At 47.9% G+C, this 72,089-nt stretch overlaps 1 protein-coding gene across 1 annotated transcript; it reads right to left on the minus strand.

Moving 5' to 3' along the window:
• Window positions 1-24: 24 nt before the first annotated feature.
• LOC102428259 (echinoderm microtubule-associated protein-like 1) lies at window positions 25-54,971 on the minus strand (the record flags this gene model as incomplete). Its single annotated transcript, XM_006107298.1, has 20 exons — window positions 54,791-54,971; window positions 45,769-45,904; window positions 35,571-35,705; window positions 27,922-27,950; window positions 24,409-24,538; window positions 21,331-21,480; window positions 20,029-20,098; window positions 17,949-18,059; window positions 17,069-17,164; window positions 15,239-15,373; window positions 14,401-14,500; window positions 13,240-13,394; window positions 11,841-11,966; window positions 11,207-11,338; window positions 8,566-8,633; window positions 7,286-7,374; window positions 3,098-3,195; window positions 2,912-2,999; window positions 1,372-1,467; window positions 25-155 (listed from the first exon to the last, which is right to left on the minus strand). Coding segments are annotated over exons 1-20 (2,232 nt in total), but the record flags the coding sequence as incomplete, so codon positions are not given.
• Between the last annotated feature and the right edge of the window lie 17,118 nt (window positions 54,972-72,089).

Below are 72,089 nucleotides of genomic sequence, written 5' to 3' on the forward strand. Positions count from 1 at the left end.
AGGTTTGTGAAGACCGGTCCTTACCCTGAACTGCGAACAAGGGTAAGAGAAGAGGTGCACTTTGCCGAAGTCATCGCCCGTCGACAGGACTTTCTTCTCGTGGGCCCGACAGACGGCATTGATGTCGGTCCCGTCCGAGCCTTCAGGCCACACTCCTAAAACGAAGACCACAGACAGCATGGGAAATACCAGAAACACTGCCACTGCGTGGGGACTGCTTTAAACTCTCACCAGAGTAAAATCGCCCACGTCCCAGGCTTAGACCAGGGCCAAGAGAGCGCTCTGTCTGGTTCTGGGTCTCTCCCTGTTCCTGTGAGCGGCTCACTCCAGGCCTCCCAAGAACCCCTTCAAGGCTCAGCCCTGCTCTGTGGCAGGACAGGAGCAACAACAGGCTCGCTGGGCTCCTACCTTTTGGGGGCCCCTTCTTTTTTGTCCTTTTTTGGGGGGGGGCTTCCTGACAATACAGCACAAAGTGCGCCAGAAACCCTGCTTCTGGACACAATGCCTTTCTTTTGTCCCCAAGTGTCTGATGGGAAGCTGACTAGTTCTCAAGGATGCAGTGTCCTGTTCTTTTTTCCAGGCAACTCTTTATATATGAAAGTCTCTCCCAAGAACTTTTTAACTCTGAGTCTGAGTGTGCCTTTCAGACATTTCCTGGGGTCAGCTCTTTGTGGCTGCTGCTTGCTGACACCAGGCAGGTGTCGTGTCTGCCTGCCGTGGGCCGGGGGAGGCAGCAGCTCTGGCTCTGGTGGGCTGGAAGACTTGCTCTGGGTGGTAACTCGAGGCCCTTGCTAAAGGAACCGTCTTAGGTCCCGGTCGGTTTGAGCGGTAGTGAGCTGTGTGTGAATCTATATCTCCAGCCTACAATTCCACAGTAAACCTAGGGGGTCCTCGCTCTTAAGGCCAGAAACTGGTAAAATGCCAGCTCTAAACAGAGTTATGAAATTCTGACCAAATGACTGACCTATAGTCTTGCAGAAAGAGGTTATAAATACTGTATTGTGGCAATTTAATTTAGATCATTTAGGAATATATTCCTAATCTGAACTTAGAAGTGAAAATTCGAGTTTAAGGACCAAGAAGATGGAGTAATAACTAACAAAGGATGAGTGAATTGACTGAGTGCCGTCTGCTCATCTGCCCAGGAACTCGGGCACAACCATCACACACAGGGAAAGGGTGGACACCGTGTCCTGACTCCTCTCGCCCGGCCCTCCCGGAGCTGCAGGGACTGGGTCCTGCGGGCCTCACACACACAGCGGCTCAGCACGCTGACGAAACTGGCGACTCCGAGGCTCCCTGACCGTTAGGGGAGTATTCTGAAAGTGGACACACTTACATCTGAACCGCGTGAAAGCTGCGGAAACTTACCAAAGACGTGGAATCCCAAAGTGCAGGTGTATGTAGCCCACTCGATGTCTCTTGTAGTTTCCACACTGACGACTTGCTTGCATGCGGAGGGAACCCCTGGAAAAAGCAAACGCAGGTGTGGTGACATCTGAGCAAAAGACCCCTCTCTTTCTGGGGTGTGGCAGGGCCCTCAGGAAAGGGACCGGATCCACCTCCCAGCCCAGGGGAATCGCACTCCTGGCCGGCACTGAGCCCAGCCCGGGGCCTGCGAGGGGCCCACCACTTCCTCGCTGGCTTCCCACCTCCCTCCCTGGGTCTGTTTCCCCCAGTCTGGCTTCTCTTCTCTTTGACCATCCTCTGGCTCCTAGGCCTCCACCTGCTCCTGTGCCCCCTGGAGCCCTGAACACAACTTGAGCTCCCTATCTCTCTCCCTCCCCCACATAGAAGCGCGCGCGCGCGCGCGCGCACACACACACACACACACACACACACACACACACACACACCAATCCCTTTAACCCCAAGCTTATGAAAACCAGTCAACCAAGTACCTATGGCCTCCCAGGTGACTGGTTTGTTCCCCAAATGAGCTCTTACTAGTGAAGTGTGAGACTGTGTCTGAGAAGAGTCTAGAGACCCAGGGCCTGTCCCTGAAAACCTTCCCCCGTTTCTGCCCCGCACAAGGCAGGACCTTGGAGAGGGCGGGAGGGCTGCCCCTGGCTGCCAGCCCTGCTGGAGGGGGCACGGTCCTGGCCCAGGTATCTTCTCCTTCCCTCCACCTCCAGCTGCCTTGCCTGTCCGAGCTCTTCAACAACTGGGTGATCACCCACCTTCCCGTCCCCCCGCTGGCCTTGATGCCTATGGCCTCCTGTCTGGGCCCGATTTCCTTGTTTACAAAAGGGGATGAGCCTGCAAGTGCTGTGGCTCCTGAAGGAGATGGAGGTCAGAGCAGCACTTTTCAGTACCTTCCAGCAGGTGGAGCCCAGGCCCTCATGCTCTGTGCCCTGCCCCCCCCCGCCCTCCCTTACCCCCGGCCATGTTTAGCCAGAGCTGGGCATGCGGCAGGTGCTTGGCAAGTGTTTGCCGAAGCAGAGCACGGCATGCACCATGTGCTCAGTAAGTGCCAGCCATTATGACCCTCACCACTCCCAGGTCCTGCCTGGGCACAGACACCAGCCAGAGGGGTTGGGAGAGGAGGAGGGATCCCAGGGGGCTGCTGTCACCCAGGCGGGAGAGCCTTCATGGTCTGCCTCAGGGGGATGATGTCCCCACGGGGTCCCTCTCACTGTGACGGCTCTGACCCCACTCTCTTCTGCCACAGCTGCCCCCTCCGGCTTCTCTCTGCAGAGCCTGGCCTTCTCCTTCCCGGGGCCCTTATCTCCTCGACAGGACCATGGTCGGCCCGGTCTCAGGCGTCTCAGCGTTGGGAAGGACTTGCAAGGGGCCCGGCCCACCATCTGTTTCACAGAGGACACAGCCGAGGCCCGAGGTGTACGGGAAGCGGGTTTGGCAGGAGGCCAGCTTTGGTCTCAGAGGAAACGTAACCCTGGGTGCTACTCACAGTAAAGGATTTCGTAGTCTCCAGAATTTGACACGAGGAACTGTGAGTTTACAGACCAGTCCAGGTGAGTAATGAAGCTGGAATGACCCTGGGAGAGGAACACAGCCTATGAGGTTCCCGTGTCTGATGAGCTCCTGACCAACAGTAATGACCCCCGACACGGGCATGAGAAATCAGGAGGCTTACCGAGCATTTGCCGACTCGTGTGTACTTCCGCCCATTGTCACTGACTCCGTAGATATAGATACAGTTGTCATGGGAGCCTATTGCTAAGAAATTCCCGTCTACAAAGATATGGCAGATTATAATTCAATTATTAAAAATAAACACTTGATCAATTATAAGGGGTAATGCTAGGTGCCATCACAGATTTAGAAAACAAGTCAGATTAATGAGTTATTTCAAAAAGAAAATGTGTGCTTGAATGACTCCTCTCCCACTTCTAGGACTACCTTTTGGAAATCGCACCTGGCCAGTTCCTCTCCTTATAACACCCTTTCCCGCTCAGAAGTGGAGGGACCGAGGCTCAGTTTGTAAGTGGGGCCACAAGGCCCTCCAGGATGTAGCCACTCACTGCTCACGGAGCTGCAGGTTCTCAGGCCTCTGAACACGGCCTCCTCCCCGGCCTGGGAGGCCCTTCCCGCCTCATCTCTGTGCACACTGCCCCCCTCTGCCTGATTATTGAAAAGATCAACAAAGTTGACAAATCTGTAACTAGATTGACCAAGAAAAAAGGAGAGAAAATACAAGTTACCAGATTCAAGAATGAAAGAAGACTTCACTACCAACCTCAGAAAGATGAAAAGGATTAAAAACAAATGTTATGAACAACTTTATGCCAATAAATTAGACAACTCAGATGTAAAAATCACCAAAACCGACTTAAGAAAAAACAAAACATTTGAATAGATCTATAAGAAGCTGAGAAATTAAATTAGAAATTAAAAACCTTCCTACAAAGAAAAGCCCTGATGGCTCACTGAATTCACATGAATTCTATCAAATATTTAATAAAGAAATAACACCAATCCTTGATAAACTCTTTCAGAAAATGAACAAAGAAGAAACATTTTCCAAGTTTCCCTGTAGGCCAATAGCAGTCTCATAACTAAGCCAGACAAAACCATCACAAGAAAACTTCAGACCAATATCCTTCATAAACATGGATGCAAAAATCCGTAACAGAATATTAAACAGAATCCAGCAAAATATAAAAAGGATTAGATACCATGACCACGTGAGATTTATCCCAGGAATGCAAAGATGGCTTAACATCTGAAATTAATGTAATGCACCATATTGATAAAATGACAAAAACTACATGATCATCTTGATAGATACAGAAAAAGCATTTGGCAAATTCTAACACCCATTCATAATAAAAACCAACCAGATTAGGAATGGAAGGGAACTTCCTCATGATATTTAACAATAAATGACTGTTTCACCCTAAGACTGGGAGCAAGGCTAGGACCCATTTTGCCATTTCTGTTCATCATCACATTGGAGGTTCTAGCAAATGCAATAAGGAAAAAAATAAAGGCACCCAGATTTAAAAAGATGAGTAAAACTGTCATTGTTTGCAGATGACATGCTCCTGTATGAAGAAAATCCCAAGAATTTTACACACAAAGAAACCTACTAAAACTAATAAAAGAGTTTAGAAAAGTCACAGATATAAGATCCATGTGCAAAAAAAATTTATTTCTCTATACTAGCAAACTACATTCTGAAAACAAAAGAAAAAACAACTTCATTCACAATGGCATAAAAAGCAACTTGGGAACAAATTTAACAACGGAAGTATAAGACTTGTGCACTGAGAACTGTAAAACATTGCTGATAAAAATTGAAGATCTAAATAAATGGAGAGACATTCTAAGTTCAAGGATTATAAGACTCAATCTTGTAAAGATAGCAATTCTCCCCATATTGATCTATAACAGCGGTTCTCAACCTGTGGGTCGTGACCCCTTTGGCGGTCGAACGACCCTTTCACAGGGGTCGCCTAAGACCATCCTGCATAGCAGATATTTACATTATGATTCATAACAGTAGCAACATTACAGTTATGAAGTAGCAATGAAAATAATTTTATGGTTGGGTCACAACATGAGGAACTGCATTTAAAGGGCCAGAAGGTTGAGAATCCTGGTAGATTTTAAAATTAGAACTTGACAAGTTGATTCTAAAATTTACATAGACATGATAAGGACCTAAAATAAGTCAAACAATTTTGAAAAAGAACAGAATTGGAGTAATTACACTATTCAATTTTAAAAATTACTGCAAAAGTACAATAATCAAAATTGTGTGATACTGGTATATGGTTAGATATATAAATGAAGGAATAGAACTGAGAATCTTGACATTAACCTTTATATTTATTGCTAATGGATTTTCTGTTGTTGTTAATCCTCACCTGAGGATATTTTCCATTGTTTTTTAGAGAGAGTGGAAGGGAGGAGAGAGACACAGAGAGAGAAACATCGATGTGAGAGAGACACATCAATTAGGTGCCTCCCACATGGGATCGAGCCAGCAACCCGAATATGTGCCCTTGACCAGAATTGAACCCAGGACTCTTCAGTCTTCGGGCTGACACTCTATCCACTGAGCCAAATCGGCTAGGGCATGTTAATGGACTTTTGACAAAAGTGTCAAGATAATCCAATAGGGATAGAATTGTATTTTCAACAAATGGTGATGGGACAACTGGATATCTTCATGCAGAATAAATAAACTTAGACTGACCTCTCACCATACACAAGCATTAACTCAAAAATGGATCATAGACCTACATATAATGGCTAAAACAATAACCTTTCTAAAAGTAAGCATAGGAGAAAATCTTTGTGACTTTTGACTATGACACCATAACAAGATCCATAAAAGAATAAAATGGATAAACTGGACTTCATCAAAATTAAAACATCTGCTTTTTTAGACCCCATTAAGAAAATGAAAAGACAAGCCATACACTGAGAGAAAACATTTGCAAATCATATAGCTGATAAAGACCTCATAGAATATAGAAAGAGTTCTTACAACTCAGTAGTAAGATAAGCAACCCAATTAAAAATGGGCAAAATATTTGGGTAGAGAGTTCATCAAAGAAGATACAGAAATGACTGGTAGATACATGAAGAGATGCTTAACCTCTCTGACAGTCTTTATGGAAATGTATCTTAAAACCACCTGAGAAACCACTACACCTCTATTAGGAGGGCTCTACTGAAAAAGACAGACTATGGCAGGTGTTGGTGAGGATGTGGAGAAACTAGACCCCTGACACAGTGTTGGTGGGACTGTAAAGTGGGGCAGCCACTTTGGAAAGCATTTTCATCAGATGTTAAACATAAATTCACCCTATGATCCACCAATTCCACTCCTAGGAATTCACCCGAGCAAAATGAAAACAAATGTCTACAAAAAGTACATATCATAACTGTTCATAGCAGCGTTACTCCTAATAACCAAAACACAGAAACAATCCTAGTGTCTGTTAACTGATAAATGAATAAAGAAAATGTGGTATATCCACAAAATGGAATACCATCCAGTAATTAAAAAGGGATATATAGGGGGGATAAATGGTGATGGAAGTAGACCTGACTTGGAGTGGTGAACACACACTACAATATATAGTTAATGTATTATAGGAATAATTTTATTAACCAATGCCACCCCCAAAATTCAATTAAAAAAGGAATAAAGTACTGATACATGCACAATAACATAAATTAATCTCAAAAACATTATTCTAAAAAGAAGAAGCCTATGTAACAGGCTACATGTTGTCTTATTCCACTGATATGAAATGTCCAGAACAGGCCATTCGAAGATCAGCACAGCACATTAGAGGGTGCCAGAACTGGGGGTGGAGGCGGAGATTAATTGCTAACGGACTGTGGTGATGTTGCACAACTCTACTAATTCACTAAGAATCAATGAGTTATACGTTTATAATGGGTAAACTGTCATATGTAGATTATATTTCAATAAAGCTGCTAAAAAAGAGTCCTCACTTTTCTGAGACACAGCAAAGCTGCTAAAAAAGAGTCCTCACTTTTCTGAGACACAGCGATACTAACGGAAGAAAGGCTAAGATGTCTGTGAACTGCTTCAAAATGACATGGGGGCAGCGGGGCTCTAATAAAAGACATGAACGAGACTGGCTGAGAGTCCGTAGTGCTGCAGCAGGTGACGGATACACGGGGGCTCATTATGCTCTTCTGTCCAGTTTTGTTTGTTTAAAAATTTCCATAATAAAGAGTTAGACAACAACACAAGCATAGTGACCATTCTGGGGAGGCGTGTGAAACTTCCTGTAAAGACATCTGCACAGAACCTCCCGGGGCGGTGCGCGCTCACCTGGCGAGTACCGCATGACGGACAGCTGCTCGTTCCCATCCGTGTGCACGGTGACCAAGTCTTTTGTTTCTGTGTCAAACACAAACCACCTGTTGCCAACAGGAGAAAAGTACAATACGTGGTTTAGTGGAGGGTGAAGCAAGACTATTACAATAACAGTCAGACTATTAGAAACTTTAACCTAAGGGCTTAATAAGTCCTCTGTATTACTTAGCAAGAACACCATTCCCAGCTTCCATGTACAGAATAGGTCCTACTTGCGAGCATACCCTACCATGGAGCACACCCTGACACCAGGAATGATTGGTTACCGAGGCTATGACGGCTTCCTTAGGTCTGAGTTTTGTCACTTCCATGTAAAAGGAGGGACAGCTCTGGGCAGAGAAGCGGGGCCAACACCTAACTCGGGGTTGTGGCCACAGGAAGTGGCAAAGGGACCCCCTGCATGGCCCCACCGCAGGGTGAAGCAGAACAGGTGCCGGGGTGGGGCTGGGACACCCTCAGGGGTGGTGATGTGCCCAACTGCATGGAGTGTCTGACCTCCGGGAATGCTGGCGTGCAACCAGCCGGGTGAAAGAAACGATGGAGGGAACGGAAGAGTGAGCAGAGGGCTGGTGTCTGAGGTTAACCCCTCTGGGCTGTTTCCTCAGCTGTCAGGTGGGGGTTGGGGCCCAGAACCACTGTGCAGACCCAGGGCTAAGTCAGTGCAGGCTGTAACAGATGCAGAAATGGTCCGAATCCCTAATAAGGACACAGCACTCGGCAAATGTCCAACAGCGGATGACCCACTCTCCAAGCGGAGAGGCGGGAGCTCCAGCACCGATCTGCTGCCTGGCCTTCGGAGGCACAGTAAGTGTGAGCTGAGTCTGAATCTGAGGCTCGGGATCGGGGCGGTTTCTAAAATTCTGAAAGGGCAGCATTTAAAGCATTTTAAATTCTCAGTGCTGTGAAATGCTTCCTTGCTCGATTCCGAATTGAGGTTCCTCCCACCACGGGCAGCAGAGGGCTCGAGGAGCAACTCATCCTGTGAAACTGGATACAAGGGTGTGTGTGTGCGTGCGTGCGTGTGTACATGTGCACGTGTGTGCATGTGCCTAGTGTGTGCCTGTGCATGCACGTGTGTGCTCCTCCAGGAGGGGGCCACAGCTTCCCCCAGGGCCAAAACGTGAAGGACCCTGTCTTCATTTCCCTTTGGGGTTCTGGCCTCACTTGGTAAGTCACCAGAGGCTGGGGAAACACACTCCCTGAACCGTGAGCACAGCGCACTGCTGTGGACTTACCTCCCGGTCAGTGTTCCAACTGCAACCACAGACCCTGAAGGATGAAAACCAGAAGACTGAGCTGGATCCTAAAATATTTTAAAGGAAGTGTAAATTGATGGCCAGACAGCACGGTAGCATAAAAACACAGCACAGCCCTAGTCCCTCAGGGCCGTGTGGCCCCATTTTAAATCTCTTTCCTCTCCAGGGAGGAAACTGGGACTTTCCCTTTCTGTCTCACACCCTTTCACAGCTACAGTAGTCAGGTGGCAGGCAGGAAGTGTGCGCCCGTCCTCTAAGTCCTGGGAGCCGGCGCAGGTGACCCCAGGCCGCGGGGTGAGCGCCATCGGTTGGGACGCATGCCCACTGCACCTGTGCCGTTAGTTAGGTGGACTCTGGTTGAGTGTGGGGCAGCCTGGAGCCCTGGAAGGATCAGAGATGAGCAAGGCCCGCTCCCACTTGGGTCTGGGGGTACACACACGTGTTCAATGCTAACTGATACAAGATGGAACGTGGTGGGTGACAAGCTGTGGGGTCCCAGGAGCCGGGAGTCAGAGGAGGCAGACAGGGAGGCTGGGCGGAGGCTGGGTGGAGGCAGACGGCCTGACTCCGCCTTCTGCCACAGGAGGACCCCTCGGTGGTGAATGTGGAAGTAGACACACCGGTATTTTGGGGGATCAAGGGTTAAGGGGACAGTAACGTGATAAAAAAGGTGGAAGCAATGTAGTTTGGGGCCCAGCTGAGAAACGGCAGTGGGTTTACGATGCCGAGTTCACGGGGTGGGGGACGGGGAAGCGTGCGGTGACACTGGGAATGGGGCTGCGTTGCTATGCTAAGGACTGTGGTCACTAGGAAATAGCACAGTGAGTGGTCTTTTTCTTCCAGGAGAAAGAGTGCAGGATCGAATCTGTGACAGACAGAGGGTCACCTGGCAGGGTGTTTAGGACACACTGAAGTGAGAAGAGGTTAATCCCGGGAAGACAAGGAAAGAGCAGCAAGGGAAACAGAATTGGGAGAAGGAGAAACTTCTGGATAAACTAAGAAGATGCGACCAGAAGCTCTTCCGGTATTGATTCTGTTATTGCGACGCTTTTTCCAAAGTGGGAGCTGTAGTGAAGCTCAGGCCGCCACGGTCACACAGACAGAGGTCACGGCCCCTCGAGGCTCCAGCAAATCATTCGTGAGATGAAGGCACTGAGGTTCAGGGAGGTCTTGTCCAGGCCACATGGCCAGAGGAGAAAGGCGGCAGGACTTAACTCTGGATGTTTCTGGCGTCCGGGTCAGTCCCCACCCTTATGCAGGTGGAGGGAGCTCACAGCCTGGTGCAGGAGCCGGCGTGTGCCCGGGTTGCTTTCAGCAGGGCTCTGTGCTGGCCGAGGCCTCAGGGCCGGCCACCCTCCCGGACCGCCACTGTCCCTGCTGTGCCGGTGGCTGCTGTCAGATCTGCACAAACCCCTCATGTATTTTTCATACATGAAGCCCCTGCGTGGGGACAGGTACAAGGCAGGACCTCCTGTAGCCATGCCCTGCCACCCCGGGCCACCCCTCAGGCTCTGGCATCCCATGATCTGCTCTCCCAGCGACCTGACCTTCCCTGAAAGCAAAAAGCAGGCGGCGGAGACTCAGATCGGCGCGCTGGGGCATGCTGGCAACTGTGCGGGCTGCAGGGCGTGTGGGTCACAGAGGAGCCCCCTAACACGGGGCCCTGCAGGATGTGCTCCTGGCCAACAGCAGTGGGAGCAATGGAAGACCCTGGGTCTGGGATCAGGCTGAGCTGGGTGAACACTGGCTCTGTCACCAACTCAGTGACCTTGGCAAGCGATGTGACGCCTCTAAGCCTCAGTGTCCGAATCAATAAGAGCAGGGTACAAAGACTTCAACTGGCAGGACTGCACCAGGGTCGTTAATGCACCCACGGTGCTCGGTATGCAAACGGCGCTCAATACGTGCAGTCACGGTTGCCTTACGCGTAGGAGGACGGTTCAGCGCTGTGCTATGTGAACTGAGGCCTTTCATAAAAATCACAGAGATGCGGACTTTAAAACGAAAGCTTTGCCGTTATCATCGCGTTGTGGAGAGAAACTGTACGCTTTTAGAACAGTTTATAATTCTCATTCCAAAGGTACATTGTGAACAGAATGCAGGCTCAAACAAGGGCTTCTCAGCTCTAAGCCAGTGGACGGGCGCAGTCAGGAAACCCAACCACCGACTCAGAGGGACTGACTTGCTGTCAAAAAGTTCAACAGTGCCCGGCTGGTGCGGCTCAGTGGTTGAACGTCAACCTATGAACCAGGAGGTCACGGTTAGATTCCTGGTCAGGGCACATGCCTGGGTTGCAGGCTCCATCCCCAGTGTGGGGCGTGCAGGAGGCAGCTGATCAATGATTCTCTCTCATCACTGATGTTTCTCTCTTTCTCTCCCTCTCCCTTCCTCCCTGAGATCAATAAAAATATATTAAAAAAAGAAAAATGTTTGACAGCAACCTTCACAATTACACAGGTGAGACCACTCAGGAACGCTTAAAGCAACACAATTCGAATCGATAAATTAAGTGACATTTGCATCGGGACAATTTAACATCTATCAATTTCATGCAAATAAATAAATGAACATGTTCCAGATGAATTTCTACAAGGAAAATGGATGTAACGTGCACACCTACCTCTATTATCTTGTCCCAGACGGGCCGGTGACCGACGGCGTCCCAGAGAGTGGCATGTCTGTCGTGCCCACAGGTCAGGAACTGGGGCTTGGAGGCGTGGATGGCCAGTCCCCAGAGCTCGTCAGTGTGACCCTAAAGAGCCAAGACATATGCACGCACTCTGAAACACTACAACCAGCATTCGGGAGCTTTCCTTTTCATTCTTTTTTACAATATATTTTTATTGATTTCAGAGAGGAAGGAAGAGGGAGAGATAGAAACATCAGTTGATGAAAGAGAATTATCGATTCTCTTGCACTCCCCACACCTGTGATCGAACCCACAACCCGGGCATGTCCCCTGACTGGGAATTGAACCGTGACCTTCTGGTTCATAGGCTGACTCTCAACCACTGAGCCACGCCGCTGGGCCCGGGAGCTTTCAAGGATTACAAACTAGGCTTGCTGCATGGTTTACAGTTAATCTCATCAGAGTGTCTTCCTCCCCCACCTCAGTCAGGACAGCCAGCGGGAACTCCCGCAGCGCAGACAGGCTGTGCTCATATAAAACACAGCAGTAGCCCCCTCTGTATGGTGCTTTATCAGCTTCTCACATTCTGTAACAGGGATGGAGGGGGTGGGCCTACGGGACGCACCTGAGTGATGGCCGAGAAGTCCCCTGACAGCGTGCCCTGCAGGACAAAGTTCCTGGTGGTGCCTATCAAGATCACGTCGCCTTTCCCCTCGGCCACCGTCCGTATCGGACCAAACTGTTCTGGAATCTGCATTGAAAAGAGAAGATGGAAGGCGTCATTAAAAATACTTGCTTATATACCATGACGACAGCTCCTGTCACACACACATACATACACACACAGCTATACACGGAGAGACAGGGAAAGGTCCACAATCAAATGGCTGAGTGAATGATCAAAACCCCAAATCTTACTTTTAAACTCTGAACATTTTATATTCCTTAAAAAACCCAGAAAACCCAGCAAGAGTAAGGCTGTTAAAAAAATAATAAAGAGTAAAGCATTTTTTGCCTGGCTGATGTGGCTCAGTGGTTGAGTGTCAACCTATGAACCCAGGAGGTCACAGTTTGATTCTTGGTCAGGGCACATGCTGGGTTCTGGGCTCCATCCCCAGTAGAAGGCGTACAGGGATGTGTGTCTCTCTCACATTGATGTTTCTTTCTATCTCTCTCCTCTCTCTCTCTCTCCCCTTCTATCCCCTTCCATTCTCTCTAGAAAAACAACAACACACAACTCCGTGAAAGGGAAAGTGATTTCCAAGTTCAGATGAAAGCCTTCCTTTATTAAGAGCAATAATCAGAAAGCCAAGTTCTTCTACAACCAAAGCACGGTGCGGCACTCTCTGATGGAACGCGGGCTACAAGGTGTAACGAGTGTGAGAACCTGCCTTCCAGGTAGGAAATGCGCTCAGCGTGCCCACTCTCCGGTGGGGAGAAAGACCATCGACTGTCAGACTGATGCGCTATCCGTCTGCTCATAATTTCCTGGGGTCTGGGGGCGAGTGTGGAGGGAATATTGGATTTCTCGCCTCTGGCTCCTGCCGTCTGCAGGCTGCTAACCAGGTAAAAGGGGGTGAAAGAGATGGCCAAGGTCTCAGAGCTCACGAGAGAACATGCTGGCACTCAGTCAGGTGCAAAGTAGATACTCAATAAACATGAGCTCAAAGCAATAATGTCTCCAAAGCAACACCCTGGAGATTACAGTGAACAAAAGGAGAAAGATTTTAATGGTAAGTAAGAACGTAGACAATATTCCCTTGGAAAAGTGAGATTGGTTCTATTATAAAAATATTCTAAATGTGAAATATGTTACCACCTCAGATTTTATACATCGAATCCCATGTTAATAGTTGTACTTAAACTGCCTCCAGGATTTTAATAAAATACTACACTACTTAATAAAATTTTATCTAAACAACTTTCAAAACTGTAGGCTAAAGATTTCAAACCAACAAGGAAACTGGTTAGGACAACAGTTGAAGGTTCAAAACGGATGTCAATAGTACTGCTTGCTGTCTTACCTCAGTTTTATGAAGTTTCTGATAGTTTCCATTCCAAGAAATGAGCTTCCGGTCCTTCCCGCCTCCCGACACCAGGGTGCCGTCCCTTAACATACAAAGTGCAAAAATACCACCCTCGTGGGCCCCTTGAATGGCATAGCTTATTCGATTCGTACCTAGACACACCAAGAAAACCATCCTTAGTCCCTTGCGAAGAGGCTCACCTCTGCCCGTCGCTTCCACTCTTATTTTAAAGTTGACATTGTCGGTTAGAACATCACGGACGTGTAAATCTAGCTATAAAGGGTCTGATCTGCAGACGTTCACAGAGCACCAGGCAGGCACGGGCAGGATTACTGTACAGTTAAGGAAACTTGCTGATGGGAAGGTAGTGTGAAGAGAACCCAGGGACCCGAGCTCAGAACGGGGACTCGAGTCTGGGGACCTGTGTCTCTGGCCAAGCGACTTACCTGTCCTACCTCAGTTTCCCCTCTGCTTTTCCCACTGGCCTGTTCTAAGGGGGAAGAAAACACTGTAGCAAGCACCCGGCACCCAGAGGAGCGGGGACTCCACAGAAGTCACCCCATTGGCTGGAAATAACACCGAGGGTCTCTCCCACCTTCACCACAGCCCGAACTCTAAGGTCCTGAGCCAGGGATGGTGTACTTTTCCTTTTCCTGGCACACGGTGAGCGTGCACAACTGCTCACTGAATGTTACTGAATGGACGTTCTCTGAGTGACGGCTCCTCCGTACCACGCTGTTTGCTCACTGGCACGGGGGACTCGGGTGTGACTCATCTGTATGCCCCGGCGTCTAGCACGCTGCCTCTCACATACTGGTGATCGATAACATCTGCCAAATGCTACGTGAACCAGATACTTATTAAATATTCCATGGCTAAGCAAACAGTCATGGATGCCTTCATGCTTACGATGTTACTAGATCTCCTAATAAAGCTATTATTCCGTCATAACATCTGGGCTTAACCAGTCTTTTAGGATGACGGAGGGTCACGGACCCTTCCCTCCCTTTTCCTCTGCTCCTGTGCATGTATGTACCTGCATACCGTGGGGTTTCACAGCCAGCCTGTGGACTCACTGAGAGACAATTCTTACAGAAGTCGCCTTTGACTTTTCAGAACACCGCCAAAGCGTCAGCTCTGGGAGCAACCAGGCGTTACCTTTTCCCCAGACCAGGATGTTGCCACTCGAGTCTCCGGTAATGGTGTCGCCGTTTTCAGAAAAAGTCACACAGAGAACAAACTTTGGCTTCTCTTGCTTCTGCAAATGTTGTAAATGCATAAATACAGTCAGTCAAGGCAGCCTTTCGTCTGTGTTAACACTCTCTAGACTCACGATAATCCCAGCTGGATGGAGCCCCCACACTGATGCTTTTCATGTTCATCTACCGTTACGTCACTTACGCTGTGAGATGACCTGCTCTAAAGAAATTCCTGGGATGTATAACGTTGCAGGCAGTTCGAGCGGAGGAAGGTGTTGGAGGGGGCTTAGGGGTGGGTGTTGTTGTTATGACTACAGTCCGTGGAGCGGGGTCCTGGCCCCAGAATAAAGATACTCTAACTCCATCTCCGGGTGTAGCAGCATTGTCCCCACAGAGAAGATGTGCTGTTCCCCGGGCTCTCACAAGGCCCCACGTGGCCTGACTAAAAGGCAGAGTGTCACCACCCTTGGCAGAGGTGGGCTCCCCAGATGACCCCTAAGTGCCTTCTCGGCTGCTCTTGGCCATCATGGCCGCTCCGGGCATCCTTTCCCTGTGCGCCCGTGTCGGCCCACCTTCCCCCTCGGCCTCACCACTGTCATCCCCATGACACAGGGGCTCCCCAATCCTGTTAGGGATCTGGATCTGGGAATAGTCTTTGTCACGACACCCCCACTTGCACCCCCGCACTGGCCACTGAAAAAATTCTGAGACCGGATGCCTGACAGCTCCCTGGTCATAAGCAAAGCTGGTCACCAGACACTCAGTGAAAACAAACTACCAATGTAATTGAACTTCACCTCGAACAATCCTTGCTTCTTAATGAGGCAGTTTCCTTCTAGCGTCCAAAAGTAGAGGTGTGATTTTCCGCAGGTGACGATGATGTTGGTGTCGGTGGGGTGGAAGTCCACGGCAAACACAGCTTCATTGGAGCACTGAGCGAAACAGGACACTCACATGTCTCAGATCTCGCAAGACCCCACAAATAAACCACGCCCTCAAGCTAAGCCCCAGCCTCTCCGTTTTCCCCATTGAATTTATCGTCTATAAACACCAAGCCTGTGGCCTTGACCTCTCCTGTCTCTCTCCTCCACTGGCCCGTGGCCTGAGGGCAGGGCAGGGGCCCTCTCTCTGTGAGGACCCATCACAGGAGTGGGCGCAGAGCAGGCCCAGCAGCGGGCATTTGCTGAAGGAGGGGCAGGGGCAGGAGGGGACTTAACAGCAAGCATTTGCCCTCCTCATCCAGGCATGGATCCCAGTCCCGGCCCAACAGCAGAATCAGCTGGGGTGCGTCTCGTGCAGGTGCCAGGCCTTGTCCCCATCTAGTGACGGGACCTCGAGGAGGGCCTAGGAGTCTGCGTGTTACACAGCTCCACTGCTCCTGGACATTCGGCACCACTCGCCCTGGGAGTCCCTCCTGGGACTGGGCCGGTGGGATGCAGGAATGCAGCTCTTTGGGTTACCCTTCACCCCGTTATCTCGTTCCTATGCACCCTGGCCAGAGGAACGAGACCCTGCCTGCTCCTTCCGCTTGATAATCAGTTACACCTTCTCACACCTGGATAACAACTTGCCTCTGGTTACTGCCCACCTAGCAACGTAGCAGGAATGTCAGCACTTGACCAGATACTAGAGGCATGAACACAGGTGCCAGGAGATTAGTCTACAGCAGGGGTGGGCAAACTTTTTGACTCGAGGGCCACCATGGGTTCTTAAACTGGACCAGAGGGCCGGAACAAAAGCATGGATGGAGTGTTTGTGTGAACTAATATAAATTCAAAGTAAACATCATTACATAAAAGGGTACGGTCTTTTTTTTTTTTAGTTTTATTCATTTCAAACGGGCCGGATCCGGCCCGCGGGCCGTAGTTTGCCCACGGCTGGTCTACAGGGTCTGCACCCAGACTTGCAAGTGAGAAGGTGCCCAGTGCTACCCCTCATGTCGAGTAAGATGACTCAATGCTAATCTTAATGTGAGGGAAGCAAGGTTATCTAAGGTTCATGGATGCTGGGATGAGAAATAAGTTGATTCTATAAAGTAGACTGAACCATGACTTAACAGGGGGAAACATAAGAAAGGGTTTGGGAAGTTCACTGCTATTTTGTGCAGAACGGATCAAAGGTGGGAGAGAGAAACCCTAAGGGCACCAGCCTGGGACCCGGCGTGGCCCCTCCTTCCCCAGTCCTGAGCTCTGGGCCCTGGGCTGGCGGTCGGTCAGACCTCCTCCCCCCACCCCTCCCGGCCCCTCCCTGCCTGGGACTCAGTGTCACTGCACCTCCAGTGCCTGCTCGCTCGACATTTGGGTACACAGGGTACACTTGGCATTTGTGGAATCAAAGCGAGGAAAAGTGAACAAATGAATTAAAAGGGCCGTGGCTGTACAATGAGGTCGGCAAACCCTGGCAGACATTGTGAAGAGAGGAAGCAACCTGCCAGGCTTGTGCATGGCATCCTGGGAGGGGAGGGGTGGGCCGGGCCACAGGGATGCTGGGGCAGGTGTCCCTCGAGGCTGCCGTGGGATGGGGACCTGCAGCCCTCTGAGAAGCAGGGAAGTGGCCAGCAGCCCGTGGCCTGAGAAGGCTCCACATGGAGAAGGACAGCGTGGCCAGTGCCAGGCTGGGAGAGAGACCTTGACGTCCGCCAGCCGCTCCTCCCGCTGCCAGTCCCACACCGACAGCACGTGGTCGTTGGAATCGTCCACAGCACACAGGTTGCTCCCTCCATTCTGAAAAAGAGAAGTATTCCCGGGAAGACTACATTTGAGGACAAACAGGTCGAGTGTGATTAAAAATGAACGATAATTTTACTTTTAACATGGAGTCTGCCGCATGTCGGCTAAAGAATATTTGCCGATTGCCTTTGAGACCTGCTGACGTGGGCGGATAGACAAGGAGAGCTGGTGAAGGGGGGCTGATGAAGGGACAGCAGCAGGAGAGGGGTTTCGGGGGGCTCCCCGCAGCAGGTCCACTAAAAACAGCCTCCTCAGGGCTGCCGAGCCCTCCCCCGGCACAGCACCGACCTGGTGCTAACGGGGTTACTGAAAGGCTGTGCCAGGAGGGAGAGCACTGGGTGAAGCGTGTGCTGCTTGGAGGTGGACACAGGCATGCGCCTTGGATATAAGTCTCTGAACTGGATGAAGACGTGGTTGACAGGGAGGGTCTGGGGGAGACCCTGGCGCCATCCAGCTCTGTGACAGTGGACCAGCCTGTGAGGACAGCAGGGGCATGCTGGGGTCCCCTAGGGAGGGGCAGGTGACATTCAAGGCCAGAGCAGGCCAACGGCCGGCAGAACCGGAGGACAGCTGCAGCAGGGCCTCCCCTCTGCTCGCCCCACGGCTGGAAGGCTGACTGGAGGAGGGTGGCCTCTGAAGGTGGGGACGGGGAAGCGGGCAGGTTTCGGAGTCAAATCTGCACACACACCCAGGAACCACCCATAACTCTCTCCCTCTTTGGCCGTGAGCTGACCCCTCCCTGTGGAGAGAGTGCGCCACCAGCAGGGCTCAGACTTACAGATTTGGAGAACGCGATGCAGGTGACGGCTCGGTCAAAAAACCCGGCCCCAATGACGTGCAGGGTGTTCAGTGTCACAGAGTCCCAGATGCGCACGTGTGGGGGCAATTGCTGTTGAGGAAAAAACGCCAAGTCACCAATTGTGAGAGTTCGGCAAATTTACCTTTACCTTGAAGCTACAAGATGACTTCAATTTTGTCAAGACAAAAGGTCTTTTTCTGCCTTTGATAATTCTTTTAACATAAATGACAAATTCCCAATGTCTTCAGGAAGTCATGGCCTCTGTGCCATTTAACCTCAGGTGAGGTCTGCCAAGTTTTAAATTTTGAATAGCCAATTCTTTAATCACACAGGAACTGATATTCTAATGTATACACCTGGACGAAACTGAATTTTAAAATTAAAAAATGACAAGGAGAATGGAATCTCATATAAGGATTAGTCTTACAAAGTTCATATTGTTATTAAGGTAGGTGTGTGTGTGTGTGTGTGTGTGTGTGAATTCATCAAGACGGTCACCACCAAATCATTTTAAGGGCTCCGTGGGCCCCATAAGAGCAAAACAGGCCATTAATTATGCACAAATAAAATTTAGAATTGCTATGATTCAGTTCAATACCCTCTCAATTGTGTTTCACGGGTATTTATACTAATTTTTTTCTTTCTCAACAGAGAAAAGCAGCCCAGAACTATCAGCAGATTTGTCAAGAAAAGGCCCCCCCCCAAAAAAAAAAAAGAAAAAAGAAAAGGCCCAGCAGTGCACAGCAGTGCACCTCGAGGACAGTGGGGTCAGGTGAGTTAGGTTCTAGGGTGGACTGGTCTCTAAGCAGCTGGGCGGCTGCAGACAGTCACGTGACCGCCCTGGACTTCTCCGCTTGTAACTTGTAATGGGAGGCTCAGATAGCCATCACATCTTCTCTGGCTGCAAAGTTCTGATTTCAATGCCAGAAACGGAAATACACGTTCAGTTCACCAGAGGGAGGAACAAATGGCTTACTACTAATTTCAAAGAACTTCTAAGGTCATTTAACATTTAACAAAAACAGGCGACTCTGTTCCATGCATGTGTATTTACATAATAGTGGTCTGATTTATTGTTCCTGTTACTTCAAGTGTAGAATTTTAATGGAAAATAGAAAACAGTTAATATTTAATAGTTGATGTTATTGAAATATTTTCCAAAAAAATGGTAACACTTGGGTTTGCTGGAAGGCAATGTTGATAAAAATGGAAGTATTTCATGTGATGAGTATCAGATCATCTATTGCTCCATAATAAGCTATCCTTAGGCAGGTATCAAAAAAGCTACAAGGAGCCCTAACTGTTTACTCAGTGGTAGGAGCATTGGCCCGAGGACTGAAGGGTCTCGGGTTCAATTCCGGTCAAGGGCATATACCTCAGTTGTAGGCTCAATCCCGGGCCCTGGTCAGGGCTCATGCAGGAGGCAACCAATCGATGTTTCTCTCTCTCTATCTCTCCCTCTCTAAAAAACAATTATCAATGGAAAAATATCCTCGAGTGGCGATTAACAACAATCACAACAACAAATAAAAGCTATAAGGAGTGACAATGACCACAGCCTGCAGTAAATGAAGAAAGGACAGCCAGTTCTGAATTTTTCTCTGTTGAATCCCACTAGCTCCCCCTCCGATTACAGAACTTGTGCGAAAGCCCAGCGGTCTCTGTGGATCTCACACAGATGCAAACTCTAGGGCTGAGGTCCTGATTATAGCGATCAAGAGAATGTGTCTGAAGTCACCGGAGAGGCAAAAGGCCCCCTTCAAATCATGTCATTATGATTTTAACTTTACGCATTAAATGTGTACTTGGTATTTTAATGTTTATCCTGTGTGTAAATATCTTAAGAATTAGTGAATTCTTAGGCAAGAATGATGTTACTTAAAAATTGGCTGAAATTAAGGTGAATTTAAAGGGTTTTTAAGATTACTGTAAAATTTTTAATTTGCAATAAAAAGTTCTCATGAGAGATTAAGAAGTGTTCAGGTGCTTTATATCCAAGCAGGCTTGTTCATTAGCAAAATGTTATGTTATACAAAGAGGAAGAGATAACGTAACTCACTTTCCCATCCTTGGAAGTGCCCGCGACTTGTCCTGTTGCTATTGTAATCTTATCCGGATGAACTGCTAGGCTATAAAAAAGACACTTATAAAATTCTTACTCTTTAAAGGTAAGCTTTATTTTTTCCTTGATCAAATATAATCTAGCTGACAATCTATATATATAAAAGGCTAATATGCTAAGTGTCTGTCCGACCGGTAGCTATGACACCCACTGACCACCAGGGGGCAGACACTCCACGAGGAATCAGACTCCCTCTTCTCTGGTTTCGGGGTGCGTCACCTGAGAACTGCCACTGCCAAGTCACTGCAGCTCTCGCACTCCGGAACCCCTCGGGGGATGTCGGAGAGCCAGTTTCGCCCAATCTCTGCAGGCCAGGCTGAGGGACCCCACCTGCTGGAGGGACCCTGCTCACTTTGCAGATGCCCTTTGAGCCACGCACCACCCCAGGTGCGGCTGGCAGGGAGGGACCACGGGAGGTTGGCTCCAGAATGCGTCTGGCCCGTCTTGCCCAGTCCCTCCCTGCCGGCCACCTTCTAATTAATTTCCTTTCAATGTGCATGAATCCATGCACCAGGTCACTAGTTTAAATATAAAAATATAGGATGCCTAATTTCTTACAGACTCACAGTAAATCATCTGAGCCCGTGGCTGCTTTAGACAATTAGTGCTTATTTCATTTCATCTTGATTCCTTCATCTCTAGAGAATTTTCAACTCAAGGAAAAAGCATTTTTTGTTGTTGTTACTGGAAAATATCATTTCAATCTCAGAACTACTTAATTAGTCAGCAAGCTTTTTAAAAAAGCCATGTTGAGTATATCAAATAGCAAAGACACCACTGTTTTCAAGAGGACTTTTATAACAGACTAGGGACCTAGGGCAAATAGGAAAGCATAAATCCATCGCTTCATCCAACCATCTTTCCAAATACATAAAACCCCACCGAAGGCTGTGAACAAATTATGGGAATAGCAGAGCCAGCCCAAAACATGAGGCAAAACATTTTACTTTTTATTAAAAAATAAAGACCGCAAATTAGAAGCCGTTAGCATGAGATGTGCTAAGAAGGCCTTCTAATCAGGGGTCTATTAGAGCTACTGGTTCAGGTCAGGTGGTTGGTTAAGATTATGGGTTATAAAAACAGAAAACTCCAAAGGTGTCTTAGAGGCCAGGGAGCTAGTGGGCAGCACGGAACACGAAACGCTTTTCTCAGGTCCCTTCTCTAGTGATGCCCTGATTGGAGCCCTTCCTGCTAACAGTGCTACCCAGGAGCAGCCTGCCTCAGGGCTGGGGGACTCACCACTTCACGTCGTCATTGTGGCCGGCGTAATGCCTCTGCAGCTGCTCCTCCACGTTGTACAGCACGACCACGGACGCGATGAAGTACACCGTCTCGCCCGTCGGGAGCAGGTACAGGTTGTTCCGACAGTCCCGGCCCCTGTACCCGTAGCTTCGTGTATGTCAAGAGAAAACTTGTTTTCTTCTGAAGAGCTGACAAACATCAGCTTTATCTAACAGGCAAACAATTCTACATGACTATTACCATCAATTACACAAAATGTTACCTAGGGGGCCGAATACATCTCACTCCCTAAATAGGAAGGCAATGAAGTTGGAAATGGCCATTGATTTAATGTGAACACTTATTTTTAACAATATGAAGATTTGGTTTTATTTTAAGAGTGTGTGTGTGTGTGTGTGTGTGTGTGTGTGTGTGTGTATTTTAAATTGATTTCAGAATGGAAGGGAGAGGGAAAGAGAGATAGAAGCATCAGTGATGAGAAAGAATCATTGATCAGCTGCCTCCTGCACGCCGCACACTGGGGATCAAGCCCACAACCCTAACATGTGCCCTGACCAGGAATCAAACCGTGACCTACTGGTTCATAGGTCAACGCTCAACCACCTGCCACACCGGCCGGGCGAAAGTAAATATTATATTTTGAAAGCTGAATTGTTTAAGCTTGATCAAAAGTGGTAACTTATTACTTTATTTACGAAAGGTAACTAGATCAGACATTCGTGACGTCACCGGCAGACGAACTCTTTCTGACTCAGCCTATTAATCCTGGCTCTGGGGAGCGACAGCCCGGGCGCATTTTTATGTTGAGCTGTTGGATTTTATGTGGATGCCTGTCTTCTTTGCACCTCGTCTCCCTTTAAATTTGGCCAAGCTGGTGTTCTGAACGGCTGACAACTGTGACATCCTGCCTCCAGAACTAAAGTCACCTGAAGCTGTAGACACTCATTTCACAAGAATGCTAGAATACTTGGCACCACATTTTGCCCCTCGTTCCCTCCTGCTGCCTTGCTTGTGTAGCGTTTATCTCCAGTTATCACACTTGCTCAGATCTGCTGAACCGTCACCGGGGCCCACGGGGTGTTCACTTTCCCTCTGCTCTTTAGAGGCGAGGGCCTGACGCTGGGAACCAGAACCAGAAGGAGCCACAGGCCCAGCAGAGCCTGCACTCGTCCACGTCTCCATGTCACTGTCGTCTTGGGACACAAACCTTCAATGGGGACCTGAAATGGCCTTACTCTGTGGGTTAATGAGAGAGCAGGCCTGGTTCTAGAGTCATGGTTGGGAAATTAATCGAATCCTATTATAGTTCGCGTCTTTGGTAGCTTGTATGGAAAACAAAATACATCTCAAAATGTTAAGTGAGGCTATCAATCCCACTCCAAGAAAAAACTTTGAGCTTTGATAATTCCTATGCTTTATTTTTAAAAAAGTTAAGATGCTGATAATGGACTTTAACATACTACGGTTATTAAGTCAATTATGGGTTTGTTTCTTATTGTAATCTTAGAGCTCAATCTTTATAAAAGTACTTGTAAAAGGTGCAAACCACACTCTCTCACACACACACACACAAATAAAAAGTAAAATATTTAGGTCCTTCCTCCAACCACTCCCTGCTGCTTAGGCTAATTACCACTGAGATTTTGGCATGAACACTTCCAAACCTTGAAAACTATTTTGCGAGCAAAACATGTGAACTTGGATGTAAAAAAGTAACCTGGCAAAAAAACCTACCACTTATTGGGAGCAAATTCCACTGTTTTATATTTTCTACAATATAGACAGGGAGTAGGCTGAGCAAATGTGTTTTTTCCAATAATGCTTTCCAGATCTGATTTAGCCAATTTAACAATGACTGACTTAAAGAACTCCAACTCCATGCGCCAAAATAGATTGAAAAATAGGGGCAGGGAAATGCTTATGACATCTGAATCTGAAAAATAAAAAATAAATTCTGGAGGGAGAAATTTAGGTACAGATGCTAATTCTAAAAACATTCCAAAGAACCTGATTCCATAACTTCAAATATAGTAGCAATTCTCGTAAGTCAAACTGCAACAGCTTCCGTTTAAACCTACTTCGTATAACCCGTGTTTAGGGCTTTGCATTAAACTGGAAATCAATCCATATCTGTTTGAGGGGGAGGAAGGGTTTTTGCTTTGTCTTAAAATCTGCGTGGATTGGAAGGTGGCCTCTGCAGGCTTCCTCTAAAGTACAATAAAGTAAAATAACATAAAATAAAATAAAATAAAATATAAAATAAAATGTCAACATTTAATCCAGCCCTTCCCCAGGCTCTCAGCGTCTCCCCTGGGAAGCTCCTTCACTTTCCAAATCTCACCCCACGAAGGCTGGGCAGCAGCTTAATGCCAAGGACGGTAGTCACATGGCCGACTGGCATTTCCGTGGCCTAGATGGGGGTGGGGGAGAGGTTTCTTATGGTTTTTAGGGGGTATCATAGCTATGCCACGTGGGGGTTCTGTGCAGGACGTGGGTTCTTGCTGACAGAAGCCCTTCAGCGAGGCCGTGTTAACCTGCAGTCAGGCTCGGTGGCGGCCGAGTCCCTGCTGGGCTGGAGGAGGTATGCGTCCTTCCTTCCGCGCTCCCATGTTCATTAGAACCCTAACCTTTACCCACTGAGGTGATTTCTGCTAAATTTGCTTTTCTAGGAGTTTTTAACTAACTTTATTCTGTCAGAAAAATTAAAATACTGGCCAGAAACTAGTGATGCATTTTCCCACAACTGTCCAAAAGAATCGTTCAGCCATATAACGTTTCAATATTCTCTCTTCAGGAAGATGATATATATGTATTTGAGGACCACAAATACTAACCTCAGGAATGACAAGTTGGTGCCCTTCATCATCGCTAGCTCTGATGGAACGACTTTTCTAGTCTACGGGGTGCTGACTTATGGCTGATCCTGTTAAATTATTTTTAAATAAGAAAATGTTTTTGGTGTTTTTAAAAGAAGCTTAAGAGAAATTAAGTTTTAAGAGTTTCTACAGTTGGGCATCAAGCCCAAAGCATGATCAGCGATGGCTCGTGCGAGCCCTGCGCGAGGGACGAGGATACACCCACTCCAGCTTGAGCCTCTTGGTTGGAAGGTCCACTTTGGCTTCCAAGTTGTAGGACTCCACCTGGTCCCTGGGCATGTACATGGTGACCGGGCGGCCGCGGAGGAACATCTTCACGTAGCCCTCTTCTGCAAGGAGAACAGACGCGGTGAGACAGCTCAGTGCCAGGGCACCTGAGAGCCAGGTCCCTTCCTAGCCTCTCAGTGCAAAGGGAAATCGCTGCCCTTTCCTGTCGCTTCTAACGAATGTCTAATGTCACCTTGTCCTCTCTGACCTTCTGCTCACTAAGTACATGAAGTATGTAAGAAGCTGTAAAAAGGAGGCAAGAACTGGATTCCATTATTTTTTCATGAGAGATTTTATCATCAGGAAGGAAGAAAATGGTACTCCTCCCATATTATAACTAACACGAGAAATCCACTGAAACTTTCTGAGCTCCATGTATATATAATTTCCACATCGAAAGTCATAAGATATCCTCCGATGTTTAAACTGGTTGGTTACATGGTGATGTAAGAATGTGTCTCTACGTGTCTTTTATGTGGAACAATGCTGTCCCGTGTAAAGAACCTCAAAGCAGAAGTACATGCTAGGACGCATGCAAAATGGGAAATGCTCAATAAAAAGCAAAAAATGAAAAACAAATGAGCAAAAGGCCCATCAGAGAGGGAAACTGGGAAATAAAACTTTCTGGAGCAAACACTTTCATAATAAAATAACTTTTGATGTTTTCATAAATTGTGGGGACAAAAGTTAAACCCAGAGATATATCGACATGGTATCGCCTGGACTTTGGGAAGGAAATAACTTGGGGTTTTCCGGTAGCGTTTTCAGGTCATGGTAAGACCAAAGGAGGTTCTGGTGGGTGCTCCGGAAGAATGCGGTTCCCCGTCAGCGCTCGCTGCGCTCGGATGCGTCACTGCGGATCAAAGGACCAGCTAGCTGAGAGGCACTTAGATCGGGCAGCTGGGACCAGGGAGATCTGTGGTAACCCACAGAAACCATCCTCAGGAGGAGGTGGAGAGCAAACAGGAAATCATTCCAGTACCGCCAGGTGCCACCGTCACATGTTAGTTTTGTCAGTCTTAGCCCCAAGGGTGTCAAACCACGCCGCATGCAATGCTGCCCAGCGGCCTGAGGCCAGCTCTGCTGTTGCCGTGTGCGTGCCCCAGGCCTGATGCATGCACGTGACACACTCTTCACTCCACACGTGCAGGGGGCTCTGAGGTCAGAGCAGCACGCGTTCATCCCGCACAGGGAGCCGCCGCCGGGCTGTGGATCCCGCTGGAATGCTTCACTGGGTTCCGTCCTCCCAATGCACTGGGATCAGCCCACCTGAGACCCAGCACTGCAGGCTCTTCTATCAGTCCCCTAGGCCAGTGGTGGGCAAACTGCGGCTCGGCAAACCGCGGCTCGCGAGCCACATGCAGCTCTTTGGCCCCTTGAGTGTGGCTCTTCCACAAAATACCGACTTCTGCGCATGGGCCACGAAGTTTCAATCGCACTGTACATGCGCACCTGCACGTGGTATTTTGTGGAAGGGCCATACTCAAGGGGCCAAAGAACCGCATGTGGCTCGCGAGCCGCTGTTTGCCGACCACAGCCCTAGGCCATCTCACATTCTGTGGCTGAACCCATGAAGGCCCAACCTGGGCTTCACGGAGTCTCTACCCCAAATCCTCCACTTGTCTCTGATGTGCTGGATGCAAAGGTCTAACTGCTCGGTCACAACCACCCACGTGGGTTCTCCTCTCTGGCCAGCTGCGTTTCCGGGCCACCCCACACATCTGTCCTGCTCTGGACCCCTAACAGGCTCTTCTCCTGGCCTCAAACCTCTTCCCTTCCTTGCTCCCTTGCCAACATCTGAGCTCATCAGACGGCAGGGCTCCCTAAAGAGCCTAGAGCACCCAGCAGACTGACAGCCGTGAAGAGAGGGGCCGGGATGACAGAGCTTCACGTTAACTCGGAATGAGCCCACCCACTCTCCTTGTGAGAGAGGAATCGGACTGCAGGTCAGGGGTCGAGAGAACACAGCGCCACTTCTGCAGCACACGCAGAGCCCCGTGGCTGTGTTTAATCAGTGTCTGGATGTGATCAAGTATATCTACTTGCTTATACTGTAGTAGGTGCTGCTGACGAAGGCCTTACGACTGAGGTTCACTTCCTGCACCAATCTCAACTGCTGTCTATGTCCTATGAAAACACTGGCCTTGGCCTGGTTTTGTCCTGGGAACGCAGAGGCCTACATCTAAAGCCCCGAGCGGCAAGGGGAAGCAACGTTTCTCAGGCGTGTTAGGGTGACAGCACACAGCCAGCACACCGGAGGCGGGGGCAGGCCAGCAGGGGTGCAGGGCCATCGCACACAGTGGGCGCCGGGCCTTGTCCTATAGCTCTCTTAAGGCTTAGACAGATTTTGGGGAAAGTTCCTGTAATCAGCCCATAATCAACCAAGACCCGAATGACAGCTACTTAGTCAAATGCTCAGGGGCTCAACTTCCAGCCAAGTGTGTGCGTCGCAGAAACGCTCTCACACGGGGAGAGGTCTGGCTGACGTATGAACAGCGTTTCTGGAGCCTGGGCCACAGCTTCGCCCAGAGAGCTATGAGGGTGCAGACAGGCGGCCTACCTTGGCAGTGCGTCACCCGGCGCTTCCCTTGCGATTTCGGAGACAGAGACAGAAGGGCTAGATAAAGAGACGCGGAGAACTGCAGGGGCCTGCCTGCCTGGGCGAGCGCTCGCTGGCTCTCGGTGGGAGAGGCTACCCTCCCCCGCCCCCGACAGAAAATCCCGGACACAGTTCAGGGATTCCGACAGGGAAGCCTAGCTCTGCAGGCTGCGGTCATGGCACCGTCAGTGAGCTCTCACGCTCCCTGAAAACGCAATGAATACGACAGCACTTGCTGACACACCGGAACTCTGACTTCTACGCTTCAATTCCAAATTGGAAAACACTGGGAAGACGAAAATTAAAGGAGTGGATTTACCCAGTTACTCACGTGTCCATTTCTCTGCATTTTAAATGCACGTTTAAATAAGGTTAATACCCTGTAGATAGCGTGTACCTTATGATGAAATGTGTTTAAAAAAGCTCTATGGAAAGGTCCAAACGAACTATTCGTTTCCAGGTTAGGAAACCACGGGCAGGACAGGAAGAAAAGCTCCTGCAGACAAGTTACAACTCGGTGTGTGGGAGACGCTCCTTGTCAGGGAAAGGCAAACGCTGATGCTGGGAACCCCCTGAGCGGGAAGAGGCGGCAGGTCTGAGGACCCGAGTGCCCTGCACTGCCCGCTGGCATCTTCCTCCTCCTGGTGGAGTATCGGAAACCAGCTCTTAAAGGGGCCAGTAAAGGTTCGGTCTGTATGATCTGAGCGGTGGGCCCCCGGGACCGGCCGACAGCCTCGCCACGCAGACACCCAAGTTCTGGTGTTGACAGTGGCCCTGGCCCAGCTGATTCTGAGCTGTGCCCGGGCTCCGAGGGGAGTGAGGGCACCGGCAAAGGTGCGGACTTACCCGCACTGAAGACGGGCTCCTTGGGTTTGCTGTGGAGAAAAGAAAACCAGATTTTAGAGGGAGGCTGACCCCATGCATGCGAGACCCCACAGTGGTCAGCTGGCTTGTCACACGCGTGCTGTGTGAGGAGCACGTGTTAACGAGGAAAACAGAACCACGTAACTAAAAAGGAGCAAGTGTGAGCAAAAACTTCCAAAACTGGGGCCAGAGGCTGCGATCCCACCTCCTCCCGAAGCTGTGCTCCTCGCGAGCGGGTGAGGTTGGAGAGGAAACCTCTGGTTCATCGAGGTGGGCACGGCCCTGCCCGAGGGTGTAGAAGGTTTTTTTCCTCCCCGGGCCCTTCGGAATGGTCACTTAAAGAACTTATTTAAAACGAGCGGGTTCCTGGGAGAGGGGCTTGGTGAGGAGTTTCAGAGCCCGCCTCCGCAGGGAGGCCACGGGGAGGGAGACAGGGCGGGAGGGAGACAGGAGGGAAGAATAGTGAAGCTTGGGGGGCATGTCATCGGAGATGTGGGGACCCCACTGTGGACTTGGCCAGGCTGAGGCCGCCCCATGACTGCACCCCGGAAAGCAATCCCCCGAAGCCTTCAAGGTCGGGCCACAGAGGGACGGAGGTCACCCCTGGGCAAGCTCCCGACAGGACGAGCCCCCACGGGGAGTCCGGGTGCCGGGGAGACAGCCCCCCTGTGGGGCAGCCCCGCCAGTGCGGAAAGGGAGCTCAGGCGGGGCAAGAAGTGCACCGTTCAGACCAGAGCCCGTACGTGACCCAGGTCAGCGAGGCTCCGACATCCAAGCAGCTTCCCCGGTCAGCAGCCTCCTGATCGCGTCCCACTCTGGGGTACAGAACGAGACGCCGTAAAGGAAACCCCGCCTAAGGGAGCCTGGAGGGGTGTGAGCCTGCGGAGGAATATGAACTCACTGATTTCGTGTGTGTGCATATTTAAGAAAATGTCCCTGAGCAGGTATCACCCTAATATGACTTTTCTCCTTAATTTTAAACTTGAAACACCAGCCGCAGAATTGCCCTCGCCCCGCGATGTGATACATAATGTCCTGGAATGTTGTTTGAGCAGAGATACTGGCTTTTGAAAATGACTGGTAAGGCTGGACCAAGGAGGAGACCTCTGCAGAGTCTAACATCTTATTTCCCTGCGACTTATTGCCTGTAAAAACTTCCTCATCGCGCATTCCATGACTCCTTCTCCAAAGAGTTAACTCAATGAAATAAAATTCCTGCCGGAAGTCAAAATACTATCCTATGCAAGCGAAGATTCTTTATAGAAACAGCCCCAAGCGGCTAGAAATAGGATCATTTAGGAACCCATCTATTAAAAAGGTTTAGAGTCACTGAAGACCTTCTTGGGGACAAAAACTGCTGCTTCGTAGACTTTTCCCACCACGACTCCCAGCGCGCCATGTGGGTGGAGCACGGATGGTGAGGCCAGCTGACCTGTGCCCAGTCGGGCAAGTCGCTTCCCTCCACAGGCCAGGCCTGAGTTTCCTTCGTCTACAAAATGGATGAGACCACCGAGGGGCTTTGTCAGAATCAAATAAGTCGTGTGACAAAGTGCCCGGTGCATGGTGACCAGTTACTATCACTTCCCTCTGCCTCCTGACTTCACTGACACGAGTATATGTATTTCTGGGCTCTTCACCTAACAGCCTCAAAACTAAAACAATGTAAGAATATTAGCATTTATTACTTTAACATTTACTAAAGGATAAATAACCCCCGGGGCCCAAAAAATGAAACAATCTGATCAGTTAAAAAAAAAAAAAAGCCAAACTTTAATCACCTAATTTCTAGTGCAAAATGTTTCAGAATCTAAAATGCCGTGTTAAAAGTGTTTGCCCATAGGTGGCGCTGTTTACACACTTCTTAAATGGTTTTAAATTAAATAGATACTATCCTTTCATTCATTCAACGGATATTTATTGAGCAGCTACTGTGAGCCAGGCACTGTGCAAAGTGGTAGAGATGCAAGAATAGTAAGTGACGCAGCTTCTGCCTCCCAGAGCCCCGGAGGGCGAGGGTGTGGGTGCGGGGAGTGCGGAAGGAGTTTCAGTTCCGGACAGAGTGAATGGGCTGCTCCAAAGCCACCTGACGGCACCTGACTCAGCCCCGAGGGCCAGGGCAGCTTCCCAGCGAAGGGGGCACCCTGCCAGGACTGGGAGGACAAGCCGGAGCTCCTCCACCCATACCCGACACCCTCACCCGGCGAATTCCCAGACACATATGCAGGGTGTCCCCCCAAATGCATGCACACACTTTAACAGCTGGTCTGTTAAATGAAGATGAGATGTATTTTAACAAACACTGCCTTATAATTACTCAAAGTGTGTGTATACATATTTGGGGGGCACCCTGTACATATATGTCACTCAGGAGAAAGTGCTAGAAAGTTTAATTCATTAAGCTATGCATTTGTGTGTGTGTTTTTGGTATCTGTGTTTTATAATAAAGATTTTTCTAAATACGCTATCTTCTTACTTAGGTTTGCATTTCTTTAATTAAGACTTGAGTTTGACCATCTTTTCATTGGTTGGTATTTGTATGTCTCAGAGAGAACCTGTCCAAACCCTTCACCCATTTTTCTACTGAGTTGTTGTCCTTTTCCTCACTGTTTTTTTTTTTGGTGTTGAGTCCTTTGGAAATGAGGGAAACTAGCCCTTTTCACTTGCACGTGTCACTAATGTCTGTTGAGAGAATGAATCTTTGTGTGCAAATCCTTTCATTTACCACCAAGCCTTGCAGTGTGTTCTGCGCATAGTAGGTGCTCAGTAAGTTAGGCAGTGCTGTGGAACTGAATGGGTAAGGTGACAGAAACGTCCAGAACTTCTGATTCCTCCCTTTCCCAGTGGGGGTGGGGGGGTGAGGGTCGAAACAGGAGTTGGAAGATTCCAAAATGTCCCAACGAGGAGAGGGGCCTCAAGACTGGGGAGTGGAGCTAGCAAAGGTGTGCCCACAGCAGCACCCACACTTTGGGAGAGAAAAGGAGTAACTGCAGCGACCATTTACCGAGGGCCAACGGTAGCAAGCTCCATGCTAAGGATTCCACATACATGACTTATTTAATCCTCACGGCAGGCCCGGGAGGTAAGTGCTGATGTTACTGGCTCTGAGGAAAAAAGCCCAGAGACACTGAGTATTCTGTCCACAGTCACACAGGAAGTGGCGGGGCTGGGAGTAACACTGGCTTACGGCTGTATCGCCTGTCAGTTTAACCTGTTTTGTTATATCGATTGGGGTGAAAAGATACACTCAACAAATGTTTATTGAGTCCCTACTATGTGCCAGGCAGTGTTCTAGAGGGTGGGGCTGGTCAAACTGGATTAGAAAAACCTTGTTGGTAACTGAGCGTGAAACTAAAGTGCATTTGCCTAGAAAAATGATGATCCGCATCTAAAATAAAGTTGGAAGAGTATATTTACTGACACAAAGACCTGGTCATAGAGCAAATGAAAAAGAGGGCTACCAAACATATGCTGAAGAGTATAATTTTTGTCAAAATTATACGATACACCCCAGAAACAAAACCAGATGGAAATGTAATAAAATGTTAAGCTATGAGTTCTCTGAGTGGGTGAGATTATAGGTAATTTCCATTTCCTCTTTTTTTTTAACATCTGGGTTTCCTAAAACACATGTTACTTATGAAATAAATAAGTTTCCTCAAAAACAAACAAACAAAAAAACCACACACACACACACACACACACACACACACACACATGAAAACCACACACCAAAAAACAAAATAACCGAAAACAAACAAAAAACCTTGCTGGGGAAAAGTGAGAGCTGGTGTTGAGAGGCGTGGATCTCAGGGCACAGGAAGGACGAGGAGTCAAGAGGTGGCTGGAAGCCCCGGGGGAGGATTAGGAGCGAGGCTGCACCAACAGCGATGCTAAGACACAAATCTCAGGGCCTCCATGTGTCACTCAGGATGGAGCTCAGAGTGTCCAGCCTAGTGGTCTGGACCTTACAGGCTGGATAACACGGCCGGTACAGGTGCACAGGTTGTGCAAGGCAAAAGGGCATAGAGGGGACCACTTCCACACATAGATATCTTTATGATTATTTAAATATTTTAATTGATTTTTAGAGAGAGAGGAAGGGAAAGAGAGAAACATCTATGTGAGAGCAAAACATCGATCAGCTGCCTCCTACACGCCCCCTCCTGGGGATCGAGTCTGAAACCCCGGGCATATGCCTTTTCCGTGCAAGGACAACACCCGACCACTGAGCCACACCAGCCAGGGCAACATCTCCGTTATTTTGAAGTTTTTTTCATATATGTTGACTCCGAAGAAGGACAGCTTATATGTTTGTTACAACAAGGTTTCTAGCAGATGGTTGAAACATTTCTTAAAATCAAACCATTAGAACAGCATTTTGATGGAAACAAAGTATTTTTTTAAGTTGCTATGTCTCATTCCCAGCAGAATTACAAAGGGGGAACCAGTTTTATAATTGAAACAATTTATCAGTCTAACATCTAACATAAATTATGCATTCTAAATAGTAACTTTTTCTGTCTGAAATAAAACACTTTTTAAAATTAAAAAAAAATACCCTATTGGATTGGTATACTGGCTACATTAGATAGTACAGGTCCTTCATCAGGATGTTATTGTCGATTCCCTATTTAAATTTAATAAGCACTTCCCTGTGACATGAATCACTATATAATTGTTCGTATTTATTGCCATCAATAATATATAAAGAAAATATTACATGGCCATATATTGCTATTGTTTTTCTGGAAGTTTTGTCAGTGCACAGATTAAGTGCTATTAAACTTTTGTGGCTTGTTACTACCAAGTATTATAAAACGTTAAGCATTCTAAGATAAAAGTCTACAATGTCACATGGAAGACTGTCAAATCCAGTGACCATTTCCAAAGAAAATGAGAAACAGAAGCAAGAAGACTGACACTATCATAAATCATAGAGTGTCTATGAAAACAAAATGGAACGATTTTAAAATGAATCACATCTTAGAAAATGTGAATGGTGAGATCTCAAGAACACTATTATTTTAGGTTCAACAGTAAGATTTGCACAATTTATACGGGCCGGCTTTTCACTTGCTGTAATCATTGTTATTGAGAACTATATATGCTTTATGTGCAAAAAAGCCTCCTTTTTCTCCAGTAAGAGGAGCCTTTTTCTAATTTTCGCAGAAGAGTCACACGTGCTAACGACAACTTGCCTATGGCGTGTGGTGACTGTGAGCTTTACAGCAACTAACCGGTGACTGACACCAGTTAAAGCAGCACCGGTGAATGACTTGTTTGTCCTACAGATCAGGGCAGATCCAGATTCTCCTTCTGAGAGCATCACCTCGCCCACCTGCATTCTGATGAGTGGTCCTGAATCACCAGACCTGCAGACCAGCTCATCCCAACCCCCCCCCTCCTTTTTTTAAAAAGATATACAGTCTTCCGGCTGCCCCAGTGCTGAGGACCAGGCTAAAGCCAGTCTGAGTGTTGAGCCTTTAGTATATGTGACCTATTTTCTTTTGCTTCATTTTCTGTTGTCAAAGCCTGGCTTAAAGGACTGGCACCCTCAGCCCAATGTCAAGGTATCTTGGTTTCTTTTTTTAAAAAATTTCACCCATGTCTCCCCCCCCCCTCCGCCCCCACAACCATCAGCTTGTTCTCTATGCGTCTGTTTCTGTTTTGTTTCGCTTGTTCATTTGCGTTTTTGTGTGTGTGTGTGTGTGTGTGTTTTTGCTTGTTTTTTTGATGCTGCATATAAGTGAAATCATACAATATTTGTCTTTCTTGGTCTGATGTAGTTCCCTGAACACAGACCAGCTCATTCTAATGTGACATTAACGGCCGTGGGAAGGATTTACCACACTTGATCCCCACCTAACCACTTTTAGATTTCGTGGTCTCCTACCCACCACTCACTAGTATTTGTCCGTGGTTCTGGGACGCTGTCTTACTTTTAAAAAGAATGTCCTGTTTGGTTACTGTCCGCAGCCAGGCGTAACGGAAAGGGCACAGGCTCTGGAGTAAGAAAAGGGTCTGGGTTTGTACATCAGTTCTGCCACTGAACGCCTCCGGGCCTCGGTGCTTCCCTCTGTGAAGTAGTACTTTATATCTAATGCCCTTGAGTCTTACAAATTTATAAGAAACAGTAGGAAAACACCCAGCCCGGCGCATGGCCCTCGGAGCATGGCGTCATCCTGGCAGTTGCTGCAGGGAGACCTGAGTGGAGGAGGTTCTAATAGGACAGGGAATTATTTTTAAATGGACACATTCGGTTGCTTACATTATTTTGAGAACATGACTAGTAAATTTACTCAGACCCTCATTTCCAAATCAAAATGTCCTACTGTGGCATTTATTTTTTGGAAAAAAAAATCCCTTTTAAAATCCCTTTTATGGAAATATTTACCCAGCATATTCACCAAAGCCATAGGATTTAAAAGATAAAACCGATCTGGAGTTTGCACAATGCAGACTCCTTTTGGAAATTCTTAATAAAATGCAGATGTGCATAGAAGGGGCCAAGTTTTCAACAGCTGCCAAAATCTAGACCTCTCAGGTCGACTTGCAAGCTCACCCTGAGCTCAGAGGCGCCCACAGGCCGCTGCGTGCCTGCTGCACTCGCCCTCTGTTGCCATTGTAACCACTTGGCCTTATTTCCAGGGTATTATCACCCAATTAACATAATCTTCTGATAAGAAGCACTAATAGTCTTCATTAGAAGACAGAACCCATGTCAATGGTTTAATCGGCCATGAACTTGACCTGCTGAGGATGTGAGAAGTGCTCGCTTCTCTTCTGCAAAGATATCTTTCAGAGATGAAATGGAAAAGGGTTTAAGCTTCCTTTACAGGACTGAATGGGGATGGGTTTACAAACTTGGAATTTTTACAGACTGTGGGCTGGAGCTGATTGCTTGATGACTAAGCTTTTTCCTTACATGAGCACTTGCAAAAACAAAAAGAGTATTTGCCTTTGAAGCTGAAATTCCTCCCTAAGCCTCGCTCAACAGAGAGAATAAAAATAAAGCACAATGTTTAAAAAGGCAGACAAAGTACATTACGTCGCTACACACAGAGAAAGGGACCTCGTCTACACGATACATTCTTCAGCATGAAAAGCCATTAAAATGCCAAAAATGAGCTCTCACTCACAAAATGTTTCTATTAGTTTATAGATATTTGTCAAAATCCATTATACACTAACCTCAAAGAAAAATTCAAAATTAGGAGTAATCGTATTTCCTGAAACCAGCAAATTAAAAAAAGATTCCTGCTTCTGGCATTAGTTCAGATGGTTTCTGACAAATCATAAAAGTACAACGTTTCACCCACCCGACCTGAGAAAATGCTGCTGACAGACTCAGCAATGCGCTCACACTAGCTTTCAGGGTGTGCGGGAGACACACAGCGCTGCCTGCGGAAATTCAGACCAGCCCCCCAATTCCATGAGCTGGTGGAAACAGGCCCTCGGGCCGGCTGGGCGTCCCCGGAGTAACTCCCACCCGGACAGGAACTGCCGCAGCCTGAGCGGCGCCACCCTGACCTCGGGCCTCGGCGCCCTCGAGGGCCCTGGCTCAGGTGTGTGGTCGGGTCTCTGCTCATCTCTGGGGAAGAGAGGAACCCAGTGGGCTCGGGGCCCCGTACCTTTCGCTGTTCTTTTTGCCGCTCGAAGAGCTGCTGGTGGACCCCGTGCGGTTCCGGTTGCCTTTGGAGTCCCCGTAGCTTTCCCTTCGGCCGCCGGGGGACACGCGTTCCGAAGAGCTGGTCCTCTTGATGGTGCTGAGGTGAGATGCAGAGGACAGTGAGAGCTTACCGGGGGGCCTTCCTTATGGCCGAGTATAAAAATATACGCCCAGAACACCCCACTTCCCCGTGGATGCTTGAAGGACGGGTCACGTCTCAAGTCCTGACTATGGAGATGAAAAACCACTTTTCCGAATGTGACTTGGACCCTGCCTCTGCTCACTGTTTTGTAACCTTGGCAACCAGTAGCGTTCAAAGGCATAGAGGACACTGGAAGGAAGAAGGCCACAGCACGGGTGAGAGAACTCCAGGGCGTAACGGGAGGCCACCTGTCCCTGGGCAGCTTCAGATTAGCCTTGGGCGCTCAACTCGGCTGGCTGTGCCCCGCAGACACTGGGCACTGGGCAATGTCCGAGACATTTTTGGTTGTCAGGCCCGGGGTTGGGGGGGGGGGGGGCTGCTGCCCACATCTATTAGACAGAGGCCTGGGATGCCGCTCAGCACCCAACCGTGCCCAGGACAGCCCCCAACAAAGGCGGTGCCAGCCCCCAACGTCAATGGTGCGGACACTGAAGAAGTCTGGTCGGAAGGCACACGTGGGACCAACACGAACAGGATGCCACGGGCCGTGACGGAACAGCCCAGCTGTGTCACGCCTGTGCTTAGAGGTGGTGCCATGGAAGCACTGACTTCCCTCTGGAACACTGAGGACTAGGGCGGAGGCGGGATGGTTAGAGGTTAGAATTTTTGACAAGAAAAGGGAAACTGAGCTAGATGGTTGGACAGATGGGGCCAAACAACTGGAGCAATTTACAGGCAGCTAGTAAACCGCAAGATCTTATCTTCCCCGCCAAGGGCACAAGAGCAAATGGTTACACTTCTCTTTTCTAACCAGATAAGTAAAGAGCTTAAACCACCTGGTCAGGGAGGTAGATACCAGAGACCCGACTAGTGCCCTCTGTGCCAGCCAAACCCAGGGACGGGTAAGTCAGGGGGATAAATAACAACAAACCCAATCAGGACCAAGCAAACCCACTTAGAGGGAGAGCGGACCAGAAAACAGCCCGGCCCCTCTTTGCGCCGTTCACTTGGGCACATCAGCATCGTAAAGAGCACACCTGGGAAGCCGAGGAACATTCTACCGAGACCCTCCATGGACCTCCCCTCGGATCCCCACCTTCGGAAAGTAGGTAAGAGCCCTCCAAGTAACCGACTCCGTGCAGGCTCTCTCTGGAGCATGCCCACGCCCCCGCCCCCCCTTCTCTCTCCTAAACTCTCAGGATCCCACAAGATTTGCACCCAGGGGAGCAGTGGGCAGCGGCAGCTCATCCCAAGCTAACCCCCTGAACCTGTCCCCAAGGCCCCCTTTTTCTCTGACTCTCAGTGAGCCGGCAGCAGCCCATGTGGCTCACTTCTCTCCCAAGACGTTTCTAGAGCCCGAGCAGCCTGCCTCGTCTCTTTCCTATTGCTGCTTCTCTCCTAGGCCCTTCCTGTTTCACTGTTGCTCCCAGATTTAATAAACGTCCTCTCAAAATCACCTGGACTCGTGTGAATCTTTCCTGTCCAAAGTCAAGAAGCCACATGCTACCGGCCAAGGCAGACCACGTGGGGCAGGACCCTTCCCGGGGACGGAGTGGTTGGGAACTGGGGGAATGTCTGGGGAAGACGCCTGAAGACTGCCTTTCTGGGAGCGATAAAGGGCTTTAATGAACTGAAATGACACAGTGGGGAAGAGCCGTAACCCACAGGCACGCCCCAGACTCAGGAAACTCCCAGGTGGGGGCAACCCAGGGCCGGGCAGGGGCGCACGCTGACTGCTCTGCTCTTGGGTCATGTGACTGCATCACAGGTGCCTGCGGAGTTTTGAAATCACCACCGGCCATACATGTCTTGAGATCTGATCTCACTTGTCATGCTTGTATACTTTTTGGCACTGGAGCCTGATAAATATTCATTAGGAAAGGGTGAAATAGTGACTAATCCAGGGCGCCTCGTGCTTTGACCCTGTCACAGGAAGAGACACGCGCGCTTCAGTTGAGCACCTGCTCTAGCAGCACGAGGGGCGGAGAGGCTGGTGGGCAGTCCCAGGGCTGGGGCTGCGGGAAGACCCGGACTTGGGGGGAGTCAGGTCTGGCGCCTGTGGAGGAGCCTGTGGGGGTGGGCGTCCTCATGCCAGCCTGTGACCACGCGGCGCTCAGGGCAGCACCGAACCACAGCCGTGGAGGAAACCACGCGTGAGGAAGGAGCTGAGAAGAATCCAGGTCAGAGTAAGTTATCAGCTGTGGGCCGAGAAACTGCCCAGGAGCCTGAGGCGCAGAGAAACCCTGAGGGACAAGGAAGGCAGGAGCCAGGAGAGGGAGGCCCAGGCAGAGAAAATGCGGCAGGACTGGTTAGGGGCTGGGCGCTGCGGGCGGGAGGAGAGGTGACGGAGAAGTCTGTGCAGCTCAGGCTGCACAGCTCCAGGGGAGGGCGGGAGACCGCCAGGCCAACCCTTGGGCTGAGTCCCCATAATTACAACACCAGTGCTGCAAGCCCAGCCTGCGCAGGTGCGCTCCCGGCTCCGCTCTGTCCATCCTCCCTCCGGGCACCGTGCAGTCCTCCTCCTTTCGTGACTTCCATCCTTCCTCTTAGCATGTTTTTAAAAACCGCACGGTGTGCCGGCGTTTGAGAAACCACTCCCTCTCTGCGTGAGCAAACAGAACTAAAATGAGCTCCCTGCACGCCCCGCTGGTGGCGGAGGCGGCTCTGAAGGCGCAGCCCAGCACCTCCCAGCGATCAGCAGGGGCGGGCGGGCCCCAGCCAACGGGAATTTTTAGAATGTGCAATTTGGGGACAAGGAAATTACAGATCTTAGGAGAGCGTGACATTTCTGAAATGTGGGGATTGACATCTTAAAATGATAGAAACCTTTGTGCTTAAAGTTCAAGATCTTTCACTGAGGAAAAGCACAGGCTGACGTGACGTCAGGGGTCATTCTGTGCCAGTCATCCCGTAGGAGGCTCCTAGGCACCGGGAGGCAGGGAGGCAGCCTCCGCGGGGTCCTTGTGGGAGTTCACGGCAAGTTCACAGCAATGTAACGAGGGGGAGGGGGAATGGAGATGGGAGAGGACTTCACTTGGGTGGTGAGCACACGGTATAATATACAGACGATCATTATAGAATCGTGCACCTGAAACCTATATAACTGTGTTAACCAAAGTCCCTCAATAAATTCAATAAAAACTAAGGAAGAGGCCTGTAGCACGGTGGGCAGTCGGTCAGCTTGGCGGCAGAGTGCCCTGCTTGCTGGCTGTCACTGTTGTACGGACTGTCTCTCGGGGGCGGGGACCAGGCTGGCTTCCTGCAAGCCCCGGGGGGCAGTGCTGATGAGCCGGGGACCTTGGCCTTGGACACGGTCCTGAAATGCTAGGCTCAGCTTCCTCACCCAAAACAGTAAAATAAAAAATTCAAACTCTCAATGGGATGAAATGCCCTGAAAAAAGCCTGGAGAACAGATGCTCGTTGGGCAAACCTGAGCTTCCCACCCCTGCCCTTGGTCCCTTTCACAGATGGACTGTCTTGATTTGCAAAGTGGAGAAAGTGGCCCCTAAGGTCCCTCCCAGCTCAAACGGTCTGTGAAGGGCCTTTGAACATAGAAGGTGCTGGGGAAAATAAATAAGTAAAGGCTTGGATAAACACACCCGTCAAGAGCCGAAAGCCCAATTTTCTGATCATTAACACTCAACCTGGTGGCTGGAAGCGTTAACAGGGAATAGTAATGATGGAAACCAGCGAGGCAGCAACAGGTGACGTATATTAAGGACCCTGCCTTTTACCTGTCACCTAATTCAAACCTCACAAAGCCCCTGCAGAAGCATCATCACCCATTTCACAGGCGAGGGAACAGACTCGGCACAGAGCCACCCGCTGCAGGTCCTTCAGCCCCAGCTCTCTCCCCTGAGCCCTCTCGTGACGCCCTAGAGTCCATGAGAGCCCTCGCTCAGGAGCTCTGAGACCTGCTGAGGTACAGATCTGAGACCTGATGAACGGGAGGCACTAAGATCTCTAAGCTACTGTCTAACAGGGAGCTGAGCCCGGCCGGTGTGCCTCAGTGGTTGAGTGTTGGCCGATGAACCAGGAGGTCAAGGTTCAATTCCCAGTCAGGGCACATGCCTGGGTTACCGGCTCGATCCCCAGTAGGGGTGTGAAGGAGGCAGCCAATCAATGATTCTCTCTCATCATCGATGTTTCTATCGCTCTCTGAAATCTATCTATCTATGTATCTATGTATCTATCTATCATCTATCTATCTATACACATTTTTAAAAAGGAGCTGAGGTTACTGGGGAGGCAGCCAGGGTTACCAAGTACAGCTAGGTGGCCCTCCCCTGGGTGGCACCTACTCAGTTTGCCTGCACTGAGGAGACTCACAGGCCCGTTCCATCTGCGTATAAGGGCACAGAAACAAAGCGGAAGAAACTCGAGTGCCATCATCAGGGCTGGAGAAATAGCTCGGTGAGCTTCCATAAGTTTCAGAACTCACACCACACGCTGGGATGGGAAAACGTGCGGTTTGCATATACAGACTTGGGTATAATCCATCACAACTCTTTCTGCATACTGGTCCTTCACACATTTGCATTAAAATGTAAAGCTTTTATTTTTTTAACCTACCATTGTTGTATCCATAGAAGAAACAAGACATTTCCTTTTGAGAGCCAGAGCTCTTATGCATGCAAGGATTTACTAGGGCCCAGAGTGAAGGACAGAAAATAAGGTGGAAGACAAGACATTGGCAGAAACCGGGGCGGCAGAGGGAGTAATACTGTATCCGCAGTAGGAGGCACCTCCATAGTAACCAGCGGGGTGTTCCCTCCGGACAGCAAGTGGGAAGAGTGCCCTTTATTCTGAGGGTCGCAGGAGTGCTGGCTGGTGACACAGGCGTCTTTTTAGAGGCTTTCTGGGGCAGAGGTCCACAGATGCCACCCTTTCTTCTTGTTCCTTCTGGTCTCTGCTACCTTTTCAAATAAAACACCTAAGTTCTGAAAAGATCACAGCTCTCCAGACTTCACACTTACATATGCATTCAATGGTTTTTGCCAACCTAATGAAATTTCTGCCAGGGAAATTGGTGACCAGAAAAAAAGTGGCAATCTTTTTTTTATGATCAGATAACTCTAAGCATAATAAACTATCATTATGTCTTTCTTTTGTATGTGACTTGGAACTGAGAACTGGTTTTACAAACTTTTGCCAAATGACCCCACATTTTTTACTGTAGAAAAACCAGAAACCTGTCAGGTAGCTATTGTGCAAGACCAGAGGTTCTCTGACAGTGTCACGGCAGCCGCGGCACTAACTCTGGATTAAAACGATTATCCACTCAGCAAACCCTTACTAGGCACCGACCTTATCCTGGGCGCCACGCAGAGCACTGGGGAGTCAACGTGGGGCCACAACATGGCTTTTGTCCTATAAAGTCTGAGCGATGCCCTAGCCGGTTTGGCTCAGTGGATAGAGCATCCGCCTGTGGCCTGGAAGACCCTGGGTTTGATTCCGGTCAAGGGCACGCACCTCGGTTGCAGGCTCAATCCCTGACACTGGTTGGGCTGCATGCGGGAGGCAACCAATCGATGATGTCTCACATCGATGCTTCTCTCTCTGTCTCTCCCTCTCCCTTCCACTCTCTCTAAAAAAATCAATGCAAAAATATCCTCTGGTGAGGATTAACAACAACAACAAAAAGAAGGCTGGTGTTCTTGGAGAATCGACAGATCACAAGAAGCGTGTGGGGTTTCTTCTGCCACATGTAGCCAACGACCTGCGCCCAGAGAGGAGAGGGGATCACGCCTGCTAACGGGTAGGAGCCGAGTGGTCTTCCTCTTCTCACAGGAGAATATTTCCATCTCTATTCCGCGGCCGAGAACAGACTCAGAGCATGAATTTCACGCCTACATTTCGATGCACCTCAATGATAAACATATTAGAAATAACCATTTAAAAACAAACTAACAGCAGATTTTGTTTGTCTATTCTTTAAGTCGTGCACGGTCCGTATCTGGCTGTGGTGCATCTATAGAAGGTGCGTTTCTAACAAGTGCGACTCCCTTTCCTGAGGACCGCCAGCTGTCTGTCTGGAAGCAAGCGTGTTGGCCGTCCTGCCTTCCACCCCGAGCAGAGTGATTGTAAAATCATGCTCTCCTTCTGCACCTGCTTTGTTCTCTCCATCTCCCCTCTCACAGCGCCGCCTGTTGTAAAGCCCCACGTAGGAGTGGGAAGAACGAGTGCTGGTCTGTGCTGAACCGTGGAAGTGTTAGTCTATTGTCAGCTTCAGCACTCCCACCGAGCAAGGTATGACCTACAACATCTTCCCGGATTTTCTGCCTTTTTTCCTTTGACTAATGGAAACAAAGCTTTTCCCAAGGAGGCCAAATCCAGCCCCCATCCAAGTCTTAATTGACCGCACAAAGCACAACCACTGGGTCCTGGACAATTTCCAGGGGATTTTGTTCTTCAGCACTGGGCTGAGCCCCCAGGAAAGAAAACAAACAGACCCATCCACACACCACAGATGCTCCAACTCGGCTAATTTGGAACTCCGGTGACAGGAACGTTTCTATACGGTTGTAAACATATTTGAAGTGTTTGGAAGTTGTTTTAAATCCTAATATTTACAATGTCCGTCTTTGTTTTTTCTTCTTCTTTGTTTTCAAAATTCTCTCCTAATGAGAGACTACAGGAACTTTACAAACATGGAGTAACCATCAGATGCTACTGTCTGGGTTTCCAACTTCCAAATGATGGGAACGCACATCCACAGAAGCCCATAAAAGCCAGAGAAAAAACATAAGTGAATCCCTACACTCTACACAGAAACCAAGAGTCTTGGACACTCCATCTTAGAAAACTAGGTATTTCTAATTGGCAGCTAGATAATAACTTATACTTTTATTTTTTTATTTTTTTAAGCTCTGAAAAGAATGTCTTTTAAGTTCCAAGTATATAAAAGAGGCATAAATTATAAAATTATATTTTCTTCAAGAAAAAAGGGAATCTCGTTTTCTTCCCCATTAACTATTTGCTCCTTTAAAAAGTCAATCTAAAAATTAAACAACTCACTCTTAAACAACCAATGGGTCAAAGAAGACATTAGTATAGAATTTAGAAAATATCTGCAGACAAACAGAAATAAAAACAAAACATACTAAAACTTATGGGATGCGAAAAAGCAATATTAAGAGGGAAATCTATAGCCATAAACACATACACTAAAAAGAAAAAGGATCTCAAATCAACAACCTAATTTTAAAGCACAAGCAACTAGGAACAGAAAAACACAAAAGTTAGCAAAAGTAAGGAGATAATAAAGAGTACAGCAGAGATAAATAAAATAGAGAAGAAAAACAAAAAAAAATCAGTGAAATCAATATTTTTTTTAAAAAGTTCAACAAACTTGACAAATCCTCAGCTTGACTAAGGAAGAGAAGACACAACTAAAATTAGAAATAAAAGTTGTCACAGAAAAAAGATTATAAGAGACTACTATGAACAAATATATGCCAACAAACTGATAATCTAGAGGAAATGGATAAATTCTTCAATACATGCAACCTACCAAGACTGAATCAGAAGCAAATAAAAATTCTGAACACATCTATGATTGGACGGACACTGAAGCAGTAATCAAAACTCTCCCAACAAACAAAAGCCCAGGGCCAGATGGCCTCACTAGAGAATTCTACCAAATATTTAAAGAGGAATTAATACCAATCCTCTTCAAACTCTTCCAAAGAACTGAGGGGGGCAGGGGGGACACACTTCCAATTTCATCCTATGAGGGCAGCATTATTCTGATACCAAAACCAGACAAAGACACAACAAGAAAAACTACACAGACCGATATTCCTGATGAACATTGATGCAAAAATCCTCAACAAAATAAGACCAAACTGAACTGAACTGTACATTAAAATACTTATATATACCATGACCAAGTGGGATTCACATTTGGAAAGCAGGGATTGGCATATGAAAAGCAATCAATGTAATACACAACATTAACAGAATGAAGGACAAATAACAAATGTTTGTCTTGATGCAGAAAAAGTACTTGACAAAATTCAACATCCTTTCATATTAAAAATACTCAACAAGCTAGAATAGAAGGAAAATACCGTAACATAGTAAAAGCAATCTATGAGCAGCCCACAGCTCACATCATATTCAGTGGTGAAAGACTAAAAGCTTTTCTTCTGAGAACAGGAACAAAGCAAGGATACCCACTGTCCCCACTGCTAAACATAGTACTGGAGGTCCTCCCAGTGCAATTAGACAAGAAAATTAAATAAAGGCATCTAAATTAGAAAGGAAGACATAAAGTTACCTGTTTGCAGAGAACATAATCTTACATGTAAAGAACACTAAAGATTCCACACACAAAAATTTTAAAACTAATAAACAATTTCAGCAAAGTTACAGATAGAAAAATCAACACACAAAAATCAGTTGCATGTCAATACATTAACAACAGCTAATCCAAAAAGGAAATTAAGAAAACAACCCTATTTGCTATAGCATCAAAAAGAATAAAATACTTAAGAAAAATTTAACCAAGGAGGTGAAAGACTTGTACAAAAAACTACATGGGAGGAGATAGAAGAGGGTAAAGGGGGGATAAACGGTGATGGAAGGAGACTTGACTTGGGGTGGTGGACACACAACTCAATACACAGATGATGGATTATAGAATTATACACCTGAAACCTATATAATTTTATTAACCAATATCACCCTAATAAATTCAATTAAAAATAAAGAAAACGACAAAACATTGCTAAAAAAATTGAAAAATGATAAATGGAAGCACATCCCATATTCATGGATTGGAACTCTTACTACTGTTAAGATGTCTATCCTACCCAAAGTAATCTATAGAGTCAGTGTAATTCCTATCAAAATCTCAATGGCATCTTTTTGGTAAAAACAGAAAAAAACTGTAAAATTCATAAGAAATCTCAGGGGACCCCAACTAGCCAAAATAAACTTGAAAAGGAACAAAGTTAGAGGCCTCACACTTCCTGGTTTCAAAACATACTGCAAAATAACAGTAATCAAACTGCTGTGGTGTCTTTATTGGCATAAAGACAGATAATACAGACCAATGGAATCGAACAGAGAGCTCAGAAATAAACCGTTGCACATACGGCCAAATGACTTTTGACAAAGATGCCAGGACTACACAACGGGGAAAGGACAGTCTTTTCAACAAATGGTACATGGAAAATTGAATATCTACATGCAGAAGAATAAAGGTGGACTGTAACATGAAGGTTGTGGTAACCTGAATTTTGCCATGTGCCAAGTGTAGGCCTGGGAACAGCATTTTCTTTTGTACCTGGGTTATACCCCCATTTTTTTTTCAAAAGAGAATTGTAAGTAAAAAATACAAGACAGTACAGTGTAGTTTTAGCTAATAGGTTTTTCAAAGGTACTATGATTAAATTTTACAGGCACGTGAAATACGGCACAGGGAATAGATCAATAACATTGTAATAATGATGTACGGAATCAGCTGGGTATTGGACTTACCAGGGGAACATTTTGTAAATGGTATAAATGCCTAAATGCTATGCTGTACACCTGAAACTAATATAAAATAAAATAGAAATGTCAATGTAATTGAAAAAGTAAATAAATAAATAGCAAAAAATGTGATTAAATTTTAAAAAGCAGAATAATAAATCTATATGATTTCTATTATGGCAACACACCAAATATTATACTTTTACAAGCTTTAATCAGAGGAGAAATCGTAAAGTGTCATATAAGAACAGAAATACATTTTTTTAAAGATAGCCTCTTTTTAAAAATATTTTTTTTATTGATTTCCGAGAGGAAGGGAGAGGGAGAGAGAGATAGAAACATCAATGATGAGAATCACTGATTAGCTGCCTCCTGCATGCCCCCTACTGGGGATCGAGCCTGCCCTTGACTGGAATCGAACCTTTAGTCCACAGGCCCACACTCTATCCACTGAGCCAAACTAGCTAGGGCAGGAATACATATTTAAACATCTGAGATGGATTTCTTTTAGACTTCCTTTAAGTCACTTTGTGCCTACCTTTTGGTTATTGCCGGCATAGCAGTTTCTTTCCTGGTCCCGGAGGGGGACGGCAGAGAGCCACTGGGTTTCTTTGGTAACACGGTGCCGTTGTTGACGGTGGTTCTTAAAGGCAAGGTCTGCACCAGGGGTCTTGCTGTAAGACAAGCAGAAAAGGAAATCAGAACGCGCCCCTTGTCAAGGTACCTCTTTAAGATCCGTAGAACGGCTTCGATGTTTACCAATGCGAGCAAAAATGAACGAAGGTGCAAAGGCAACTAACTCAATGGGGATTTTTAACAAGTGGTGCTGGAACACAGAACCTAGACGCCACCCTCACACCTCATTCAGAAACTAACTCACAATGGACCACAGATCTAAGTGTCAAATGCAAAGCGATAAAACTTCTAGATGAAAACATGGGAGAAATGGGACCTGGGTTTGAAGATGACTTTTTTTTTTAGATATAACACCAAAAGGGCAATCCATAAAGAAAAAATTAATAGCTTGGACTTCATTAACATTATAAAAATTTTCGCTCTGTAAAAGACATTGTGAAGAGGATAAAAAGAGAAGTCACAGCCTGGGAGAAAATATTTGCAAATCACATAGCTGATAAAGGATTTGTACACAGAATACTAAAAAACACACACACAAAAAAAACCTCTAAAAACTCAACAGTAAGCAAACAAACAGCCCATTTAAAAAAAAAGGCAAAAGATCCGAACAGACCCCTCACCAAAGAAGATACACAGATGGCAAATAAGCATATGAAAAGATGCTCAGCATCTTTTGTCACCAGGGAAATGCAAATTAAAACAGTAATGAGCTATCTCTATACACCTATTAGGATGGCTATCCTCCAGAAAGCAGACAAAACACCAACTGCTGGGCAGGACCCAGCCACAGGAATTCATGCCTTGCTGGTGGATGCGAAAGTGTAGTCACTCTGGAAGACAGTTTGGCAGCTGCTATACATAGTCTGACCATACAATCCAGCAACTGAGTGACACGAGATATTTTCCCAATGATTGGAAAACTTACGTCTATATAAACCTGCATTTAATATTTATAGCAGCTTTATCCGTAACTGTCAACAACCGGAAGCAACCAAGATATCCTTCCACTGGTGAGTGGACAAACTCTGGTACGTCCATACAGTGGAATGTGACTTGGCAAAAAGGGCAATGAACCAATCCTTACGACAACATGGATGAGCCCTATTTCTATGTTGCTAAGTGAAAGGAGCCAGTCTGAAAGGCTACATACTGTAGCCTCCCATGACAGCCTATAAAAGGCAAAACTATAGGGACCAAGACCGGATCAGAGGTTGCCAGAGTTTAGCGGTGATAGCGGTGGCGGGAGGGGTTGACCAGGCACAGCATCGGAGACTTTTTAGGGTGGTCAAACTCTTCTGAACACTACTGTGGTGGTGAAATGTGACACTATGCTTTTGTCAAAGCCTAGAGTGAACTTGAATGTATGCAAATAAAGTCAATTAGGAGATGGAGGAACCTCAGGATGGGATGCAGATTGTGACAAAAGAATCTAACTTACTACAAAGATATGCTCCATCTAGCCTCATGGATGGGAGTGGAGAGGAAAGGTGCTGACAAGTAATCCTGGAAGTGAGGGGAGGAGGTAAGATTACAGAAAGAACTGCACGGAGCCCTGTATTCTACTTAGTAAAGTTGCTTCCCATGGGGGCACAATCCTGAAACCACTATACGTAAATACTAGATTGAACAGCTGAGCGAATGCCCGGAGGATGGGTGGAGCCAGGCTTCTCGCTGTCAGAGAGGGTGGTAAAGACCAGCAGGGGGCAGGCTGGAAGGAACAGGTGGTGATGGGGCTGAGGAGGAGCCGTCGGATGAAGCCACGTCTAGCTGGACAGAGCTACAGATACAAAATCGTAGACACGTGTGTGTACACAGGCTAGTGTAAACACATGGCTTTCCCAGCTCTGTCTGCTGAGAGCCTAAAGCAGGGACACCCAGTGCCCAAACCTTGGTTTCTAATATCATTCTACAGTGAAAGGAACAGGGCCCCCTGGGGAAATACCTGCATCTAGGGCAAGGGCAGGAACATACCACATGAGCCTGGAGCATCTTATAGTGTCAGAGAGTAAACTCTGGTGCCGTGTCACATATAGAAATTTTTTAATATTTGCAACCATAGTAAAACAAAGATTTATATTTTTGATATTTATTTTATATATTTAAATGCCATTTAACAAAGAAAAATCAACCAAAAAAATGAGTTCTCGTGTCACCTCTGACATGCGTGTCATAGGTTCGCCATCACTGATCTAGGGCCAGGGCAGGAACATACCACATGAGCCTGGAGCATCTTATAGTGTCAGAGAGTAAGGAAGTGCTCACAAAACAACAACAAAACCCCAAAACTCTGTATTGATGACGGCGAGTCAAAGGGAGGCGGGAGCCAACAGAAAGCCCCCGACGGCCAAAGCTGGAACAATTTGAGCAACAAAATAAATTAAGCTGCTTTGGATTGTAGCCCCAAGTTTAAAATAAATGCCACGAGTCCACACTGATGCACGTAAGTGACTGAGTGAATGACTGAAGGGGGAGAAGAGATAAACGCCCCACGTGGTCATCCCGTGTCTTGGCCTGGCTATCGGACTGCAGGCTCCCGGAAGTGGCACCTGTGACGACACCCCACCCAGGAGGTATTGGACATGTATTTGTGGACCCGGCTGCATAACAGAATCCCTGCTTCAGAGGAAAGGCATTATGTTGCCACTTCTGAGTCACTCCCTCGTTTGTGCCTTCGGGCCCAGTGGGCCTAGCACACCCCACGGGCAGTGTGACCGCAGGCAAGACCCCCGGGCCCATTTTCCTAACCCATCAAGTAGAGGCTTCAGTCTGCAAGCGCTCCAAGGGCGTCCCCTCCCGCTCTGAGACCTATGATCCTGACTCATGTGAGAACAGGCTCTGAAAAGCAGCACCCTGGTGGGTTCTCTTTGACTCGTCAACCCACAGGAAGTGAAAGGAGAAGAGTCCGAGGCGGAAGTGGACAGGCCCAGGGCGGGGCGTGGGGGAAGGTGAGGAGAACAGGGAGCTGGAGACCCAGGCACAGGTGTGGCACCGGGGCCAGCAGTGACTTGGCATACATGCAACAGAAGGTCCCCACCCTCTACCTGGAGTGAAACTCCTGCACACCACCCACAGGGTGCTGACGGGACTCTCTGGCTGTGAGGTATTCCGAATGTCAGGTCTAAAACGTGCACGTGCAGGCCTGAAAGGAGCATGTTTATCATCTTTCTAAGTGGTCGACTGGAGGAACCAGACTTCAAAAGTACTGTCCATGAGAATATATTTTCAAAACTACAGTTGATGCAAGTATGGAAATTCGAGTGTAGCTGGTCAAATCTACCAATGCCTATTGTGACACTGATATTAAGTTATAATCTAAGATCAAGACTGATATTAACAACTCAATGTGCAACATTTGATAAGTAAAACGTCCCACTAGGCCTAAAAATAAATTCAATTATGCAAAGCATGACTATGTGTGTGATTACATGTGAAATCCACAGTTTAGCTTTAGCATATCTGACCAGTGTGGACCTAGAATTCCCAATTACCTTTTTAAAAATTTAAAATATGTCTATATTTGGAATTGGAGAAGGCTACCTGCTTTTGCTAAATTGTAAGACAAAGTAGATAACTGATTAAGTGCTGGGGACGACTCCTGTCACCAATACCCAGGGAAACTGCAGAGGCTTCTAATTCTACCTTTGATCCAGTAACCCTACTTCCAGGAATCTACCCTAACGATGTGCTGGAATAATACAACATGGCATATGTACAATTATTTTTAAGTTATTTCTAAAACAAAGGACCGCCAATAGGGACTGGCATCAACCATGGCTCATCCCCACAGTGGAGTACTATGCAGCGATGTAAAAGGAAAGAGGTATTTTTCTTTCTACTTTTATATACATGTGAACATTTTCATAAAACAAAGTTCAAAAACAATCTTTCTTGGTCTCTGAAAAAGTGACTATACCTACTAACCCTTTTCTATAAATCACTAAAGCATTCCTACCTAAACTGGGGAGGGAGTGAGAAAACAGAAGGAACTGTGGTGTGCTCTGCTCAATAGAAAGCAGAAGTGACTTTCCCTAATAACTGATGGGTAAGGCGAGAGAAAAGGAGAAAGCACAGTCGACGGGAGAGAGGGGAAAAACGGCGCTGTAATTGTGGTTAACCAGGATAAAGAACTAAGTTCATGATTCTTTAATTTAACTCACTGCAAATTTGCTAGTTTTCTCTATCTAATAAGATTTGTGAAGGGACCATAACATAATCTTTCACACAATTATGTGCTGAATAGGATCTACTGTACTTGGGATACTTTTGCCAATCAAATCAGACCTTGAGAAAAGAGCCCTCATTCCCAGTCATATAGTTATGCATTTCTTAAAGATTTGACTTGATTTGCATAATGCAAATTTGAATAACATTGCTAAGAGGTGAGCACAGCAAAGCAGCATGGGTGGCGGAAAGAACCCCCTCATGCGTCCAGTGGCCTTGGGGTCCAGACCCAGATCCCCCCTCACTAGCTGTGTAGCCTGGGGCAGATTATTCCGTCCTGGAGGCTGCTGCCTCCTCTGTGAAATGGGCATGTTAATAGCTCCCTCAAAGGATTGTGGGAGGTGAAATGAACTGGTAGACCCAATATCTACTGCAAAGCCCAGCCCCTAGCGGCTAATGAGTGGTAGCTACGGTGACATTTAAACATCAGGAGAAGTGTCCGCAGCAGAGGCTACACTGTTAAAGATCACCAGCACCACCAGCAGGGGTGTTTGGTTATATTTATTAAGTCTCTGATCATCAATGAGGCTATTGATAAAAAAGTCTGCAAAGGTACATGAAAGTTTAACAAAAGGCAAGCTGTCCAATCGCAGCCAAATTAAAATGAGCAATAGGAGCTACTGGCTGGTTAATGTCAACAAAGCCCACGACCCAGATGCTGGGGCAACAACCATATTGCAACCCACATTTTACATGTAGAACCCCATGTGCTCTCCTGGCGCTGACAGGGAAGTTAGCCGAGCACGTGTACAATGGATCCGTTATTCATTTAACAAATCCGTGAAGCACGTGAGCCAACTCCAGCCCGGAAGTCAGCGGAGAGCCTGCTGCTTGCCTCAGAGCAGCGAAGGTCAGATTCGGTGAGAACGGAGTCACTATGCACCAAAGAACAACTAAAAGTAAAAAAGATTAGAAGCCAACTAAAATAAAAAAAAATAAAAAAAGAAAAGAAAAAGATCATAAAAAAATAAAAAAAGAAAAGAAAAAGATCATACTCCTACCACTGAGGGGAAAACCCGATAAATAACTGTTGGTATAGTTCTTTTAAATGTTTGCATAGATTTGGTCTATGTAGTTGGAATTACACAGTCTATACAGTTTGATATCCTGCTTTTGACTCCTAATATAATACATAATACATGAGCATTTTCGCTGTTGTTCCCAATCAGATATTTTTAAAGATACACAGCGTCCAATCAGGAGGTGCCACCCATCCAATTCCCCTTGTGCACAATGCCACAATGAACCCCTTTATTCACCAAGCGTTTTCTGTATTTACACTCATAATAGCAACAGATAAAGGGGTCAGTTCATGTCATTCTACCAGCAGTGAGTGCAGCCCCACTGCAACCACAATGCTGAGAAAACCTGAATACTAGCGAGAATTTTAGAACACATGCCCCGGTTGATTCTCTCTTCTCCGCTCTATGGTAAGCCACGTTCAGCAAATCTTCCGTCTGCACGTGGATCCAATGTGGACAAAGCTAACTTTGCAGGCAGACATTCTCTACAGTAAAGACACAGGCGAGGCAACCGGTTCTTAATATTAAAAAAATACATGAAAGGAAAAGGAAAAAGAGATAGCACGGTGTGGGGGCTTGGCTGAGTTTGGCTATAAGCCAGTATCGCTGGGCTAAGAAGAGTTGGGGAATGAGTGCAGTAGGCCATTCTAAGGAAGGAGAATATTGTAAAAAGGACGAGTAGCCCGAGACACACTCCCTCCACTTAAACTAGGTCCACAGGCACTTGTGGGGGTGGCCGCAGTCTTCCGTCTCAGGAAGCCTCGCACTTGATCTGAGTGAGTTATGTCGGGGACCGCAGTTCTCGTTGTCACACTGGTTAAGTCCTACGAGGAAAGACCAGGTGAGTCCCAGCTCGGACAGCTTGCCTCTCCTCGAGCAAGTGGAGAGGAACCAGAACGATCGTCCATGGCCTCGCAGGCCACGCTGAGGCCAGTGAGTGGACGGGGCAGTCCAACCACCGGGGACGGGACAGCTCACCCTGCACTTGCTCTGAGCGCTGGATGCTGACTGCGGCCCTGACTGCGGCCCAGCCCCCGTCCCTGCCGCTGCAAACAGCACAGGGATGTGCACTCAAGCTCAAGACAGAGCCCTCAGCTTTGACACCTAACCTTGGCGGGGGTGGGGGAGGATGGGGGTGGGGTGGGGAGGGGTCACTGAATATTTAAAAGTTAGAATGCCACGTGTCCAGGCTGGTTCAGGCCTGTATTAGGATGGCCAGCCAGAGTGAAGTGATAATAACGTAGCCTTTTAGAAACCAAAGGAGGTTTGTCTAAAGCCCATCTTCTCTAAAAGATGCCCCAACCAATCCAGGGCTGCGGAGTGCCAGCTTTCCAGGCAGGGGGTGCGCGTGTGGGCCAACGCGGGCCCTCGGAAGCAACAGCACCCAGAGCTGGTGAAGGACACCTCCTCCCAGCTCCAGCGTCCTGTGTGGAGGGAGCAGCAGGTGAGCCGGGAGAACCACCCCTCCCTCAGGGCTCCACCCCGCACCGGCCTCTGTGGTCTGTCTTCGTTTCTGGACATGACCTTCTGGCTGTTCTGCTTTGATTTCCTTTCACTTATAAAAAGGATGTTATAGGAAACACCAGCTCTAACCATGAAAAAAGTGATTTCTCCTAGGAGTTTTATAAAAATCAACCTTCACTCTTTTTTTAAATCCTCACAGGAGGATATTTCTTCCATTAATTTTTAGAGAGAGTGGACAGGAGGGAGGGAGGGAGGGAGGGAGGGAGGGAGGGAGGGGGGATATAACCTACAACTCAGGTATGTGCCCTTGACTGGGAATCAAACCTGAGATCCTTTGGGCACAGGCTGGCACTCCAACTCCTGAACCCCACCACCAGCCAGGGCGAACTTTACTGTGAATCAAGAAAAGATAACTCCTGGACAGCCTTCTCTTATTATCTCCCCCCGCTAATTTTCTAAAAATAAAGACATTGCACAAGTCTGGAGTTTTACATGAAGCAACTACTTCGAATGTACCCTTTAAGATACAGTAGTCATCACAATTATTTTTGGAAAGCTGAGTAGGTCAAGAATACCTAAAATAACCTGGTTTCTATTTAAAACGCCCGATTGCTTTGCCATTTAGTAGGAGAGAAAGATTACTTGAAAGAATTATTCAAAATGCAGACGTTGCTAACGTGTGTATCTCACAGGAGCTGGCGGTGACGACCCCAAAGCACAAAGAAATAGACTTCCTTCCACAGGAATGTGAACACAGCCGAGTCCTGGAGGAACAGCTCGCACCCGCGGGAGACAGGCCCCTCCTGACTCCAGGAAAGCATGGGAACTGTCAATCACCTGTCAAATTCAACTGAAATAAGAAAGTCCATTTTAAAGGGACATTACAGCCCGGCCGGTGTGGCTCCGTGGTTGGGCATCTGTATCTATGAACCAGGAGGTCAGGGTGTGATTCCTGGTCAGGGCACATGCCCGGGTTTCCGGACTCGATCCCCAGTGTAGGGTGCGCAGCTAGAGTCGATCAATGATTCTAATCATTGATGTTTCTATCTCTCTCTCCCTTCCTCTCTGAAGTCAATAAAAAAAAATAAAAATAAAAGAAAGGGACATTACAGGCCACAATCTCAAATGTTCTAAGCCAGTGGTTGTCAACCTTCTGGCCCTTTAAATACAGTTCCTCATGTTGTGACCCAACCATAAAATTATTTTCGTTGCTGCTTCATAACTGTAATGTTACTACTGTTATAAATCGCAACGTAAATATCTGATATGCAGGATGGTCTTAGGTGACCCCTGTGAAAGGTTCGTTTGACCCCCTAAGGGGTCGCGACCCACAGGTTGAGAACCGCTGTAAATCTAACTGAAGGAATTCCACAGACAAGAGGAATTTAATTCCGCTTCGGAGGGTGGCCACGAGGAAAAGTCATTCTGGCAGAAGGTGAGCCACGCGTATGGGCTGGAAGCAGACAGCAGGGCACCAACCAGCCGGACAGAAGCTGTCAGGAGGCAATTCATTCCCAACATTCCAAAAAGAAGGTCCTACCAAGTGACTTAAACAAAAACACTGCCTTTGTTATGTGTTGTTCCCAGTGCCCCGGGAAATGAAAGGAGTGTCCATTTCCCAGAAGCCCACGGGGCACAGGAGCCTGGGGGAGGCTGCGCTCACGGAGAGCAGAGAAGGGGATTCAGGGGAAACGGAGTTGCCCAGGAGGAGCTCACTAGCTAGTGTGTGTGCATATGTGCGCATGTGTGTGTGTGTGTGGGGGGGGGGGCAAGGATAAACCTCAGGGCTCTGAGCTCCTCAGGGAGGGCCCAGCTCCGAGCCTGGCATGCGGCCCAGCCTCAGGTGTAAGGTGAGCACTGAGAAGGGGCGGGGAGTTAGCCAACGCCTCCCAAGGGCACCCACGGGAGGGCGGGGTTTCTTGCAACCGAACTCTGTTCCAGAGAATCTGGATGAACAACTATTCTCATTCCTCAGCCCCCCGAGCATTTACTGGTCACCAACAACTGTCCCCTCTGGGCCGCACGTCACCGACATCAAGGAGAACACTGCCCTGCCCCTCGGGGTGACTGTCCACGCTGGGGCTGCGGCTGGGGCTGCGGCCGCGGCACTCTTTTTCTGCGTGTGGGTCCCTGTCAGTATCAGAGCAGTGCAGCGGCCCGGGGAGGAGCCGACCAGGAGACCGACCCTCTCGCACTCCTGGCGACGCGAACACCCACCTTTGGTAGGTCCTTTCCTGCTGAGCACGGCCTGCTGCTCCTCCGTGATGTTCAGCCGCCGCACCACGTCGGCCAGAGCCGACTTCAGCAGCTGGATGTCGTCCTCTTGCATCTGGACCCGCTGCTCCAGGGAGGCGATGCGGTCCGTCACCTCCATGCTACTTGCCGCGGAGGCGCTGTCATCTGAACCCAAGGAAAGGAGCAAGTGAGTCTCACGTGCACCCCAGGGAAGCCAGCCCGGCACACACGCCCAGCCCAGCCGTCGCTGCAACAGAGTAATTAAACCCAAAGGCGGCGGCCTCCCTGCAGAATCACCTGGAGCCTTTAAACAAAAGGCTGCACTTCCTTCTACTCGTCTCCCTCCACCTTGGGAGTGCTCCTCATTGTTTATTTATTTATTATTTTTAATCCTCACCTGAGGATGTGTTTTCATTGATTTTTGGAGAGATAGGAAAGGAGAAACATCGATGTGAGGGAGAAACATGGGTTAGCTCCCATATGTGCCCCAACCAGGAATCGAACCTGCAACCTTTTGGTATATGGGATGATGCTCCCACCACCTGAGCAACCCAGCCAGGGCAGGGCTTCTCATGTTTTAGGCTGTGTTGTAACTGCTACTGTATTTTCTAGATGCAGGCCGCCTTATCTCTTCCATGATAGCAGAGGACCTCGGAGGTAGCGGGGTATGGGAACCTGTCCATTTCAACTTCCCACACATGGCCCAATCCACGCACGGTCTCCCAGCTTTGGCTCCAACAATGCACAGGTAGGTCAGATAGTCATGAGGCCACACCACCCATCGGGCAAGACCTTTAGGGACTGGCTACGCAGACCAAGCAGTATGAGGGGTCATCTGTGCGGTGTACGTACCTGTAGGAACATGGTAACCACATTTTCTTGTACGGAATCTCTGGTCCCCATTCCTCCTGAAGGGGCACCAGGCCCTGGGTGATCTTCCCGCCTCCCTGACCCCGTTTATGTCGTCTCCCCTTGGGCACCACGCTGCGGCCGCGCTGACCTCCCTCCCGCCTGCAGCTTCTGTATCTGCTGCTGCCTTTGCCTGAAACATTTCTCAACCAGCTTTTCCCATAATCAAAGTCCTCGATCTTTGTGTCTCCACTCAAGTGGGAGCCCTTCAGAGAACCTTTTTAACAGCCTCACCTACGCTGCCACTTGGCAATACTTCAACCTTATCTCTTGCTTCAGAGCTTCACTGCAAACTCTGACTGCTCCTGTGCCTACTCACTGTCTCCGTCTCCGAGCTAAAATGTGCACATCAGAGTCGCTCTGCTTCCAGGTACAACAGACCCTGCTGGACAGCACCCCCTGCAGAAAGCAAGTATGAAGCCTGAAACACACATGACAGCTTCCTGAAGGTTCTAGAAGCGGACCCAGCAGCACAGACACTCTGATGGGGGTTTACATGCGCTTGGCGGAGGCAGATGGACAACAATGCAAGTAAATTCCCTCGTCTGTGGTGTTCAGCCAGAGGCAGGTGCACACGACGGGGGAGGGTACGTGTGGAAAACCCGTCAGAGTTTTATCCCTAAGAAAACCCAAAGTGAAGTCCAAAGACGGTGAACACTGAAGAGAGCGGGGAAATCCCAGGAAGGAAAAAGCCAGAGGGGATCCCCCAAACTGTCTATTCACAGGGTCCCACAGAGAGGGGATCCCCAAACTGTCGATTCACAAATAGGGTCCCACGGACTCAACCATCCAGCTAACTAACTACAAAAGATCCGGCTGGGACCGGAGCTGCAGCCTAGAAACGGAGCTCGCAGTTCAAGTCCAACGAGAAAGGTCCCCACTGAGACACAGGAAACAGTGCTCATTAGAGAAAACAGAAAACAGCATCTCTACCACTGAGCATTCATCACACCCGGGTGCAACCCAAGGACACTCAGGACATCGAAGAATCAAGATACGGAAGACATTCTCAAGAGAAGAGAAAACAAGTTGAGTACAAATCCAAAACGAACAAACCATTGGAGCTAACAGAAAACACTTGAATATACCCTTCTTTAAAAAACAAACAGGCCTTGGAAAATATGTTCAATGTCAATAGCCACTAGGAAGATGCAAATGAAACCCACAGTGAGATTTCACTACACAACTGTGGGAATGGTTCGAATATAAAATACTGACAAAACCACAGGCAGTGAGAATATAGGGCAAAGGAAGCTCTGCTACATGGCTGGTGGGCACACATAAAGGTATGCCACCCTGGAAAACGGTTTAGCAGTTTCTTATAAAGTTAAACGTATACTTATTACCATGTGACCTCGCAATCTAGGCACTGACTCTAGAGAAGTGAACACTCGCGTTATAGTGGCTCCATGCATACGTGGTAACGAGGGGAAGCAATTCAGGTGCGCTCCAACTGGTTCATGGACCGGCGGTGGTGCACCCATTCAGTGGAGTACTACACAGGGACAGAAAGGAGTGACCGATGGATACATGCAACAATTTGGATGGCTCTCCAGGCATTATGCTGAGGGAAGGAAGCGGGTCTCCAAGGTTACACACTGTATGATTCCATGCATGAGATTTCCACAAGATAGAGAGCTAGTGAAGAACAGATCAGTGGGTGCCAAGGGCTGGGGGAGGGGCACAGCACAAGGGCGTTTGGGAGAGTATAGAAAAGCTCTGCGTCCTGATGGTGGTGGTAGTTACGTGCATCAAGACTGTGTTAAAATACATAGAATTATCTCAAAATGAGAATTTTGTTGAATGTTAAGCTAAAAAACAAAATAACCTTTTGAAGCCCTGGCTGGGTAACTCAGTTGGTAAGAGTGTCGCCGGGATATGCCAAGGTTGCAGAATAGATCTTCAGTCATACAAGGGCACATACAAGAAGCAACCAATGAATACATAAATAGGTGGAATAACAAATCAATCTCTCTCTCTCTCTCTCTTTCTCTCTCTCTCTCTCTCCTTCCCTTTCTCCCTCCTCTTTTTTTCCTCCTTCCCTCCCTCCCTTCCATTCTCTTTAAAAATCAATGGAGCCCAGACAGCCTGGCTCAGTGGTTGAGCACTGACCTATGCGCGAGGAGGTCATGGTTGGGTTCCAGGTCTGGGCCCATGCCTGAGTTATAGGTTCAATCCTCAACAGGGGGCGTGCAGGAGGCAGCTGATCAATGATTCTCTCTCATCACTGATGTTTTCATCTCTCTCCCTCTTCCTTACTCTCTGAAATCAATACAAATATATATATTTGTGTGGGATTCCCAGTCTCATGGGAATATAACTTTTCGAGAGTCCAAGCAAGACCAGGTCTTCCCACTGGCTTTGTCAGCCAGGGGTTACTTTTGCTCGTTGAGGTTGGCTGCTATTATACCATCTCAGCAAAGGGACGTTTCAATGAAAACTGGTACTTGTAGCTCATTTGAGAGAGGCCGTCCTTACGTTCTGTAGCACATCTCGTGGAGGGACAGGTCCTGTGGGATTTCCCCACGTGTCCTCGGGCCAGCGTGGGAAAACAGGCAAGTCCCCCTTCATAACGTCACGCCAAGTGCGAGGGGGGCGAGCAGGACCAAAGGTCATGTTCCATCTGTCTTCCCTCTGAGGAGCTGAACAGCTGGATGAAATCCTCCAACGTGTGAGTAAAAGACGGGAGGACAAGTCTGTGTGACAGCTGCCACCTGGGATCCTGGGCCACCATACACCTCGCCAGGAAGGCTGTGGCCGCAGGAAGAAGGCAGGGAGGGGCCTCCTGAGCTAAGCCCTCGTTGGAGAGGACTTGCAGGAGAGGCAAATACTGTGGTCATTCTTAGCATGGACTCTGGGTTCAAATCCGCCCTCCTACTTGCCAGCGTGTGGTGTAGGGCACAGTGTTTCATCCCTCGGTGCCTCTGTTTCACCATTTGTAAAACAGGAACAACAGTTATCTAATGTTGTAACGTGAAATAAGTTGATATATGTAGAGCACTTAGGCCAGGGGTGGGCAAACTTTTTGACTCGAGGGCCACAATGGGTTCTTAAACTGGACCGGAGGGCTGGAACAAAAGCATGGATGGAGTGTTTGTGTGAACTAATATAAATTCAAAGTAAACATCATTACATAAAAGGGTACGGTCTTTTTTTTTTTTAGTTTTATTCATTTCAAACGGGCTGGATCCGGCCCGCGGGCCGTAGTTTGCCCACGGCTGACTTAGGCTATCCTTTCGCAGGTAGTAAGTGCTTTATGAATGTAAGCTGTGATTAGCGATTATTACTGATAAAAATTACCAAAGTAGATTCAAGTTGAACATTTCCTTGAAAATTCCTATATGCCGTCTAGACACCGACATGCAAAATAGTACTGAAAAATTAATTGGAAATCGGTGCTTTATTAATAATATGTGTTTTCCATGTCATAAAAGAATCTGGCACACAGACTCCTACGCGTTTCTGTCATCTCCTGGGGTGAGCAGACCGCGGCCGGGAGAGGGCCCCCTGCTCACTGCTGAGCCCAAGCACGCGGCTGTGGGGCCAGCACGGCCCCCAGGACTGCCTGGCAGCCTCTGTCCCACAGCCTTGTGTTTTCAAAACAATTACAACAACATATCAAGTGCGATAGGCCTGCTTTAAAAATTTATGGTGCAAAAGAGCATCCGTGTGGCCTCAGTTTGGTCTGCAGGTGGCTTTACTAAAACTGCATGCATCAGACTCTGTTTTCATTCCATTGCGAAATTTGTATAAGAAAAACTCATTTTAAAATTTTACCAAAAACACAAAATAAAAAACAACCCGCACCCCAAACCCAACACAAAAACCCGAACCACCTGAACACACCTGCTCTCAAATACAAGTGATTATAAACCGAATGTCAGACCCGGGAAGAGAACCTCCATTTATGAGACTGGCTGAGCTGTTCCCTAAGACACAACCCCGGTGCACCGCCGCTGCGTGACCCTGGGAACTGACGCTCCCGCAGGCAGCCCCCTCCGGACGGAGCGTGTGAGCGGCGTGGCGTTCTTACCCTTCGTGTGCACAGCCAGGCCAGGGTTCAAACGGCCTTACCCTCCAGTGCAGCCGGGAAGGGGCTGACTCACATAATGAAAAGCACAACCCAAAGCCTGGCTTAACCGACACCCCCTTTCCCACCTCTGAACCCGGCACAGGGTCCCGCAGCACAAGACGGGGGAGTTCACCTGAGTTCTGTCAAAGGAAACCTCATGAGACTGGGAATCCCACACAAAGAAAACCCTTATTTATGTTCAAGTCATTTTCGCTCCTGTACCTCTACAGCTGACCCAAGGAGGTCATTAAAAGTTTTAACAATAGAGTCTCCATCTTTTCCTCCAAGTTTCACATCCTTGTCAAGCTTCCTAACTTCATGGAGTTGGGGGAGAAAAAGGGGTTGAAAAGAAGAACATTCTCTCTATTCTGACCTGTTGGGTTTTTAAACTTCTGTCTGAACTAGAACTACTGGCTGGGGCTGGGGCTGGGGCTGGGGCTGGGGCTGGGGCTGGGGCTGGGGCACCCACTCGCTTCCTTAGGAAGCCAAGGGGACCCACCGGGGACTATCTCAGTGATTAGGCGCACACACTGGCGCTACGGCAAGGGCAGGCAGGGCTTAACCCGGGCGGAACCAGCCGCAGGGTGTGAGGCCCCCAATGCGGATGTCTCAGCGGCCACCGGTTCTGGAACCTCTCTGCCTCCTCCGCCAGCAGCACACCTTCTTGGGGCTCAATTCCAGCCTTGTGGCATCTTGTCGAGGTCCAGGCACAGCTCAGGAAGCCAGTCCTCGGAAAGGCTGGTGATCGGCGCCGCCACACTGGGCGGCCTGGGGCCGGGGGGCCCGGGAAAAGCACTGACGTGGCGTCCAGATCGGGCAGGGCCGGTTCCTGGGGCTGCCACTCATTAGCCGCGTGACCCTGGCAAATGACTGACCACTCCGGGAACACCCCACCTGCTTCCTGAGGTTCCTGAGGATAAATGTTAAGGTACATGAAACATCCGATACAATGACGGCAGGCAGATGCTCAACACAGGTGGCAGTGGGGCGTGCGTCCAGTTCGTTGTTGTTACTATTACTGTTCGTAACAGCGAAAGGCAAACACTGGCCTCCGGTGAAACCAACATCAACAACAGTTACTGAGCACATTTGCGAGAACTGTGCGTGCTGGGCCCGGGGAGGCCCAGACCAGAGCAGACGGGAGCACCTCTGGTCAGTCCAGGAGATGTGACAGTGGCCTTAAGGGAGAGGACAGTGCCATCTACGCCCCCGCACTGGCAGCACGTGATTCGTGGGCAAAGGACGGACCAGGCCTCACATCCATGGCTCCGTCTCAGACTTGGTGCCCGTGAGAATGTAGCCAAACGCCTCTTCCTTCTTAAAGTGATGTCATGGGTCCAGGTAGCACCTACATCACCTCTGGTTCCACAGGCAGAAAGAGGACCTTGAGGCTCTGCCCTTACCCTGGATCATCAGGTGGCTCCTGTGGCTATGACTTTTAAGTTGAATTACCATCTTACGGTAAAAAGTGGCACAAAAAGATCTTCCAGTAACTGGCTGTTTCACTGTATTCAAAGGGCGAGGGAAGCGCACTCTGCTCTCCATTCCCAGGACTGTCTCGTTACCTAGAGATAAACACAGCTCTTGGCCCTGCAGGTCTGGTGCTGTGAAGACCTGCGGCTGCCTGAGTGAGTCCCGGAAGTCCGAGGGGCTATCAATTTTAAAAGGTTCACTTAGAATCTGCCCTTCATCTTGAGATGTTCCTACTTTCTTCTCTCTTCACTTGAAACAAGAACAGCAGCCCTTTATTCCCACTGTGCCCGATGCTTCGCCTCTCAGGGTCTCTCCGGGCCACACAGCATCCTCCCATCGCCCGGTGACACTGGAGAAGCGTCCACCTCATCTCGACTCACGCAGCAGAAAGCGACAAGCTGGGGACCAGTGGAAGGCTCAGCTCTTCCCACTGTATCGCGTGGTCCACCCAATGACGGCCATTCATTCCAGTGGGGCTTGCATGGTACTAAGTAAAATATGCATCATTTTACCTTTTCCAAAATATTAGACAAATGTATTTGGGGGGGGGAATCTTATTACAGGGTTTATAGTATTTTAGAACCAGTCAGGTGAGCAGGGAGGAATGACCACCTTTCACTTAGCAACCTGCAGGTAGACTTCTCATGACAGCTGCTTTCCATGGTGGCACTGTTAGCGGAAAAGCTGTGTTCCACTGTCACACCTGGACCATCCTGAAACAGAGAGGCCGTGTGGGGAGGCCCTACCTCCTCTGCTGGGTCAGGGTCTGGACCGGCCCCTCGGATGTGCAGCTCTGAGCCCCTGCCCTGGCTGGGGGGCTGCCGCTGCCTCTCTCCTAAGATTCCTTGTTCTCCCCTGATCGTGTAGGTCAGTCAGGAACCCTGAACTTTGTTTGTCCCTGGGCTGGACCTGCCACGTGAGCGTCAGCCCTGAGATTCATCACAGAAAATCACAAGAACGGACCCTACCCAGCGGTCAACCTGTCTCGACAGCTACCGTTCACGTGCCTGACTGTCAAGGGATCCTACAACAGCCCTCGGCTGGAGCAGATGCAGCCTCTGCCTGCTGATGACAGGAACTTCAGCAGAGCCTCTTGAACCTGTGTGTGTGTGTTGGGGGGGAGAGGGGGGAAGTGGTATAAAGGTCTTTTCTGAGTCTTCGGTTGTAAAACTGGAGACCAGGAGAAACACATACATCACCTTGAGGAGCAACACGTGACTATGCTGAATTCAGATGACATGATGTGGTTTAAAGAACACATTTTTTGTTCAATTCAATAAAATGTTATTGAGCATCCTTCTGGGCCAGACCTCGTGCCGGCAATGCAGTGACCATGCAACCTTCTAAACTGTAGGGCGCTCAGTCTGCCAGGAGAGAGACTGGCCCACAGATAACCAGCCCAGAAACAGAGGACCCAATGAGAGCGACCGCACAGCTCCCACCGGCCCGACCACCAGCTCGGCAAGAAGGCCGGCTCCACGAGGACCAGAAAAGCCCAGACCAGAACACAGGTGCGAGAGGAAGAGCAGGATTTCAGGTGAGCTTCTGAGTTTCAATGAATGAAACAAGAATAAGAACAATCACAGAAAGAACAGCCTGGACATTCTCGAGTTGAGTATTTAGGAAACAATGACTTTATTTTGAAATATACTCTCTTTTCATTTTTGCCTGACAAAGACCTCCCAAGGAAGCCTGGGAGCCTTCAAAGTCTTTGGAGTGTCCTTCTAATACCACACACACACATGTGCATACACACAAATGCACACACACCACACATATGAGCACAAGCACACACACATGCACTCACATACACATATGCACACACGCACACACACACCTCTACCTCTGCAGAAGTTATCTTGCTTCTTGTTTCTGTGAGAAACTACAAGACCCAGGTACTTCAAGGCTGTTCAACCCTTTTCCCTGCGGTCTTAAAGCAAACACGGGATCCTGCCTGCAGTTGAGCAGAAAAGCGGCCCCCAGTGACGTGGACACAACATGCTTTACAACGTGGCCTCTGCGCTGGGCCCAGTGGCACCGGGAGCACAGGCAGGAAGGGCGCATCCAGCGTCTGGGACAGCTGGGATGACAGGAAAAAGACTACAGCCTTTCAGCAGCACTCCTAGCAAGTCCGGCAGGTTGCCAAGTCCTAACCATAGAAGGAAAGATGAAAATTATGGAGGTGGGGGAGGGGCGAGCAGTCAAAATAATGCGCATGAGCGTAGGACTTGGAAAAGATCTGCCGCTGTGGTCCCAATTCTATTTTACAGGGAGACCAACTATTGCAACATTCGCCCGTTACATCTCTAGATAAGATGTCATCTATGGGCTCCTAAAGTGACTTAACAGAAAGTCATCTAAAAAGGTAGCTTTAAGAAGAGGTTATTTGCTACATCGTTTCAAAACCTTTCAGCAGAAAGAACATGCGCCTTGGCTGGTGCGGCTCAGCTGGCTGGAGCATCGTCCTGTGCACCGAAGAGTCTTGGATTCCACTCCCAGTCAGGGCACACACCTGGGTTCCCCAGAGGCAATGGATTGATGTTTTGTTCTCACATTGATGTTTCTCTCTCTCTATCGCTTCCGCTCTCTCTCTCTCTCTCTCAAATCAGTAAAAATATATCTTCAGGTACAGATTTTGAAAAAATAATAAAATAAAAGCTATTATTATATTAGATTTTTCTATTAATTTCCATTAGTATAAAATGTTTCTGTTTGAAGTACTATACAGTTACATTATCATAGCACTGACAGTCTTCTAGACCAGTGGTCGAAAACGGGTGGTCCATGGACCACTGGTGGTCCATGAGGTCCGAAAGGTTGGCGACCGCTGTTCTAGACTGAACAGTTCGGATTAGTTTTAGACAATATCCCCTCGCATGAAAGTTTGTCCTTTGATAGTTGAGATGAAAACTCTTGCCCGGCTGGTGTGCCTGAGTGGTTGAGCGTCAACCCATGAACCAGGAGGTCACGGTTCAATTCCGGGTCAGGGCACATGCCCAGGTTGCGGGCTTGATCCCCAGTAGGTGGCATGCAGGAGGCAGCTGATCAATGATTCTCTCTCATCATTGATGTTTCTATTTCTCTCTCCCTCTCCTTTCCTCTCTTTGAAACCTGAAATCAATAAAAAACATATTTAAAAAAATCAGTGCATGTGTCCTCAGCTAGTGACCACATCTTAAAAATAAAAATCAGAAAAGAATAGTTCAAATGTTAAAAATCCACCAATGGGGTTAACGCCAGGTAACTGGTTCTCCAGGACAAAACTTCCTAACACTCACTGATGCCGGTGGGCTGTCTTCGGGATAATCCAGATAACCCTGAAGACACTTGGCTTCTCGTGTACAGCTCACCTGTTAGGTTCCTATCAAAAAAGTGGGGCTGCCACAGGCTAAGGTTAGACCCTAAAGCAGTGATGGCGAACCTTTTGAGCTCGGTGGGTCAGCATTTTGAAAAACCCTAACTTGACTCTGGTGCCGTGTCACATATAGAAACTTTTTGATATTTGCAACCATAGTAAAACAAAGATTTATATTTTTGATATTTATTTTATATATTTAAATGCTATTTAACAAAGAAGAATCAACCAAAAAAATGAGTTCGCGTGTCACCTCTGACACGTGTGTCATAGGTTCGTCATCACTGCCCTAAAGGAAGGTCTGAGTCCTAACCTCCCACCACCCACATCCCTTTTTAGTGGTGGTTGTTATGGTAAAACTTTTTCTCAGCTTTTCTTGTTGACATTGTGTAACTACTTCTTAAAAAGTGCCATCAACTTCTGCTTCTAGCCAAGATGCAGTAACAGCTGCTCTACGTGAAACGGCTACAATGAAAACTACATGACACAGACAGGCAGGGACAGCGATCGCTCCCGGGTGGTGAGCAGGAGAGGAGACCCCGAGGCAGCTCCCAGGAAGTGATGTGGGGAGGGGACCCCCTAAGTTGGGGAGACCGAGCTGGAAGCCCAGAAACCCACCAGGACTAGAGTTTGCGGGACAGAGGACTGAAGAGGAGGGGGCTGCAAAGAGGGGAAACTTCAGGAATGAGCCTTCAGCTGAGAACTGACCAGCAGGGATGCGGGAGGACATTCCCCAGAGCGGGGAAGAACTATCTGAAGAGAACGGACAGCAGGGCTCACACAGCGCTGGGGAAAGTCCCTGCCACCACCAGCCTGAGTGGAGACCACAGAACCCACAGGCTCGGAGAGAACTCAGAGCATTTCACCTGAGGCCGAACGCTGGTCCCCTGACAAAGCTGCTTCCCAGTAACTCAACCACAGCCCAGAACAGGGATCAGGAGTGTTTATAGGAATACTAGGGGTCCGTGCACGAAAATTCGTACAAGGGTAGGCCTTCCTTCCCCCGGCTGCCAGCACAGGCTTCCCTTTGGCACCTGGGACCCGGGCTGCTTCCCTCGCCCGGCTTCGTCCAGAAGGACATCTGGAATGACGCCTGGAAGGACATCTGGTCTAATTAGCATATTACCCTTTTATTATTATAGATAAAAAGATCTGGCTCCCAACAAGGTGAAATTCACAATGCCTGGTACCCAATAACAATGGCCAGGCAGGAAAATATGACCCATAATCAGGAAAAGAATCAAGCAAGCAAGACTAACCCAGAAATGACACAGATAATAAAATGACTAGGCAGGGAAAACTAGACAGTTATTTTAACTGTATTATGTATGTTAAAGAAGCCTGGGAAAGGCTGAGTATGTCAGGTAGAGGTATGAAAGTATGTGTGTATTTATTTTACACATATACCATGTTTCATATTATGTATTTATATTACATAGTCTGCATTTTATGTGACATTTATTTACATATATTTATGTTATATGTGCATATTACATAATTTTTAAAGTCAAGCTTCTAGAAAACGACAATGCACTGGATGAGATTAACTGAAAAGATTAGTGAACATAAAGAAACAGCAATAGAAACTATTCAAAATGAAATACTGAGAGAAAACAGATATGAGAGAGAGAGAGAGAGAGAGAGAGAGAGAGAGAGAGAGAGAGAGAGAGAGAATGAATGGATGAATGAATGAATATGAATAAGAATAGAGCACCAGGGAGTTCGTACGACAACCTCAAGAGTCCTAATATCTATATAACTCAAGTCCCAAAGGGGAGGAGAGAGAGGAGAATTTAAAAAATCATTAGAAAAATAATGGCTGAAAATTTTCCAAATTTGAAGGAAGTGATAAATTCACAGATCAAGAAGTTCAGTGAATCCCAAGCACAAGAAACATGAAGAAAATGTCACCAAGGCAGAGCGGAATCAAGCTGCTTCGGACCAGGGGTAAAGAGATAACCTGGCAAACTAGGGGCGCAGAACCCCCTCACCTACTTCACGATGAGAAACGTGCTTTCCCCTGAGAACGGGAGCGAGGCGAGGAGGCCGCCTCTCGTCTCCCCTGTTCGGCATCTACTGGAAGTCCCGCTGGTGCAAGACAGGAAAAAGTAAAATACACAAACTGGGAAAGAAGAAATAAAACTGCAGATGACACAGTTATCTATGTAGAAAACTCCAAAGAACAGATGAGAAAAACTCCTAGAATAAGTGATTATAACAAGGTGTACGATACAAGGTTAATATACAAAAGTCAACTGCTTTCCTATGTGCCAGCAACGAACAATTTGAAATTAAAAACACGCCACCATTTGCAATAACACACAAAAAAAGAAAGAAAAATACATAGGTATAAATCCAACAACATATGTATAGGATGTGCATGCAGCTAACTATAAAATTATGATAAAAGAAATAAACAAAACGTGTTAAGGATCAGCCCCAGGCAGGTAGCTCAGTTGGTTAGAGTGTTGTCCTAATATACCAAGGCTGTGGGTTTGATCCCCAGTCAGGGCACAAACAAGCAGAAACCAATGAATGCACGAATAAGTGGAACAACAAATCGTTGTTTCTCTCTCTTTCTCCCTCCCTTTCTCTCTCTCAAAATCAATTTTTTAAAAATGTGTACAAGATCTATATGCCGAAAACTATACAATCGTGATGAAAGAATTTAAAAAGATCTGAAGGAATGGAGAGATATTTCACGTTCATGGATTAGGAGTCCCATCATTGTTATGTTAATTCTTCCCAACTTGATCTGTAGAGTCAACACAATCCCAATCACACCCCAGCAAGCTATTTGGTGAATACTGACCAACGGATTCTAGAGTCTCCATGGGAAGGCCAAGGCCCAGAATAGCCAACACAATGCTGAGTGAGGGCGACACCTCTGAGAAATGACACTCCCCACACATCGAGGCAGCTAATCTCCGACAAAAGAGCAGAGGCAAGTCAAGGGAGGAAGGACAGTATTTTCAACAAGTGGCACTGGGACAATCAGACATCCATAGACACAGACCTTACAACGTTCACAAAGATGAACTCAAATGGCATAGCATGGAAGATCAGGAAGTGTTCTGAACTGAATGAGCGTGAAAACACAGCATATCAAAATTTGTGGGATGCGGCTAAAACAGTTCTTAGAATTTTAAAGCACTAAACACCCAGAATAGAAAAGAAGAAAGGAGAAGGAAGAGGAGGAGGTGAAGGAAAATTACCTGAGCTCCTACCTTAAGAAACGTAGAGTAAGCCAAAGAGAGGAGGTGCTACACAGCAGAGCAGAAACCAATGACACGGACAGAGTATGGGGGCAATGAAGCCAAAAGCTAGTTCTTGACAAAGCAAGTAAAATGGACAAACCCGCATCCAAATTAATCAGGAAAGTACAAGAGAAAGGACACAAAATACCAGCATCCAGAATAAGAGGTGACAGTACTACTGACCGACAGATCCTAAAAGGACAAGGAGTACTAAGAAACATTCTATGTCGATAACACACTAATTCTTGGAAAAACAAGATCTACTCAAGTTCGTGCAAGAGTAGATAACCTAAATCGCTTTATTAAAATTTTTGAATTTGTGGTTAATTTTTCCCCCACAAAAAATCCCCTAGACCCAGATAACTTCACTGGTGGATTCTACCAAACATTTCGGGAAGAAATAACACCACTCTACACAGACTTCTTCCAGATAACTGGAGAGGAGGGAATATTTCTCAGCTCATCTATGAAAGTCAGCCTTACTCTAATGCCAAAATCAGACAAATATATTGCAAAAACAGTGTTGGTTAGCACCTGGACCTGTGATACACTGTGTGGGAGAGTAAGTGGAACACTGTGTGGGCGTGCACGCGGTACACTGTGTGGGCGTTATGTGTTATACTGTGTGGGGATGTATGTGGGACTATACATGGTGCAACCACTTTGGGAAACAGTTTGCACAGTTCGCCCACGGTTCGGTCCAACCATTCTACTCCTATGTATTTACCCAAGAGAAATGAAACCACATGTTCATGCACAGACCTGGACACAAGTGGTCAAAGCGACTTGACTTGTAATGGCCCCAAACTGAAAACAGCCCAAATGTCTATCAACAAATAAATGCATAAACAAACCGGGGTATGTCCACACCATGGAGATCCTGCTGAGTAATAAACACATTTCACATGGGTACACGCAACGACATGGGTGAGTCTTAAAATAATTACGCTGAGTGGAATAAGCCAGTGAACAGAGTCCGTGCTGTGTGACTCCATTTACAGGAAATGGCACAGGCACAGACCAAGCTGTGGGTGGTGAAGGGGCACAGAGAACCCTCAGAGGAGGACGACCAGGTCACTGTTGTGATAGTGGCTGTGGTTTCAGGATGTCAAACGCACCAACTTGTTCACTTAGTAGGTCCCGATTGTTGTATGTCAACAATACTCCAGAGAGCTTTTTAAAAAGGGAGAGGAAAGCAGAACAAAACCCACACAAAAAACACCAAATATACATGTGTAAATTATTTCAGAAAACCTACGTAAGTGTCACAAGATATCAAAAACTCTTCTTCATTAAATGAGACAGGATACAAAAAAAAGAGAAAATACTCAGCTTATAGCATTTTTTTCTTAATAGACCTTAAAAATATTTTAAATCAAGGCCAGTGCTACATATTAGCAAAACTTTGTTTCCACCCTCACCCCCACCCCTATCCCCCCCAGTTTTACTCTCTTAGACTAGCTTTGAAAATCCCACTGGGAATTTCCAATTCCAAATTCCACAGAAGATACAACACCCCTCCCCCTCCCACCGTCCCCGACTCCTGTCACAGCTGCTGATGGTGCCCATCCCGGGGGCTGCAGCTTCCCCACCCGCTCTCTTCCCCTTAGAGCTCAGAGAGTGAGACTGAGGTTAACCACCAACGCAGCCACTCAGCTGGATATTCTACCCAAGAGGACCTGTGCCTCTCTGCCTGCTTCCAACCCCATGCAAAATGCGTGGGGAAATCCCACTCAGACTACGGTTCCATACCATCACGTCTAAGGAGCGTTCAACACCCTTTGAGAAGGATACCTGGGCAGTGAAGTGGAGCATTTCCCACGTGACATTCTGCAGGTTGGTTCTTTGAGTACCATTTGAAGTTTAATTTGAAATGTGAATACAGTATGGGGGGAGGGGGAGTGAGAGAAAGTAAAACAGTGGGGGAGGAGGGGGCACAGGAGACAATTAAAATATCCTCGTCAATCTGGAACCCTCAAAGAAGAAGCGTCCCAGAAAGCCAGGCGTTAGGAGGGTCCAGCCTCTTAGGGAGCCCACTTTTTAAAGTCCGAACCATTTCGTTCAATGATGAAAAGATCATCCAGTTTCAGAAATGGGCAAAGGACCTGAACAGACATTTCTCCAAAGCAGACACACAAATGGCCAACGGGAACACGAGGAGATGTTTAACATGGTTAGACATTAGGGACCTGTAAATCAAAGTCACGAGACGCCCCCTCACACATACCAGGATGGCTATAACCAACAAGATGGAAAACAGCAAGCTTTGGCGAGGAGGCGGAGAAACGGGACCGTACATCGCTGGGAGGGATGGAGAGCGGTGCAGCCCTGTGGACACAGTGTGGTGGTTCCTCGGGGAGTTAAACATAGAATTACCATTCCACCCCCAGGGTGTGCACCCAAAAGGATGGAAAACAGGGACTCGAACAGACTTACACACTCGTGTGTTATCACAATGGACAAAAGAGGGACACACCCAAGTGTCTACAGCATATTCACACACCACAAACACACGCCGGCCTACCGGGTCCTGGCGCTCTCCGAGGGCGGGTGAGCTGCTAGGGCTGCCATAACAAGGCCACACAGGCGGGTGGCATAAACAACAGACAGTTTTTCCTCGCAGTTCTGGAGGCTGGGAGTCCAGGACCAAGGGGTGGGCAGGGCTGGCTTCTCCTCAGGCCCTTCTCTCTCCTCGCCGCCTTCTCTGTCCTCACCTGGTCTGTGTCCTACTCCTCCTTCTCATAAGGACGCCGGTCCTACGTAACCAGGGCCCATCCTAGCGACCGATTTTTAACTTCCTTATCTCTTTAAAGACCCATCTCCAAAGACAGTCACTTTCTGAGTTAGAGGGTTAGGGCTTCAACATATTGGGGGCGGGGGGTATGCAATTCGGCCCCTAACACACGGTGTTCACAGCACCCAGGCCTTCCTCTCCGAGCGATTTGCACAGACTGCTTCCTCCTGGCTCCCGCGGCCGCCAGGGTATCTGCAGTACCCTGTGGAGAGGTTCCCTGTGGAGCAGGACGTCACTGTTGCATTTATTTTGCACCTACTATGTGCACAATGCCTGGTTTTGAATGAATAGGAATGGGTGGATTTACTGACACTGTCCACGGGCTGAACCCAGTATCTGGAGCCGCCCTGACTGGTCTCCCCCAGTGTTCACGGCCACAGTGGGGGTCTGTCCTCGCCACACCAAGTCCTTTGCTTGTGGAACATTCCTGGTCACAACAGAGTCCTATTGCCCTATGCTCCCGACTAGTTTCTTCTCTTTGGCATCAACGTGGACTTCAGCCTTTTCCCTCTAGAATGGAATCGCGTTTGTAACACCCACAGAGTCCTAAACAGCCTAAGAGTCTTTTTTTGCTCTGTTTTTTTTTTGTTTTTTTAAGAAGCAGGGTGATACTAAAATCGGACAGGACCCTGTGTGTAAGGTGGTGGAGACGCCGGATTCAGGGAACAAGGGAAAGTCTCCATTCGTGGCGGGACCTGAGCCACAGCACTCATTCCCCAGACTGATGGGGACTTCAGGCCACTGTGGCTCCGGCTTAAAGTGACGATGCTGATGCTCCGGGTGATGCTCCCAGCAGTGCTCGGAGCTGAGCGGCATTGCAGGCTCTGGGAGGGAGAGGTCAGGTGGAATTCCTGAGTGCTTCCTGGTTCATAGGTCAACCACTGAACCACGCCTGCCAGGCAGGACGCGGTGCTCAACCTGGCACTACCCTGGGCCACCAATCTGAGTCACTCAGTCACTAGCTCATGTTCTTCAGGCTCCAGCGAGAAGGACCTGCTCATCGACTTTGCTCACCTGTTCACTGTCCCTCTCCCAGTAGGACAGGGTGGGGAACCCGTGCTCTGCCCAGGGCCATTGGGTTTTGTAACAACATTCACGGCCAGACAACATTATCCACTCAAAAGCCAGCCTGTGCCCAGCCAGCGTGGCTCAGTGGTTGAGCGTCGACCTATGAACCAGATCACAGTTCATAGACATGTGCCCGCGGAATATCAGGGCCCATGCCCAGGTTGCAGGCTCGATCCCCAGTGTGGATTGTGCAGGAGGCAGATGATCAATGATTCTCTCTCATCATTAATGTTTCTATCTCCCTTTCCCTGCCTTTTTGAAATCAATTAAAAAATATTTTAAAAAAGAAAATAAAAACAGAGAAAAGTTAGCCTGCTTTATTTGGTCAAACATGTAATTAGCTCCCACCTAAT

The sequence above is a fragment of the Myotis lucifugus genome, unplaced genomic scaffold, assembly GCF_000147115.1.
Source record: "Myotis lucifugus unplaced genomic scaffold, Myoluc2.0 scaffold_1096, whole genome shotgun sequence".
NCBI classification, from domain to species: Eukaryota; Metazoa; Chordata; class Mammalia; order Chiroptera; family Vespertilionidae; genus Myotis; species Myotis lucifugus.